This window comes from Pipistrellus hanaki, assembly GCF_964339955.1.
Source record: "Pipistrellus hanaki genome assembly, chromosome: 21".
Taxonomy (NCBI): Eukaryota; Metazoa; Chordata; class Mammalia; order Chiroptera; family Vespertilionidae; genus Pipistrellus; species Pipistrellus hanaki.
In genome coordinates this window covers 7,923,824-7,992,249 of record NC_140523.1, presented here as the reverse complement: position 1 = coordinate 7,992,249, position 68,426 = coordinate 7,923,824, and the positions used below count along the sequence as shown (strand labels likewise).

The following is a 68,426-nucleotide window of genomic DNA, read 5'->3' as shown; positions in this document are numbered from 1 at the left end:
TTCTGCCGGGCGCTGGCCCAGTACGGCCAGCTGCCCGCGCTGGGCTACAAGCGCCGCGGCCGCTGGGAGCGCGTCACCTACGCCCAGTACTACCTGCAGGCCCGGCGCGCGGCCAAGGGCTTCCTGAAGGTGAGGCCCGGGGGACCGAACCCCTGCCCCAGGCCGATCCCCCGGCCCCCCCCCCCCCCCCGCCTCCCGGCCCCCGCCCCCGCCCCCGCCATCCCCGCCTCCCGACCCCCTCCCCCGCCTCCCGATCCCCCTCCCCCGCCCCCCCCCCCGCCATCCCCGCCTCCCGACCCCCTCGCCCTCCCCCCGCCCTCCCCCCTCCCCCCCCTCTCCCCGCCTCCCGTCCCCCAGCACCCCGCCCGCTCTGGGCCCCCCCGGCCTCCCCCGACGGCCCCCCGGCCTCCCCGCGACGGCTGTCCCCCGGGCCCACCCCGGGCGGCCAGTGCCCAGCGCCCCCCCAGCCCAGGCACCTCACGGGCTCTGCGTGTGTGGTCACACTCAAGCCGAGGGCCGGGGGCGGGGGCCGGGCTGAGGGCAGCGGGGCCTGGGGGCGGGGGCCAGGCCTGCGCCGTCCGTCCGGCAGGCAGTCTGGGCTCTGAGGCCTCAGAGGGGCCCCTCCCGCCGTCTGACCGGCTCTGTCCGTCCGTCCGCCTGCAGCTCGGCCTGGAGCGCGCGCACAGTGTGGCCATCCTCGGCTTCAACTCCCCGGAGTGGTTCTTCTCGGCGGTGGGCACGGTGTTCGCAGGGTGAGCGGCCCCACCCCTCCCCAGCACCTCCACTTCTCCCTGTGAGAGGGCCTGTGGGAGCCCGGCCTGGCTGGCCCTGGAGCCCCATGGGGCTGGGGCTGAGGCTGGGGCTGGGGATGGGGCTGGGCTGGGCTGGGGCTGGGCTGGGGCTGGGGCTGGGCTGGGGCTGGGGCTGGGGATGGGGATGGGGCTGGGCTGGGGCTGGGCTGGGGCTGGGCTGGGGCTGGGCTGGGCTGGGTTAGGGCTGGGGCTGGGGCTGGGGCTGGGCTGGGGCTGGGGCTGGGGCTGGGCTGGGCTGGGTTAGGGCTGGCGCTGGGGCTGGGCTGGTCTGGGCTGGGGCAGGGCTGGGCTGGGGCTGGGCTGGGGCTGGGCTGGGGCTGGGGCTGGGGCTGGGGCTGGGCTGGGGCTGGGCTGGTCTGGGCTGGGGCTAGGCTGGGGCTGGGCTGGGGCTGGGCTGGGGCTGGGGCTGGGCTGGGGCTGGGGCTGGGCTGGGGCTGGGCTGGGGCTGGGGCTGGGGCTGGGGATGGGGATGGGGCTGGGCTGGGGCTGGGCTGGGGCTGGGGCTGAGGCTGGGGCTGGGGCTGGGCTGGGGCTGGGCTGGGCTGGGGCTGGGCTGGGGCTGGGGCTGGGGCTGGGCTGGGCTGGGGCTGGGCTGGGGCTGGGCTGGGGCTGGGGCTGGGCTGGGGCTGGGGCTGGGCTGGGGCTGGGCTGGGGCTGGGGCTGGGGCTGGGGATGGGGATGGGGCTGGGCTGGGGCTGGGCTGGGGCTGGGCTGGGGCTGGGCTGGGGCTGGGCTGGGGCTGGGGCTGGGGCTGGGCTGGGCTGGGGCTGGGCTGGGGCTGGGCTGGGCTGGGGCTGGGGCTGGGGATGGGGATGGGGCTGGGCTGGGGCTGGGCTGGGGCTGGGCTGGGGCTGGGCTGGGCTGGGGCTGGGCTGGGGCTGGGCTGGGCTGGGGCTGGGGCTGGGGCTGGGCTGGGGCTGGGCTGGGGCTGGGCTGGGCTGGGGCTGGGGCTGGGGCTGGGGCTGGGGCTGGGGCTGGGCCGGGCTGGGGCTGGGCTGGTCTGGGCCGGGCTGGGCCGGGCTGGGGCTGGGGCTGAGCTGGGCTGGGGCTGGGGCTGGGCTGGGGCTGGGCCGGGCTGGGCTGGGCCGGGCGGAGGGGTCACAGGCCTCGGTCCCTGCAGGGGCATTGTCACCGGCATCTACACCACCAGCTCGCCCGAGGCCTGCCGCTACATCGCCCGGGACTGCCGCGCCAACATCATCGTGGTGGACGCCCAGAAGCAGCTGGAGAAGATCTTGAAGGTCTGGGGGGGAGGGGGGGACGGGGCAGGGGGAGGCGGGGGGTGGAGACCGGGGTCCTCAGGGACCTCTAGCCTGCAGGGAACTTCCCGCCCCCCTGCAGAGTCCCTTTTGTTGTGGGGTCAAACCCTGGGTTCAAATAAGACCAGCGGAGGCTGATGATTGATGAAAAAGAGCAGTGACCTTCCCCACGGAGCCTCTGCCCGGCTGACGGGCCCCCAGCACCCGGCTCCTCCCGGGAGGCCCCCTCCCCGTTCTCCGTGTCACTCCGTGTCTCTCCGTGTCACCCCGTGTCATTTTGTGTCACTTTGTGTCACTCAGTGTCACTCCGTGTCATTTCGTGTCACTCCGTGTCACTCGTGTCACTCCATGTCATTTTGTGTCACTCCGTGTCATTTTGTGTCACTCCGTGTCATTCCGTGTCACTCCGTGTCATTTTGTGTCACTCCGTGTCACTCCGTGTCACTCCGTGTCTCTGTCCCACGTATCTGGCAGGACCTGCCCCACCTGGGCCCCCAGCGCCGGGCTCCTCCCGGGAGCCCCCCTCCCCGTTCTCCGTGTCACTCCGTGTCATTCAGTGTCACTCGTGTCATTCTGTGTCACTCCATGTCATTCCGTGTCACTCTGTGTCATTCCGTGTCTCTCCGTGTCACTCCGTGTCATCTTGTGTCACTCCGTGTCACTCTGTGTCACTCAGTGTCACTCAATGTCATTCCGTGTCACTCTGTGTCATTCCGTGTCTCTCCGTGTCACTCCGTGTCATCTTGTGTCACTCCGTGTCACTCTGTGTCACTCAGTGTCACTCCATGTCATTCCGTGTCACTCCGTGTCTCTGTCCCACATATCTGGCAGGACCTGCCCCACCTGGGCCCCCAGCACCAGGCTCCTCCCGGGAGCCCCCCTCCCCGTTCTCCGTGTCACTCCGTGTCATTTCGTGTCACTCCGTGTCACTCCATGTCATTCCGTGTCACTCTGTGTCATTCCGTGTCTCTCCGTGTCACTCCGTGTCATCTTGTGTCACTCCGTGTCACTCTGTGTCACTCAGTGTCACTCAATGTCATTCCGTGTCACTCCGTGTCACGCCGTGTCTCTGCCCCGCAGATCTGGCAGGACCTGCCCCACCTGAAGGCCGTGGTGGTCTACGGGGAGCCCCCCGCGGAAAAGCTGGCCAACGTGTACACGGTGCGGGCCGGGGCCGGGCCTGGCGCCGGGCGGGGGCGGGGCGGGGGCGGGGAGGGGCGTCGGGGTGCCAGCTCACGGCCCCGCTCCCCCCCCGGACAGATGGAGGAGCTCGTGGAGCTGGGGCGCCAGGTGCCGGAGGAGGACCTGGACGCCGTCCTCAGCACCCAGCAGCCCACCCAGTGCTGCGCGCTGGTCTACACGTCCGGGACCACCGGGAACCCCAAGGGCGTCATGCTGAGTCAGGATAACGTAGGCCGCGCCCCGGGGGGGGGCTGGGAGAGACCCCGTCTGTGGCCCACGCTGACCCAGCACAGCGGGGGGGGGGGGGAATGCCCATGGGTAAGGTGACCGGACGCCCCCATTTCTTTCTTTCTTTTTTTTTTAAAGCATAGTATGCTCTTTTTAAAAATATATTTTATTGATTTTTCACAGAGAGGAAGGGAGAGGGATAGAGAGCTAGAAACATCGATGAGAGAGAAACATCGACCAGCTGCCTCCTGCACACCCACCACTGGAGATGTGCCCGCAACCAAGGTCCATGCCCTTGACCGGAATCGAACCCGGGACCCTTCAGTCCGCAGGCCGACGCTCTACCCACTGAGCCACACCGGTTTCAGCTAGTTCAAATGTTTAATCAAAAACCCACTCCACCTCCCACCCCCCGGTCGACGGTGTCCTGCTTTACCAACGTTAAAATCTGATCACCATGCCCAAACCGGTGTGGCTCAGTGGATAGAGCGTCAGCCGCCCGACTGAAAGGTCCCGGGTTCGATTCCGGCCAAGGGCATGTACCTTGGTTGCGGGCACATCCCCGGTGAGGGGTGTGCAGGAGGCAGCTGGTCGATGTCTCTCTCACATCGATGTTTCTAGCTCTCTATCTCTCGCCCTTCCTCTCTGTAAAAAAATCAATAAAATATATATATTTTTTAAATCTGGTCACCTTTCCCATGCGGGTTCCTGCAGAGAAGCCCGGGTGGTGGTGGGGCAAACCCTCCAGGGGTCCCCCAAAGGAGAGCCCAGGCCCGGGGCACCCCCAGAGCAGCCTGTGGACCTGCGCCCCCCCCCCCCCCCCCCGTGTCCCCAGATCACCTGGACGGCCCGGTACGGCAGCCAGGCCGGCGGCATCCAGCCCGCCGAGGCCCAGCAGGAGGTGGTGGTCAGCTACCTGCCGCTCAGCCACATCGCCGCCCAGATCTACGACCTGTGGACCGGCATCCAGTGGGGGGCCCAGGTCTGCTTCGCGCAGCCCGACGCCCTCAAGGTCAGTGTGCCTCCGCCCGCGTGGGTCCCCCGGGGGGCGTGCGTGGGGGGGCCGCACCGCTCCCCTTCCCGTGTCCGTCCCGTGTCCGTCCCGTGTCCGTCCCGTGTCCGTCCCGTGTCCGTCCCGTGTCCGTCAGCGTCCTCTCCCTGCGGTCAGCGGAGGAGGGACACGGAGGACCTTCCGGGCAGGGAAGTCCAGTCGGTAGTTCTGTGGCCACGGCCGAGGAGCGCCCTCAGAGGGCTCATAGGGGGTCCCGCCTGCCCACACACACACACACACACACCTGCCTCGTCCGCTACCTGTTCTCTGGGCCCGTCTTTTTCTTTAAAAAAAAAATATATATATATATATATTATTGATTTTTTACAGAGAGGAAGAGAGAGGGAGAGAGAGTTAGAAACATCAATGAGAGAGAAACATCCATCCGCTGCCTCCTGCACACCCCGCGCTGGGGATGTGCCCGCAACCAAGGTCCATGCCCTTGACAGGAATCGAACCCAGGACCCTTCAGTCCGAAGGCCGACACTCTATCCACTGAGCGACACCAGCCAGGGCTGAGCCATGCTTTTTAAAAACAATCTTTTTTTTTTTAATCTTTCTTTTTTTTAAAGTATATTTTATTGATTTTTTACAGAGAGGAAGAGAGAGGGAGAGAGAGTTAGAAACATCAATGAGAGAGAAACATCCATCAGCTGCCTCCTGCACGCCCCCTACAGGGGATGTGCCCACAACCAAGGTCCATGCCCTTGACGGGAATCGAACCCGGGACCCTACAGTCCGCAGGCGGAGGCTCTATCCACTGAGCCACACCGGCCAGGGCTCTGGGCCTGTCTATGAGCCCCGGGACTTCCTCAGCCCCGGGTGGCTCCCGGCGGGCTCTCACTGGCCCAGGTGGGATCACAGGTCGACCCTTGATCCAGCCACGGCCTTGGGGGCGGATGCGGCCTCTGCATAGACCAGGAGTGACCTCTGAGCAGCACCAGGCTGAGGTGGAGGGAAGGGCAGCCGCGGGCCCTGTCGGCGGGGAGCAGGGCGCCCGGGCTGGGTGCCCGCGCTGGGTGCCCTCGCTGGGCGCCCGGGCTGGGTGCCTGCGCTGGGTGCACGCCCGCCCTGTCTGACCGCGGCCTCTCTCGGGCGAGCAGGGCAGCCTGGTGGACACGATGCGGGAGGTGGAGCCCACGTCGCACATGGGGGTGCCCCGCGTGTGGGAGAAGATCATGGAGCGCATCCAGGAGGTGGTGGCGCAGTCCGGCTTCCTCCGGCGCAAGATGCTCCTGTGGGCCATGGCGGTGATGCTGGAGCACAACCTCGCCTGCTCCAGCAGGTGCGGGGGCGGGTCACAGCCCGTGGGAGCGCCGCTCCCCCTCCCCCTCCATGCCTCCCCCTCCTGTCCGCGCTGGGAGCCTGTGCAGCGGACTGTTCTCTCCGCAGACCCCGAGGGAGGCCCCGCCCTCCCACAGGCCCCACGGGAGGCCCCGCCCTCTCACAGGCCCCGCCCTCCCACAGGCCCCAGGGAGGCCCCGCCCTCTCACAGGCCCCAGGGAGGCCCCGCCCTCTCACAGGCCCCGCCCTCCCACAGGCCCCAGGGAGGCCCTGCCCTCTCACAGGCCCCGTCCTCTCACAGGCCCCGCCCTCTCACAGGCCCCGCCCTCCCACAGGCCCCACGGGAGGCCCCGCCCTCTCACAGGCCCCACAGGAGGCCCCGCCCTCTCACAGACCCCACAGGAGGCCCCGCCCTCTCACAGGCCCCACGGGAGGCCCCGCCCTCTCACAGGCCCCACGGGAGGCCCTGCCCTCTCACAGACCCCACTAAAGGCCCCAACCTCTCCCAGGTCCCACAGGATGCCCCGCCCTCTCAAGGCCCCGCCCTCTCACAGTCCCCGCCCTCCCACAGGCCCCACGGGAGGCCCCGCCCTCTCACAGGCCCCACAGGAGGCCCCGCCCTCTCACAGGACCCGCCCTCTCACAGACCCCACTAAAGGCCCCGCCCTCTCACAGGCCCCACGAGAGGCCCCGCCCTCCCACAGTTCCTACGGGAGGCCCCGCCCTCTCACAGGCTCCACGGGAGGCCCCGCCCTCTCACAGGCCCCAAAGGGGTCGCGCCTATGGACCAGCTCCCTCCTGGGAGCAGGGGCCCCAGGGGTGCGCTTTCCCAGCCTCCCGGCCTCCCCATGACCTCTCAGCTGCTTTTTAACCCCCACCCGGTGCTGCGCAGATTGGGACCTGGTTAGAAATACGTCCATGGCCAGCGTCCATCTCATGAGACGTGTGCACGTGTCTGCACCTGCACGTGAAGCGGACATGCATGTTGGCGCAGTGATGGGCTTTCCCACACGTCTGTCCAGGGGTGTCTAGGCGTGACTGCTTCTCTGCATGTGTGTCCTCCTGGTGGCCTGGGCGCCTGTACCCAGCTCCAGCGGTGTCCCGGCTCCAGACGTGTTTGCACCTATGTGTGCACACATGTTCACGGCCAGGGCCAGTGTGTAAACGGTCCAGAGATGGATTCTGGCCTCGCTGCCAAGCAGTCAGAACAGGCCGGGCCAGTGTGGCCCAACGAACACCCACCCTTTCTCTTGAAGGTTCATTTTGTGACACTTTTTAAAAATTTTTTTAAAATATGTGTTTTATTGATTTTTCACAGAGAGGAAGGAAGAGAGATAGAGAGCTAGAAATATCAACCAGCTGCCTCCTGCACACCCCCCACCAGGGATGTGCCCACAACCAACGTACATGCCCTTGACCAGAATCGAACCCAGGACCCTCAGTCTGCAGGCCGATGCTCTATCCACTGAGCCACACCGGTTTCGGCAACATTGTTTTTATTGGTTTTAAAAACTTTATGGGTTTCAGAGAGGAAGGTGAGGGAGGGAGAGAGAAACATCGGTGATGAGAGGGAATCACTTTATGAGAGTGTGCGTGTGTGTTGTGTCCTCTGTGCCCTGTCCCCTCCCCCAGGGACCTGAAGCCCTTGACGGCCAGGCTGGCGGACCGCCTGGTGCTGGCCAAGGTCCGCCAGGCGCTGGGCCTGGGCAGGTGCCAGAAGAGCTTCTACGGAGCGGCCCCCATGGCCGCCGAGACCCAGCGCTTCTTCCTGGGCCTGGACATCCGCCTGTACTCGGGCTACGGCCTCAGCGAGACCTCGGGCCCCCACTTCATGTCCAGCCCCTGCAACTTCCGGCTGTACAGGTACACTCACCCTGCTCACACCCCCTCACACCTGGCTCACAACCCGCTCACACCCTGCACCCACCCCACTCACACCCCGCTCACACCGCACTCACACCCTGCACCCACCCTGCTCACACCCACTCACACCCCGCTCACACCCTGCTCACACCCCCCTCACACCTGGCTAACACCCCACTAACACCCTGCACCCACCCCACTCACACCCGCTCACACCCTGCTAACACCCTGCACCCACCCCACTCACACCCCGCTCACACCCAGCTCACACCCACTCACACCCTGCACCCACCCTGCTCACACCCCACTCACACCTCTGCTCACACCCCTGCTCACACTCTACACCCACCCCGCTCACACCCAGCACACACCGTGCTCACACCCCCGCTCACACCCAGCACACACCCAGCTCACACCCCCGCTCATACCCCTGCTCACACCTCATTCACACCCCTGCTCATATCCCTGCTCACACCCCTGCTCACACCTTACACCCACCCCGCTCACACCCAGCTCACACCTCTGCTCACACCCAGCTCACACCCCCGCTCATACCCCTGCTCACACCCCTGCTCACACACTACACCTACCCCGCTCACACCCAGCTCACATCCCCGCTCACACCCAGCTCACATCCCGCTCACACCCTGCTCACATCCCCGCTCACACCCTGCTCACACCCCACACCCACCCCATTCACACCCCCCACTCACACCCTGCTCACACCCTGCCCACACACCCCCTCCCTGCTCACACTCCACTCACATCCTGCTCACACCCTGCCCACACCCGCTGGGCCCCCACCGCCTGGGGCTCTGAGCTCCGGCCCCGGCTGTGGAGTCCCTGGGGCCGAGCCCCGGCCAGGCCCCATCCCAGGGAGCTGGTCTCCGCCGTGTCCCCCGGTCTGGGGAGGAGAGCAGAGCTCCCGGGAGGCGTTCTCCTGGCTCCACCCAGCGTCAGGCACCCGCACTGTGGAGGGCACAGGCGCCAGCGGGCGGGAGCTGGGGCGGGGCCGGCTCCGAGGGCAGAGAGGGCAGTGGCACTGAGAAGCGTGTGAAGGTCAATCTGGGGCTTCAGGGCCTCCCCATCCCGGCTCGGCTGCCCCAGAGCCTGAGCCGTCCCATCGGGACATTCACTTTCTTTTTCTTTTTTTAAAATATATTTTATTGATTTTTTTTTTATAAAAAAGAGAGAGGGATAGACAGCTAGAAACATCCATCAGAGAGAGACATCGACCAGCTGCCCCTTGCACACCCCCCACTGGTGATGTGCCCGCAGCCAAGGTCCATGCCCTTGACCGGAATCGAACCCGGGACCTTACAGTCTGCAGACCGACGCTCTAATCACTGAGCCACACCGGCTCCGGCAGGACATTCACATGCATTCATTCACCGGAGCCCTTTCCTTGGCCCTGCCCTTCCGGCCCCGGTGCAGACTGAGAGGTGGGGGGTCCCGGGGCCCTCGGGCGCTGGCCCCCGGGCTCGGAGGAGCGGGCGCCCTCTGACCAGGCCCCTCCCGCAGCTCCGGCAAGGTGGTGCCCGGCTGCCGGGCGAAGCTGGTGAACCAGGACGCGGAGGGCACGGGCGAGATCTGCATGTGGGGCCGCACGGTGTTCATGGGCTACCTGAACATGGAGGACAAGACGTGCGAGGCCATCGACGCCGACGGCTGGCTGCACAGCGGGGACCTCGGCCGCATGGACGCCGACGGCTTCCTCTACATCACCGGGCGCCTCAAAGGTGGGGCCGGGGGGCGCCCATCCACACCCGCCGAGCGGCCTGCAGGGGCCGCCCACGACCGGCAGCATGCATTTATTTTTAATTTTTTTTAATTTATTTTTTTTTAAATATATATATTTTTTATTGATTTTTTTACAGAGAGGAAGGGAGAGGGATAGAGAGCTAGAAACATCGATGAGAGAGGACCATCGACCAGCTGCCTCCTGCACACCCCCCACCGGGGATGTGCCCGCAACCAAGGTCCATGCCCTTGACCGGAATTGAACCCGGGACCCCTCAGTCTGCAGGCCGACGCTCTACCACTGAGCCAAACCGGTTTCGGCTATTTATTTTTTTTTAAATATATTTTATTGATTTTTTACAGAGAGGAAGAGGGAGAGAGAATGTTAGAAACATCGATGAGAGAGAATCATCCATCAGCTGCCTCCTGTACGCCCCCTACTGGGGATCAAGCCCACAACCCAGACACGTGCCCTTGACCAGAATCGAACCCGGGACCTTTCAGTCTGCGGGCCGGTGTTCTATCCACTGAGCCACACCGGTCTCAGCCAGGGTCGTCATTTAGGAAGGAAGCCGCCTCAGAGGGCAGGCAGAGCGGCAGGCCCCGTGGCCATGGAGAGACGGGGCCTGCCGAGGGGCAGACGCCCGGTGAGAGAGCGCAGAGAAGCATCGGTGGGGGGAGAGGCTGCCGGAGGCCGCGGGGCTGGCCCCGGCCGAGCAGGCGGCGGTGGGCAGCGGGGAGGAGAGAGGGGCGTCCGGGAGGGCCGTGTGGGCACGCCCGGGCCCGGCCTCTGCTCTGCACGGCGCCGGGCTGAAGGCTGCTCTGCCCGTGTGGCCCTGACCAAGACCCTGGACCTCGCTGTGCCTCGGTTTCCCCGTCTGGGCCTGTCTGTCGGGAGGTGGCACCGTGCCTGCGGGGGTGAAGGTGGTGCTCAGAGAGGCGGGGAGGGGGGACGGGGAGAGGGAGGAGGGTCAGAGGGGCTCACGGGCCCCCCCTCGCCCCCCCCGCCCCCCAGAACTGATCATCACGGCGGGCGGGGAGAACGTGGCCCCGGTGCCCATCGAGGAGGCGGTGAAGACGGAGCTGCCGCTCATCAGCAGCGCCATGCTCATCGGGGACCAGAGGAAGTTCCTGTCCATGCTGCTGACCCTGAAGGTGGGTGCACGCCCGCAGTGCATGCTGGGCCGGGCCCGGACAGCCGTCCTCGGCCCCCTCTCCCGGGGGGGGGGAGGGGGGTGCAGGGGGCAGAACGCTCTTGGGACAGGCCCTCTGTCCTGGCCACAGGCCTGCCACCGCCCAGCAGTGGCCCTGCTCTGGCTCACGATTTTTTTTAAATATATATTATTATTGATTTTCCACAGAGAGGAAGGGAGAGGGATAGAGAGCTAGAAACGTCCATGAGAGAGAAACATCGATCGGCTGCCTCCTGCACCCCTCCCACCGGGGATGTGCCCACCCCCAAGGTCCATGCCCTTGACCGGAATCGAACCCGGGACCTTTCGGTCCGCAGGCCGATGCTCTATCCACGGAGCCACACCGGTTTGGGCAACATCTAAATATTTTTTTAAATAGCATGAAATACTGAAACATTGGCTACTACACATGTTTTAATTCACTGGCTCTTAGTTTTTATTACAAAAGGTCTCTTGTACCTTTTTGAAATAATATATATTTTTTATTGATTTTTTTACAGAGAGGAAGGGAGAGGGATAGAGAGCTAGAAACGTCAATGAGAGAGAAACATCGATCAGCTGCCTCCTGCACCCCTCCCACCTGGGATGTGCCCACCCCCAAGGTCCATGCCCTTGACGGAATCGAACCCGGGACCCTTCCATCCGCAGGCTGACACTCTATCCACTGAGCCACACTGGTTTTGGCTGGCTCATGATTTTTTTTTTTTTAAATATATTTTATTGATTTTTCACAGAGAGGAAGAGAGAAGGAATAGAGAGCTAGAAACATCGATGAGAGAGAATCATCCATCAGCTGCCTCTTGCACACCCCCCACCGGGGATGTGCCTGCAACCAAGGCACATGCCCTTGACCGGAATCGAAACCGGTACCTTTCAGTCTGGAGGCTGACGCTCTATCCACTGAGCCAAACCGGTCCCAGCTGATTTTTTTTTTTTTAATATATATTTTATTGATTTTTTAGAGGGCAGGAGAGGGATAGAGAGCTAGAAACGTACATGAGAAACATCGACCAGCTGCCTCCTTCCTGCACCCCCCCCCCCACCGGGATGTGCCCGCAACCAAGGCCCATGCCCTTGACCGGAATCGAACCCGGGACCCTTCCGTCCGCAGGCCGAAGCTCTATCCACTGAGCCACACCGGCTTCGGCTGGCTCATGACTTCGTGCTGAGGTCTCGGGGCTCTGAGCTCGGACCTCTGCTCCTTCCACCAGTCTGGGGGGCGGGGCGTTGGGGGGCAGCCCCCGGGCCCCGCCCCCCGCCCCCCGCCCTGCAGCGCCTCACGCCGGTCCCCGCCCGCAGTGCACGCTGGACCCGGACACCTGCGAGCCCACGGACGCGCTGACGGAGCAGGCGGCGGCCTTCTGCCAGCGCGTGGGCAGCCGCGCGGCGCGCGTGTCGGACATCGTGGGCGGCCGGGACGAGGCGGTGTACCGCGCCATCGAGGAGGGCATCCGGCGGGTGAACGGGCGCGCGGCCGCCCGGCCCTACCACGTGCAGAAGTGGGCGATCCTGGAGCGGGACTTCTCCATCGCGGGCGGCGAGCTGGGTAGGCGGCCTGGCGTGGCGGCCCCTGTCCGGGGGCGGGGGCGGGGGGGCCTGGCGGGAAGCGGGGGTCCCGGGCCCGGCCCTGGGGGCGAACGAGGTCTGGGGGGCACTTTTTTTTTTTTTTTTAATATATTTTATTGGCCGGGACCGGTGTGGCTCAGTGGATAGAGCCTCGGCCTGCGGACTGAAGGGTCCCGGGTTCGATTCCAGGCAAGGGCATGGACCTTGGTTGCGGCACATCCCCAGTACGGGGTGTGCAAGAGGCAGCTGATCGATGACTCTCTCATCGATGTTTCTAACTCTCTATCCCTCTCTCTTCCTCTCTGTACAAAATCAATAAAATATATTTTAAATATTAAATATAGATGTTTCTAACTCTCTATCCCTCTCCCTTCCTCTCTGCAAACAATCAATAAAATATGTTTAAATGTTTTATTGATTGTTTACAGAGAGGAAGGGAGACGGATAGAGAGTTAAAAACATCCATCAGCTGCCTCTTGCACGCCCCCCACTGAGGATGTGCCCGCAACCAAGGTCCATGCCCTTGACCGGAATCGAACCTGGGACCTTTCAGTCTGCAGGCCGACGCTCTATCCACTGAGCCACCCCGGTTTTGGCTAAAAATCGGGACTTTTTTAAAACGCCACAGGATGCAGGACAAATTATTAACAATCGGGACTGTCCCGCCAAAAGCGGGGTTTCTGGTCACCTTAGCGCAGGGGTCTTCAAACTACGGCCCGCGGGCCACATGCGGCCCGCAGAGGAGTCTGATCCGGCCCGCCAGGTTTTTTGGGCAGTGAGTGCAGCCGAGGTGTTACAGTAGGAATTAGTACAATAGTTCATATAGTCCGGCCCTCCAGCTCTCTGAGGGACCGTGATCTGGCCCCCACTTTAAAAAGTTTGAGGACCCCTGCCTTAGGGTGAAGGCCCTGGGGACAGGGCCCTCAGAACCGGACGGGCCCGGGGCCTGGCCTGGGGGGGAGGGGGAGGCAGGCGCTCCCGCGGTGGCATCCCGGGCGCCTCAGGGCGTGGAGCTGGCAGGGCCGCCTCCTGAGACGCCCTCGGACCTCGGGCTGGAGTGCGGCCCTGGCGTGTGTCTGCCCGTCTGGCCCGGCGCCGAGTGCGGCCGGCCGGACAGGTGTCCCCGCTCGGCAGCCTCCGTGAATGGCTCGGGCTGGCGGCTCCAGTGACCGCCCGGGTGAGCGGCACAGAGGGCACGTCCAGCTCCAGGCCATGCCCCTGCTCTGGGGGCGCCCTCAGCCACGCCCGGGGGTGGGGGGCCTCTGGGCAGGCGCCCCGTCCCCATCTCGGGGGGCAGAGCAGGCGGGACGGGCACTAGTCCCTGCTGCACAACGTGTCTCCTAGGACTCTGCCCCTCGGGGCGCAGGCCCTGGGGTCCCTGTGGGTTCCGGAAGTGTCAGCAGGCAGGGCCACGTACACGAAGGTGACCAGATATCCCGATTTTTACTTTTTTATTTTTCTTAGAAAAAATTTTAATATATTTTATCAATTTTTTTACCAAGAGGAAGGGAGAGGATGGAGAGTTAGAAACATCCATCCGCTGCCTCCTGCACGCCCCCCACTGGGGATGTGCCCGCAACCAAGGTCCATGCCCTTGGCCGGAATCGAACCCGGGACCCCTCACTCTGCAGGCTGACGCTCTGTCCACTGAACCACACCGGTTTCGGTGATATCCCGATTTTTAACAATGTGTCCCGCGTCCCTCGGCGCTTTATTTTAAATATATTTTATTAACTTTTTACAGAGAGGAAGGGAGAGGGATAGAGAATTAGAAACGTCGATGAGAGAGAAGCACCGATCAGCTGCCTCTTGCACTCCCCCTACTGGGGATGTGCCTGCAACCAAGGTACATGCCCTTGACCGGAATCGAACCCGGGACCTTTCAGTCCGCAGGCCGACGCTCCATCCACTGAGCCACACCGGTTTCGGCCCCTCGGCGTTTTAAAAGTCCCGATTTTTGGAAAGAAAGCGGGGCGTCTGGTCACCTTAACGTACATACCCCCTCGGGGTGTGGGACCCCCAGGGGCCTCTGTGGCCCCCCCGACACAGGCCCGCGAGCCAGGAGGCCCTGCAGTCTCCATTCGGCCCCTTGAGTCATTCATTCACGTGCACGGGGGTCAGTCCTGCAGGTCAGGGGTCAGGGGCCAGGGGCCAGGGGCCTGGCCGTGCGGGAGGGAGGGGGCTCCTGGCCGTGCGCCCCCTCCGGCCCCTCACCCGCGCCCCCCGCCCCCGCGCAGGCCCCACGATGAAGCTGAAGCGGCCGGCCGTCCTGGAGAAGTACAAGGACGTCATCGACGCCTTCTACCGGGAGTGACGGGCCGGCCGGCGCCGCCCGCTCCCGCGGCGTAGTTGTAGTGCCTGGCGTTCCTGAGCCCAGGTGACGGCCGGCTCCCCTGCCAGCACGAGGGCCGGCAGCAGCTGGGGGGTGGGGGGGCCAGGGGAAGCCTGGCTGTCACTCCCTCCCTCCCTCCCTCCCCCGGAATCCGCCAGGCGGCCAGCCGTCCCTCCGCCCGGGGCTCCCCTCGCACCCGCCCTGCCCGCCCGCCCGCCCGCTGTGCCCTTAACGTGTGACCCGACATTAAACGTCTTAACCAACCGTCGGCGGGACTGGCCGTTGTCTTGTGGGCTGAGCAGGTGGAAGCCGCGGGGGTGGGGGGTCTTGAGCCCCCAGGACTGCGTGCGGCGGGCACGAGGGGCCCTGGGTGCCCGCAAGCAGGGGGGCCGCCCCAGCACACCGCCCCCCCCCCTCACCGCCGCTCAGGACCCCAGGAGAGCAGCCAGGCCCCGAGGGAGACAGGGACGGGGACAGGGAGGGAGGAGGAAGAGACGGAGAGGGGGAGAGACGGGGAGGGGGAGGGAGAGGGGGAGAGACGCAATCAGCACTGGATCTCTTTATTCCTTAGCATAGGGGTGTCGAACTCAATCAGAGAAGGGGCCAAAATCTAAAATCCAGCCTAAATCGCGGGCCGAATGGTTTACTGAACAGTCATAAACTGACAGCGGAGTGCAGTGATGACAGCGCGGTGCGGGCCACATTGCAAGGCCTGGCGGGCTGGATTTGGCCCGCGGGCCTTGTGTTTGACACATGTGCCTTAGCACAAGCCCAGGCGTTTGCAGCCAGGAAAGCGGAGCAGCAGCTTACACGGCAGACACAGGGAGGGGCGATCGGGGACCAGCCTGAGACGGGGGTGGGGTCGGGAGACCCGGGCCCTGGGCGCCTGCCGCCGAGCAGGGGTCTGCGTGGCCGTGCGAGGGGCCAGGGCGTGTGGCGGCCTGGAGAGGAGACGGCCACGGGCACCCGAGGGTTCAGAGCCACCAGGCCGGCGCAGGGGGTCGGCTGAGGGCCCCCGGCCGCGGGCACTGCTGCCTGTGGTCCCGCCTCCTGGTGGCAGTGCTGGGGGGGGGGGGGGAGAGATCAGGTAATAGCGTGGCCGGGCCGTTCCGCGGGGCGAGGGAGTGTGGCCGCACCCGGCCGCCGCCACGGCCGCCCCGTCCGATGCCGGCTCAGGAGAGGACTCTCAAGGCGACCGGTGCGAGCCAGTGTGTTCCCTGTCTGCCCACCGACGGCCCCCTCCTCTCAGTCACTCACAGACCACGGTCCCATGGCCCCACGGCCCCCTCCCCTCCGTCACTCACAGACCACGGTCCCCGCGGCCCCCGCCCCTCCCCTCCGTCACTCACAGACCACGGTCCCCGGGGCCCCGCCCCTCCGTCACTCACAGACCACGGTCCCCGTGGCTCCGCGGCCCCCGCCCCTCCGTCACTCACAGACCACGGTCCCCGCGGCCCCGCCCCTCCGTCACTCACAGACCACGGTCCCCGTGGCCCCCTCCCCTCCGTCACTCACAGACCACGGTCCCCGCGGCCCCTCCCCTCCGTCACTCACAGACCACGGTCCCCGCGGCCCCTCCCCTCCGTCACTCACAGACCACGGTCCCCGTGGCCCCCTCCCCTCCGTCACTCACAGACCACGGTCCCCGTGGCTCCGCGGCCCCTCCCTCCGTCACTCACAGACCACGGTCCCCGTGGCCCCCACCCCTCCGTCACTCACAGACCACGGTCCCCGTGGCCCCCTCCCCTCCGTCACTCACAGACCACGGTCCCCGTGGCCCCCTCCCCTCCGTCACTCACAGACCACGGTCCCCGTGGCCCCCTCCCCTCCGTCACTCACAGACCACGGTCCCCGTGGCCCCCTCCCCTCCGTCACTCACAGACCACGGTCCCCGTGGCCCCGCCCCTCCGTCACTCACAGACCACGGTCCCCGCGGCCCCTCCCCTCCGTCACTCACAGACCACGGTCCCCGCGGCCCCTCCCCTCCGTCACTCACAGACCGGGCCCCGTGGCTCCGCAGACCCCCGGGAACCGTCCCCGGGGCCCGTCCCGCCGTAAGAAGGCCATCCGGGCGTGTAGATCAGTGCGGCTTTATTTCTATGTGTTTCATACGCTAAGGAGAGCCTCCCCTTCGGGGTTAGGTGTGCTCTGAGTGACCTGCGTCCTATGTACAGCCGGGGCGTGTCTGACTGGAGTGTGAAATGGTTAACAGCGGCACCGACACGGTCCGCGCGGTTTACAAAAACGCCGGAGCCCGGGGCGCGGCGTCGGAGCAGACCTGGCGGCGCCGGCCCCGCGGCTCCGGGGAGGCGGCGGCGGGCGGGGGGCGGGCCGCGGGGGCCTCACTCCATGTCCTTCACCCGCTGGCAGATCTCCTCCGTGAAGTCCGAGCACTTGGCGTTGCCGCCCAGGTCCTTTGTCCGGCTCTGCGGGAGGGAGAGCAAAGGAAAACGACGATTGCACGGAGGCCCGAGACCCCATCTCACTCCTCGGCGTATAACGCACAGCGGCTTCTTGTTGGGAGGGGAAACGCCGAGCAGAAAAAGTACGGCTTGGCCAGGATCCCGTCCTCACCAAGGGGACCCTGGGGCCTGCGCCGGCTCCGCCGCCCGCCTCTGCTCCCCCCCCCCCACCGCCCCCCCGCGCTCAGCGCCTCAGAGTCCTGGGCTGCGTCCGTCCTCGGCTGCGGGCCCACCCCCTGCTCCTCCAGGGGAGCCCGCGGGGGACACGGGAGGGCACACAGGGGACACGCAGGGGACACACGGAGGGCACACAGGGGACATGAGAGAGCACGCGGAGGACACGGGAGGGCACACAGGGGACACGCAGAGGACACACAGGGGACACGCGGAGAGCACACGGAGGGCACGGGAGGGCACACGGGGGACACGCGGAGGAAACACGGGACACACAGAGGGCACACGGAGGACACGGGAGGGCACACGGGGGACACACGGGACACGCGGAGGGTATGCGGAGGACATGGGAGAGCACGCGGAGGACACGGGAGGGCACACATGGGACACGCAGAGGACACACAGGGGACACGCAGAGGGTACACGGAGGGCACGGGAGGGCACACGGGGAACACGCGGAGGAAACACAGGACACACAGAGGGCACGCGGGGGACACACAGGACATGTGGAGGGTATGTGGAGGACACATAGTGGACACATGGGACACGCGGAGGGCACGCGTGGGAACACGCAGAGGAAACACAGGGGACACGCGGGGGACACGCGGAGGGCACGCGTGGGAACACGCGGAGGAAACACAGGGGACACGCGGGGGACACGCAGAGGGCACGCGTGGGAACACGCGGAGGAAACACAGGGGACACGCGGGGGGCACGCGGAGGGCACGGTACCTTGCCTCCCTTGATGGTGGCGAAGCAGGCGGCCTCGATGCGCCCGGCGTGCTCGAACATGCCCATGTGGCGCAGCATCATCACGGCGCTGAGCAGCAGGGCCGTGGGGTTGGCCAGGTCCTTGCCCGCGATGTCGGGGGCTGTCCCGTGGACCTGGGGGGGCACAGTGAGGGCTCGGGGGCAGCCTCCTCAGCCTCAGACCCGGGCAGCGGCTGCTCCCCTCATCAGACAAAGGCCTGGAATGAGGCCGCACACACGTAAGGGCAAGAGCAACTGTGTTTTTTAACCGCAAAACTACAGACTGACCACCTCTATCAGCTTCTGCCGAGGGATTTTACCTCAGAAGGAGGGGTACCGGGACACAGAGCCGGGACGGTGACTATACCGAGCGGCTGTCCAGCCTCCGCAGAGCACCATTCACAGCGAGAACCCGGCTCACGGGGTTTACACCGCCCGCCCGGCCCTCACGCCGGCCCCCTCCGCTGTGGGCGCCCGCAGTCCTCACCGACTCGAAGATGGCCACGCCGTTGGCACCGATGTTGCCGCTCGGGGTCACACCCAGCCCGCCGATCAGCCCCGCACACAGGTCGCTGCGGCAGAGAGGGCGGCGGCGTCGGTTAGAAAACAAACATCTCCCCCAGCTCCTCGTCTCCAGCCCTCACACCTCCTCCCCCGAGGACCGGGCCGCAGAGACACGGCCCAGGACTAGTTAGGAGCCCGGAGCACAGGGCCCACGGAGACACGGCCCAGGACTAGTTAGGAGCCCGGAGCACAGGGCCCACGGAGACACGGCCCAGGACTAGTTAGGAGAGCCCGGAGCACGGGGCCCAGAGACACGGCCCAGGACTAGTTAGGAGAGCCCAGAGCACAGGGCCCACGGAGACACGGCCGGCCCAGGACTAGTTAGGAGAGCCCAGAGCACAGGGCCCACGGAGACACGGCCGGCCCAGGACTAGTTAGGAGAGCCCAGAGCACAGGGCCCACGGAGACACGGCCCAGGACTAGTTAGGAGAGCCCGGAGCACAGGGCCCCAGAGACACGGCCCAGGACTAGTTAGGAGAGCCCGGAGCACGGGGCCCAGAGACACGGCCCAGGACTAGTTAGGAGAGCCCGGAGCACGGGGCCCAGAGACACGGCCCAGGACTAGTTAGGAGAGCCCGGAGCACAGGGCCCCAGAGACACGGCCCAGGACTAGTTAGGAGAGCCCGGAGCACGGGGCCCAGAGACACGGCCCAGGACTAGTTAGGAGAGCCCGAAGCACAGGGCCCCAGAGACACGGCCCAGGACTAGTTAGGAGAGCCCGGAGCATAGGGCCCAGGAGACACGGCCCAGGACTAGTTAGGAGAGCCCGGAGCATAGGGCCCCAGAGACACGGCCGGCCCAGGACTAGTTAGGAGAGCCCAGAGCACAGGGCCCACGGAGACACGGCCGGCCCAGGACTAGTTAGGAGAGCCCAGAGCACAGGGCCCACGGAGACACGGCCCAGGACTAGTTAGGAGAGCCCGGAGCACAGGGCCCCAGAGACACGGCCGGCCCAGGACTAGTTAGGAGAGCCCAGAGCACAGGGCCCCAGAGACACGGCCGGCCCAGGACTAGTTAGGAGAGCCCGGAGCACAGGGCCCACGGAGACACGGCCCAGGACTAGTTAGGAGAGCCCGGAGCACGGGGCCCAGAGACACGGCCCAGGACTAGTTAGGAGAGCCCGGAGCACAGGGCCCCAGAGACACGGCCGGCCCAGGACTAGTTAGGAGAGCCCAGAGCACAGGGCCCACGGAGACACGGCCGGCCCAGGACTAGTTAGGAGAGCCCGGAGCACAGGGCCCACGGAGACACGGCCCAGGACTAGTTAGGAGAGCCCGGAGCACGGGGCCCAGAGACACGGCCCAGGACTAGTTAGGAGAGCCCGGAGCACGGGGCCCAGAGACACGGCCCAGGACTAGTTAGGAGAGCCCGGAGCACAGGGCCCCAGAGACACGGCCCAGGACTAGTTAGGAGAGCCCGGAGCACGGGGCCCAGAGACACGGCCCAGGACTAGTTAGGAGAGCCCGAAGCACAGGGCCCCAGAGACACGGCCCAGGACTAGTTAGGAGAGCCCGGAGCACAGGGCCCAGGAGACACGGCCCAGGACTAGTTAGGAGAGCCCGGAGCACAGGGCCCCAGAGACACGGCCCAGGACTAGTTAGGAGAGCCCGGAGCACAGGGCCCAGAGACACGGCCCAGGACTAGTTAGGAGAGCCCAGAGCACAGGGCCCACGGAGACATGGCCGGCCCAGGACTAGTTAGAAGAGCCCAGAGCACAGGGCCCACTGAGACACGGCCGGCCCAGGACTAGTTAGGAGAGCCCGGAGCACAGGGCCCACAGAGACACGGCCGGCCCAGGACTAGTTAGGAGAGCCCGGAGCACAGGGCCCGCGGAGACACGGCCCAGGACTAGTTAGGAGAGCCTGGAGCACAGGGCCCAGGAGACACGGCCCAGGACTAGTTAGGAGAGCCCGGAGCACAGGGCCCAGGAGACACGGCCCAGGACTAGTTAGGAGAGCCCAGAGCACAGGGCCCACGGAGACACGGCCGGCCCAGGACTAGTTAGGAGAGCCCGGAGCACAGGGCCCACGGAGACACGGCCCAGGACTAGTTAGGAGAGCCCGGAGCACGGGGCCCAGAGACACGGCCCAGGACTAGTTAGGAGAGCCCGGAGCACGGGGCCCAGAGACACGGCCCAGGACTAGTTAGGAGAGCCCGGAGCACAGGGCCCCAGAGACACGGCCCAGGACTAGTTAGGAGAGCCCGGAGCACGGGGCCCAGAGACACGGCCCAGGACTAGTTAGGAGAGCCCGAAGCACAGGGCCCCAGAGACACGGCCCAGGACTAGTTAGGAGAGCCCGGAGCACAGGGCCCAGGAGACACGGCCCAGGACTAGTTAGGAGAGCCCGGAGCACAGGGCCCCAGAGACACGGCCCAGGACTAGTTAGGAGAGCCCGGAGCACAGGGCCCAGAGACACGGCCCAGGACTAGTTAGGAGAGCCCAGAGCACAGGGCCCACGGAGACATGGCCGGCCCAGGACTAGTTAGAAGAGCCCAGAGCACAGGGCCCACTGAGACACGGCCGGCCCAGGACTAGTTAGGAGAGCCCGGAGCACAGGGCCCACAGAGACACGGCCGGCCCAGGACTAGTTAGGAGAGCCCGGAGCACAGGGCCCGCGGAGACACGGCCCAGGACTAGTTAGGAGAGCCTGGAGCACAGGGCCCAGGAGACACGGCCCAGGACTAGTTAGGAGAGCCCGGAGCACGGGGCCCAGAGACACGGCCCAGGACTAGTTAGGAGAGCCCGGAGCACGGGGCCCAGAGACACGGCCCAGGACTAGTTAGGAGAGCCCGGAGCACAGGGCCCCAGAGACACGGCCCAGGACTAGTTAGGAGAGCCCGGAGCACGGGGCCCAGAGACACGGCCCAGGACTAGTTAGGAGAGCCCGAAGCACAGGGCCCCAGAGACACGGCCCAGGACTAGTTAGGAGAGCCCGGAGCACAGGGCCCAGGAGACACGGCCCAGGACTAGTTAGGAGAGCCCGGAGCACAGGGCCCCAGAGACACGGCCCAGGACTAGTTAGGAGAGCCCGGAGCACAGGGCCCAGAGACACGGCCCAGGACTAGTTAGGAGAGCCCAGAGCACAGGGCCCACGGAGACATGGCCGGCCCAGGACTAGTTAGAAGAGCCCAGAGCACAGGGCCCACTGAGACACGGCCGGCCCAGGACTAGTTAGGAGAGCCCGGAGCACAGGGCCCACAGAGACACGGCCGGCCCAGGACTAGTTAGGAGAGCCCGGAGCACAGGGCCCGCGGAGACACGGCCCAGGACTAGTTAGGAGAGCCTGGAGCACAGGGCCCAGGAGACACGGCCCAGGACTAGTTAGGAGAGCCCGGAGCACAGGGCCCAGGAGACACGGCCCAGGACTAGTTAGGAGAGCCCAGAGCACAGGGCCCACGGAGACACGGCCGGCCCAGGACTAGTTAGGAGAGCCCGGAGCACAGGGCCCACGGAGACACGGCCCAGGACTAGTTAGGAGAGCCCGGAGCACGGGGCCCAGAGACACGGCCCAGGACTAGTTAGGAGAGCCCGGAGCACGGGGCCCAGAGACACGGCCCAGGACTAGTTAGGAGAGCCCGGAGCACAGGGCCCCAGAGACACGGCCCAGGACTAGTTAGGAGAGCCCGGAGCACGGGGCCCAGAGACACGGCCCAGGACTAGTTAGGAGAGCCCGAAGCACAGGGCCCCAGAGACACGGCCCAGGACTAGTTAGGAGAGCCCGGAGCACAGGGCCCAGGAGACACGGCCCCGGACTAGCTGGGGAGTCGGGAGGAGCCCGGAGCACAGCCGGCAGCAGGAGTGGCCGCTCACAGCGATGTCCCAGCAGGGCAGGGCGTGACGGGAGGGCAGGCTGTAGGCACCGGAGAAAGCGGGTCCTGGCTGCCTGGCACAGTCACACACGGGAAGGGACGGCCATGCCAACACCACAGCTGATGCGTGTGAGGAGGAGGGACTCAGAGCCACCGCGGGGCCATCACGTGTGTGAGCGTGCAGAGGGGGAGAGACAGGAAACGTGGCAAAAGGCGAACCCGTGTACCTCTGTGCACACGGGAACTCTGTACCTCGCTCCCTACCTCCCTGCTAGTCTGCAGTTATGTCCGAAGTCACCAAAAAACCTATAGAAACGACCACCCACCCACCCAGCGACACAGAAACCACGGAGCCAGCCCGCCCGCCCGCCAGCGACGCCCGTGGAGGCCGCCACGCAGGAGCAGTGGCCCGGCCACGCGGCCCACGCGTGAAGCCCGTGTGCGCGCGGACACCACCACCGGGGCGGTCACGCTCGATGCCCGGCTCCCAGCATGCACCGCTTCCTCCGGGCACCCTTACCTCAGGATGTCCCCGTACAAATTGGGCATCACAAGGACGTCAAACTGGGACGGGTCCTGCACCATCTGCAAGAAATGCGCCCGCCGTGTGCATTCCGCCGTCTAAGCTGCACGCACACGGACCCCCGCCCGCCCGCCACGGGGAGCTCGGGGCGGGGGCGTGTGCTTACGTTCAGGCACACCGTGTCCAGGTACATCTCGTTGAATTTGATGTCTTTGCAGTTCTCGGCCACCTCCCTGCACTTCTGCAGGAAAAGCCCGTCGGACATGCGCCTGCGTGGAAGCAAACGGAAGCCGCTGAAAGCAAACGCTCGCGGAAAGAGAAGCGTCCAATCAGAGAAGGGAAGTGAGTTCGGGCCCTGGCCAGTATGGCACAGTGGGTAGAGCATCGGCCTGCAAACTGAAGGGTCCCGGGTTCGAATCCGGTCAAGGGCCCGTGCCCATGTTCGCGATCCCCGGAGGAGGTGCGCAGGAGGCAGCCGATCCATGATGCTCGTCATGGATGTTTCTAGCTCTCTCTCCCTTCCTTTCTGAAATTAACAAAAATATTTAAAAATAATAATGACAATAAGGTAAATTTTTAAAAAAGAAAAGAAACAGAGGCCCAGAAGCCCAGATGGATCACGTCGGTGACAGGGAAATTACGTTTCAGGCAGTAGCAGCAAAACCTAAGAAATAGCCGAAACCAGTGTCACTCAGTGGATGGCGCATCGGCCTGCGGAAGGGTCCCAGGTTCGATCCCGGTCAAGGGCATGTACGTTGGTTGCAGGCACATCCCCAGTAGGGGGTGTGCAAGAGGCAGCTGGTCGATGTTTCTCTCATCGACGTTTCTAGCTCTCTATCTCTCTCCCTTCCTCTCTGTGAAAAATCAATAAAATATATTTTAAAAAGAAAGAAACGCTCTCGGGGCCCGGTTTGCTGGGGCCCCAGACGCCGGAGCCCCTCCTCAGCCTCCCAGGACCTGTGTTCCTGCCCCCGCAGCCTGGTCCATCCCCCCCCGGTGAGGCCTGTGAGAGAGAGACCCCCTGGAACAGGCGGTGTTAGGGACCTGGGACCCAGGACAGAGGGAGAGGGCAGAGGGCAGAGGGCAGGGGGAGAGGGCAGGGGGCAGAGGGAGACGGGAGAGGGCAGAGGGCAGAGGACAGAGGGCAGAGGGAGAGGGCAGGGGGCAGAGGGCAGAGGGCAGAGGACAGAGGGAGATGGCAGATGGCAGAGGGCAGGGGGCAGAGGGCAGAGGGCAGGGTGCAGAGGCAGAGGGCAGAGGGAGATGGCAGATGGCAGAGGGCAGAGGGCAGGGGGCAGGGGGTAGGGGGCAGAGGGCAGAGCGCAGGGGGCAGAGGGCAGGGGGCATGGGGCAGAGGGCAGGTGGCAGAGGGCAGGGGGCAGAGGGCGGAGGGCAGGGGGCAGAGGGCGGAGGGCAGGGGGCAGAGGGCGGAGGGCAGGGGCAGGGGGCAGAGGGCGGAGGGCGGAGGGCAGGGGGCAGGGGCAGAGGGCAGGGGGCGGAGGGCGGAGGGCAGAGGGCAGAGGGCAGGGGCAGGGGGCAGAGGGCAGGGGCAGAGGGCAGGGGGCGGAGGGCGGAGGGCAGAGGGCAGGGGGCAGAGGGCAGAGGGCAGGGGGCAGAGGGCAGAGGGCAGAGGGAGAAGGGCAGGGGGCAGAGGGCAGGGGCAGAGGGCAGGGGGCGGAGGGCGGAGGGGGGAGGGCAGAGGGCAGGGGGCAGAGGGCAGAGGGCGGCCGGCACGCACATGATGTTGGCCTTGTGCACGGCGGTGACGTTGCTGCGGTGGTTGTTGCGGGCGTACTCGAAGGCGAACTCCGCGATGCGCTGGCTCGCCTGCTCCGTGATGAGCTTGATGCTCTGCACGACGCCGTCCACGATCTGGAAGACAGAGGCCCGCCGTGCGGGAGGGGCGGCCACACCGGGCACCGCCACTGCCCGGTCAAGAGCAGCGCGAGCCGGAGCCGGTGCGGCTCAGTGGATAGAGCGTCGGTCTGAGGACTGGAAGGTCCCGGGTTCGATTCCAGTCAAGGGCATGTACACTGGTTGCGGACACATCCCCAGTAGGGAGTGTACAGGAGGCAGCTGATCGATGTTTCTCTCTCATCAATGTTTCAAACTCTCTATCCCTCTCTCTCTTCCTCTCTGTAAAAAATCAATAAAAAAATATTTAAAAAAAAAGAGCAGCGTGAGTGGCGGGCTTGCACAGTGCCCGCAACCGTGGGGTCCCGTGGACCCATTGCACGGATGGGGAAAACTGGGGCGGGTGCCGAGATGGACACCTGCCCATGAGCACGGCTGTGGAGTCCGGATTCAAAACTCAAACGGGGGGCGTGTCCCCAGGACTCAGACCCACGCCCACGCCCTCCAGAGGTCAAGGTCACGACCTCCGGCTGTTCTCCCCGGGAGCCTGCACCGCCAGACGGAGCAGGTGTGGGACACACACACACACACACACACACACACACACGTACCACGTGCTCGATGCCGCTGTACTCGCCCTCCGTGTTCTCGCGGATGGTGACGATGTTCACGTCGTTGTACGGCGTCTTGTAGCCTTCGATGGACACGCACGGCCGGACGTTGGCGTAGAGGTCGAAGGTCTTACGCAGCAGCAGGTTCATGGACGGGTGGCCGGCGGCGATCGGGGTCTTTAATGGGCCTACAGGGAAGAACCGCCACATGATAACCGGATCCCCCCCTTAATTTTATATATATATTTTATTTTGTTTTGTTTTTTCTTCAGAGAGGAAGGGTGAGGGAAAGTTAGAAACATCGATCAGCTGCCTCTTGCACACCCCCCACTGGGGATGTGCCCACAACCAAGGTCCATGCCCGTGACCAGAATCAAACCCGGGACCCTTCAGTCCTCAGGCCTATGCTCTATCCATTGAGCCACACTGGTCAGGGCTCCCCCTCTCCTTTATAAACACAAGTGCCTCATATTTTACTTGAAATCCCAGTTTGGCCTGGCCAGTGGTTGAGCATCAACCTAGGAACCAGGAGGTCAGGGTTCGATTCCCAATCGGGCACAGGCCCAGGTTGTGGGCTCCATCCCCAGTGGGGGGCGTGCAGGAGGCAGCCCATCCATGATTCTCTCCTCATTGATGTTTCTCTCTCTCTCTCTCTCTCTCTCCCTTCCTCTCTGAAATCAATAAAAATGTATTTTAAGCCAAAACCGGTGTGGCTCAGTGGATAGAGCGTCGGCCTGCAGCCTGAAGGGTCCCGGATTCGATTCCGGTCAAGGGCATGGACCTTGGTTGCGGGCACATCCCTGGTAGGGGGTGTGCAGGAGGCAGCTGGTTGATGTTTCTCTCTCATTGATGTTTCTCTCTCTCACTCTCTCTATTCCTCTCTGAAACCAAAAAAAATATATATATATATTTTAATTTAATAAGTAGGCAAAAGATAAATCTCAGTCAAGATAAACGTACTTCCACTGGAGACCAGCCAGTAAATATTTCCACTGGGGAAGACTATGTTCCATACCGAGGGCGCTGCTGCCGCGGGGACAGCGCTCTCTCTCTCTCACGCGCGCTCTCTCTCTCTCTCTCTCTCTCTCTCTCTCTCTCTCTCGCTCCGATGCCTGACTCCCTGCGGGACCCGCCCCCGCCCCCCCCCCGCCCGCGCGCGCCTACCTTTGAGGCCCATCTTGTTCTTGTCCATGGACTCCTTGGCCTCCGGGGGGATCATCCACTTCCCGCCGGGCCCCTGGATGGCGGTGACGCTCCGCTCCTCCCACTGGATGGGCGCCTGCGAGCCACACCGCCGAGCGGCAGCGGGAGAGACCGAGCGTGAGCGCCCGCCCCTCCGGCTCCCACCACACCGCGCCCCCGACACCACGGGGGCCCAGGGAGGGCCGGCAAGCGGGAAGCCACGTCATGCCCGGCCGGCGTGGCTCAGGGGCTGAGCGTCCACCTATGAACCAGGAGGTCAGGGTTCGATTCCCGGTCAGGGCGCAGGCCCGGGTGGCGGGCTCCATCCCCAGCAGGGGGCGTGCAGGAGGCAGCTGATCCAGGATTCTCTCATGGGTGTTTCCATCTCTCTGCCTCTCTGAAATTAGTACAAATATGTTACTTTATCTTATTATTATTTTTAAATATATATACACACACACACACACACACACACACACATATATATATATATATATATATATATATATATATTATTGATTTTTTTTTTTACAGAGAGGAAGGGAGAGGGGCAGAGAGAAACATCGATGAGAGAGAAACACCGATCAGCTGCCTCCTGCACACCTCCCACCGGGGATGTGCCCGCAACCAAGGCACATGCCCTCGACCAGAATCAAACCAGGGACCTTCCAGTCCACAGGCCGACGCTCTATCCACTGAGCAACACTGGTTTCAGCAGTACAAATCTATCTTCTTTTTTTTTTTTTTTTTAAATATATTTGTTTTTTTCAGAGAGGAAAGGAGAGAGAGAGAGCTAGAAACATTGAAGACAGAAACATTGACCAGCTGCTTCTTGCACACCTCCTACTGGGGATGTGCCCGCAACCAATGTACATGCCCCTGTCCGGAATCGGACCCGGGACCTTCCAGTCCGCAGGCCAAGGCGCTATCCACTGAGCCACACCGGCTTCAGCAGTACAAATCTATCTTTAAAAAGAGAAAGGAGAGGCGTTGCTCTCCGGCTCGCCCACGGGACTCCCCGCGTCACGGCCTGCCCGGCGGCACCCCAGCTGCCACCTGCCCACTCGGGTTTCTCACAGCTCCGCGCGGCTATACTTAGCCCGCCGTCGGGAGTGGGCAGCGCGGCTCCCGGACAGCGGCCACGGGGGTGAGCCGGGAACTCTGTGCAAGACACAGGCCAGCCCCGAGCCCCCAGGACAGACCCCACGCGTGCGGGACAGACAGAGGCGGCTCGTCTGCAGAGACAGGTGGCTGGGCGGCCGCGTGGGCCAGGGAGCCGGGCCGGGGGAGGAGAACGGGGGGAAGAAGGAGGATGAGGGGAGGGGGGAGTGCCTGCTAATGAGCATGGGTTTCTCTTCGGGTGACGGAAATGTTCTAAAATTAGATGGTGTGAGGATTGCACAACCGGGCCTGTACTGAACCCCCCTCAAGCGGACGCTGCGAAGGGGTGGGTTGTAGGGTGCGGGCGGTCTCTCTGTTTAGGAAAAACGTAAGATGCGTGACGTGGCCGAAGGAGGTGACAGGCAGTCTCATCATCATCCTCACTGCCCTCGCATCCCTCCGTGTGCAGGGTGGCGAGGCAGGAGCTCGGAGGGAGGCGTGCGGTGCGCAGGGACCTGCACCCAGACGTCATCCCACACGGCCCGGCACCTGGCAGCCATCAACAGCGGCCGCGGAGCAGCGTGTCAGACAAAGTCCAAGTTTCCTGCGTCCCACAGCAAAAGGGCTTAACATCCACCTGCCCTGAATGGTGTGGCTCAGTGGATAGAGCATCAGCCTGGTGATTGAAGGGACCCGGGTTCGATTCCGGTCAAGGGCATGGACCTTGGTTGAGGGCACATCCCCAGTGGGGGGTGTGCAAGAGGCAGCTGGTCGATGTTTCTCTCTCATCGACATTTCTAGCTCTCTATCCCTCTCCCTTCCTCTCTGTAAAAAATCAATAAAATATATTTTTAAAAAATAAATTTATATATATCAAGTGTATTCTCGTGGGCAGGAAGCGGCACACAGTAGGACTGCGAGACCTCACGCCCAGGCAGGGGTCAGAGACCCCCAAACCCTTTCCACAGAACCGAAGCCACGGCGGCAGCTTCAAGCACAGCAGCGAACACCGACGTTCACGTTCAAGATCCACGACAGACCACCCCCACATCCTACGGATGCCAACCGTTCGTCCCGAGAGGTCACAGACCCCGTCCCACGGGCCCGGAGACGTGTCTGCACACGAGAGGGATCTCTAGAGTCCACCTACCTTGGCGGCGTCAAAGATCTTCATGACGGAGTTGGAGATTTCCGGGCCGATGCCATCGCCTGGGATCAGAGTGACTGTCTGAACCTGGACGGGAGAAACCATCGAAGAAAGAAACCATCACGGAAGCCGGTAAGAAGACCCAGAGGCCGTTAAGAAAACAGACCCTCGTCCTAACTGGTGTGGCTCAGTGGGTAGAGCGTCAGCCTGCGGACTGAAAGGTCCTGGGTGCGATTCCGGTCAAGGACATGGACCTTGGTCGCAGGCACATCCCCAGTGGGGGGTGTGCAGGAGGCAGCTGATGGATGTTTCTTTCTCATCGACTCATCGACGTTTCTAACTCTCTATCCCTTTCCCTTCCTCTCTGTAAAAAATCAAAATATATTTAAAAATTAAAATAAAATAAAATAAAATAGAGGGGGGGGAAGAAAGAAAGCAGACCCTCCTTTCTGGGCCATCAAAGGCAAGATGCCAGAGACCCTGCTATTCCCTGTCCCGGAGCTGAGAGGCTGAGCAAGGAACTCAACGGATGCTCTTTAGTTGCCACAAAATAAATTAAAACGACTCAGGAGCCCTAGCTGGGGTGGCCCAGTGGATAGAGCGCCTGCCTGTGGAATGAAGGGTCCCCAGTTCGATTCCCCGTCAGGGCACATGCCCGGGGTTGCAGGCTCCATCCCCAGTGTGGGACGTGCAGGAGGCAGCCGATCCATGATTCTCTCTCATCATGGATGTTTCTCTCTCTCTCTCTCTCTCCCCCTCATTTCCTCTCTGAAATTAATAAAAATATATTTTTTAAAAAACAAAGAAACAAAAATTACTCAATGGAAGCCACAAAGGGGCCGATGAGCTGAAGTCAGGGAAAGCAGAGCGGGCGACACCTATCACCAGTGTCCTGAGCTTCGCGAGCAGGCGAGGTCCGCTCTACACCCGGGTCCGGGAGAGGGCGGGCTCCCACGGAAACCTGTCCGTCTGGGCGCCTTCCCGGGCCCTGCCTGTCACTGAGGCTCCACTTCCCCGAGTTCCTTTCAGAATCTGGCTCCTGCTGAAACCGGTGTGGCTCAGTGGATAGAGCGTCGGCCTGCAGACTGAAAGGTCCCGGGTTTGATTCTGGTCAGGGACATGTACATTGGTTGCGGGCACATCCCCAGTAGGGGGCGTGCAGGAGGCAGCTGATCGATGATTCTCATTGATTTTTCTAACTCTCTATCCCTCTCCCTTCCTCTCTGTAAAAAAATCAATAAAATATATTTAAAATAAATAAATGATAAAAATAAAAATAGCCGAAACCGGTTTGGCTCAATGGATAGAGCGTCGGCTTGGGGACTGAAGGGACCCGGGTTCGATTCCAGTCAAGGGCATGTACCTCCGGAGCAGTGCTTCTCAGCCTTCCTAATGCCTCGGCCCTTTAACACAGCTCCTCACGTGGTGATGACCCTCCACAGCTACAAAATTATTTCCGTTGCTACTTCATAACTGTCATTTTGCTGTGAATGAATCGCAACGTAAATATCTGTTTTCTGATGATCTCAGGTGACCCTGCTAGCGGCTCTCAACCTGTGGGTCGCGACAACAGGAGGAGCTGTATCAAAGGGTCGCGGCAGCCGAAATCGGTGTGGCTCAGTGGATAGAGCGTCGGCCTGCGGACTGAAAGGTCCCGGGTTCGATTCCGGTCAAGGGCGTGTACCTTGGTTACAGACACATTCCCAGTAGGAGGTGTGCAGGAGGCACCTGATGGATATTTCTCTCTCATCGATGTTTCTGACATCTGTCCCTCTCCCTTCCTCTCTGTGAAAAATCAATAGAATATATATTTTTTTAAAAAGGGATCGTGGCATTAGACAGGTTGATAACCACTGCTTTAGAGGGACACGTGTGTTTGTAAAGTAGCATCCTGGATTTATTGCAAAGGCCGCAAACAGAAGGAAGCCAGCATTTCAAACACAGAAACAAAACGATGTCAGGGAAAAATGATGAGGGGGTTTAAATCCATTCAGAGAACGGGCTGGCCCTCTCTCTGCATCTAGAAAACAGTCCATCGTCTCTCGGGGACCCTCCCCGCTCCGGAGGTTTGGTCCAGACAAGCTCCCTGGCCTTCCCCAGTTCCCATCACCTGTTGCTACTTAAAAAAATAAATTTTAAAAAAATCCCTGATTCACGTTTCCCTGGTCTTTTGCCTCCCGGGGACACTCCCTGAGCAGGGGGGCTGGTTCCACTTCTCTGCACAAACTGCAGAAAGCTTCTAAAAGATTCCTGTCTAAGCCCTGGCCGGTGTGGCTCAGTGGATAGAGCGTCGGCCTGAGGACTCAAGGATCCTAGGTTCGATTCTGGTCGGTCAAGGGCATGTACCTTGGTTGCGGGCACATGCCCAGTGGGGGATGTGCAGGAGGCAGCTGATGGATGTTTCTCTCTCATCGATGTTTCTAGCTCTCTATCCTCTCCCTTCCTCTCTGTAAAAAAAAAAACAATAAAATATATTTTTTTAAATAAATAAATAAGATTCATTTCTAGACCTGGCCCGGTTGGCTCAGTGGATGGATCGTCGGCCAACAGACGGAAGGGTCCCGGGTTCAATTCCAGTCAAAGGCACACGCCTGGGTGGCAGGCTCAATCCCTAGTGCAGGGCATGCAGGAGGCAATCAATCAATGATTCTCTCTCATCATTGATGTTTCTCTCTCTCTCTCTCCCTCTCCCTTCCTCTCTCAAATCAATAAAAGTATTTTTTTAAAAGAGTTGTTTCTCTTCATTTCTTTCAGATACAGCCCCCGCCCCCTCAGGCTAATGTTTTGTTTTTTTAATTGGGGAGCCTGGAAATTAAGTAACAGAAAATTAAGCTCTTAATTAAGAGCGCAACAACCATCTACTTAGCTCCCAGAAGCGCGTCTGAAATGCTCGCCTCGCCGCCCGCGTCTTCGCGTGAGCAGAGCCCGGGACCCCTGGCTGCCGCTTCCTGTTCTCCCAGCACCTCGGATCCGTGTCCTCCGGCCACCGAAAACAAAACCTGCTTCACGCCACAGCTCAGAAGGCAAACCGGGCCCTGGCCGGTGTGGCTCAACGGATAGGGCATCCGCCTGCGAACCGAAAGGTCCCAGGTTCCATTCCGGCCCAGGGCACAGGCCTGGGTTGTGGGCTCGATCCCCAGTAGGGGCCGAGCAGGAGGCAGCCGACCCATGATTCTCTCTCATCATGGATGTTTCTCTCTCTCTCTCTCCCTTTCTCTCTGAAATCAATAAAATCTTTCTTTAAAAAAAAAAAAAGTAAATCGGTGGGAAATGTACTGTGGTCTTACAGATGCCTCACGGACCCGGATGTGATGTGGGAGCAGAGAAATCAGGAAACCAACCAGATTCTGCAGGAAGGGCTGTCAGCAGCGTTTAGGCTAAGGTGACCAGACGTCCCGCTTTTGGCGGGACAGTCCCGATTTCTAACAATTTGTCCCGTGGCGGTTTAAGAAGGTCCCGATTTGCCGAAACCGGTGTGGCTCAGTGGATAGAGCGTCGGCCTGCGGACTGAAAGGTCCCGGGTTTGACTCCGGTCAAGGGCATGGACCTGGGTTGCGGGCACATCCCCAGTAGGGGGTGTGCAGGAGGCAGCTGGTCGATGTTTCTCTCTCATCGGTGTTTCTAACTCTCTATTCCTCTTCCTTCCTCTCTGTAAAAAATCAATAAAATGTATTTTTTTTTTAAATCAATAAAACATATTTAATAAATAAGTCCCGATTTTCCAAAAATGGGGACTTTTTTAAAACGCTGCGGGACACGGGGCAAATTGTTAGAAATCGGGACTGTCCCGCCAAAAACGGGACATCTGGTCACCTTAGTCTAGGGAAGGGGTGTCGAACTCAATCAGAGAAGGGGCCAAAATCTAAAATCCAGCCTAAATCGCGGGCCGAATGGTTTACTGAACAGTCATAAACTGACAATGTCATAAACTGACAGCGGAGTGCAGTGATGACAGCGCGGTGCGGGCCACATTGCAAGGCCTTGTGGGCTGGATCTGGCCCGCGGGCCTTGTGTTTGACACATGTGGTCTAGGTACAGGGGTCTTCAAACTACGGCCCGCGGGCCACATGCGGCCCGCAGTGGAGTCTGATCCTGCCCGCCAGGTTTTTTGGGCAGTGAGCGCAGCCGAGGTGTTACAGTAGGAATTAGTAGTTCATATAGTCCGGCCCTCCAGCTCTCTGAGGGACCGTGATCTGGCCCCCACTTTAAAAAGTTTGAGGACCCCTGGGAGGCCATGACCCACAGGCTCAGCGTGCTCTGAAAATGCGGCGTGCACCTTTAAGAACGCAGGACTGGCGCCGGGGTCGGGGAAAAGCAGCAGATTTCCTGAGAAACAGAGGATCCGCCAGCGTGATCCCCCATCCAGGGCGGGGAAGGGACAGACAGACAGACAGACAGACGCCCGAGGCGTCCGTTACCCGCCTGGGAAGCTCCCAACAGAAAAAAGCAAAGCAGCTTTGAAGCTTCTCAACAACGTGTTCTCTGCCTGTACGAGGTTTGGGAGAAACCAACCACCACCTGTCTTACAACACCAGGTTGTGAAATAAAGCAACGGGCTCGAGGGAGCAGAAACCCATCTATTTTTAACAAGGCTCCTCGGCTGTAACATAATTCTCTTAAATGTGACCTGACAGGTTTCTGCGTGGGAGCCAATAATGTTAAGGATGGCCCGGTGGACCCTCGTTTTACAGAAATGGAGGTAAAGGGCTGTTGGATGTGTTAGAGCATCTTTCTTGAGAAACTTCTAAAAGAAAAAAAAAAAGATAATTATACTCACGCCACCAGCAAAACCTCGCGTCACCTGTTTTGGGTTGTGGAATGCCCCCAGCAGCCGAGAGACCTATATTAACATCAACAAAGAAATGTCACGCACAGAATTAGACGCCGGGTGTGAAGAAGCAAAGGTGGCCCTGGCCAGTGTCGCTCAGTGGGTAGAGCGTCGGAAGGGTCCCGGGTTCGATTCCGGTCAAGGACACGTCCCTTGGCTGCAGGCTCTCAGCCCTGGTCAGGGGCGTGTGCAGGAGGCAGCTCATCGGTGTTTCTCTCTGTCTCTCCCTCTCCTTCCACTCTCTCTACAAATCAATGGGGAGAAAATATCCTCATGTGAGGATTAAAAAAAAAAAAAAAAGGCCGGGAACTTCCGAGCAGTATCTTTTCACGTATCCGTTATGTGTGGCCAGCCCCTCAGATCTGGAAACCTACACATTGGGATTACCTCTGGCTCTCTGAGAACTTAAAGCTCTCTACAGTGCAAAGCCAATTTCATGGATGTAAACTTGTCGAGATGTCGAGGATAGAAGGAAACTACGTTTTCAGGTCAAACATTTGGTGCCCGGCCGGTGTGGCTCAGTGGATAGAGCGTCAGCCTGTGGCCTCAAGGGTCCCAGGTTCGATTCCTGTCAAGGGCACGTACCTTGGTGGCAGGCACATCCCCAGTGGGGGGGTGTGCAGGAGGCAGCTGATGGATGTTTCACTCTCATCCATGTTTCTAACTCTCTTTCTCTTCCTCTCTTTAAAAAAAAAAAAAAAAAAATCAATAAAAAATATTTTTTAAAAAACACATTTGGGTCTTCCCCCAAATGATTGTCTCCAAGGTACCTTCTGCTCCAATCCCCAAAGGGGAAAAGCTGGCCCCACAGAGGTCAAATGACGGTCAGAGGTCACCGGGGCAGGGAGTCCGGGTCAGAGGGGAGCCCTGTCTTCTGATTCCCCAACCCAACACACGCTCAGCGTCCACGCGTGCAAGAGCGGCGTGTCCTCCTGCAGACCCACGCCACAGGCTGCACACGCCCGCCAGCACTTGAATGACGTGTGCCGTGCTCCCTCGGTGATCCCTCGTCTGCAGGCCTCGGACCCCGCCTGCCACAGCCCAGCCGGGTATTAAGTGTAAGCTCCGCGCTTAAGGGCTAGACTTCTGCTTAGTGACACGTGTGACATGACAGCTACAGTCAGTCACACACACACACACACACACACACACACACACAATCATGCGCAGAACCCGGTTCCAGGGTAACACCGTGACAGATGCTCGGGAACCGTGGTTTTGGTGGCGGCAGCAAAAGAAACCTGTGGGTACCCATGCCCCAGGCACCCCACGATCTTTTTTTTTTTTTTAAATATATTTTTAATTGATTTTTTTACAGCGAGGGGAGAGGGAGAGTTAGAAACATCGATCAGCTGCCTCCTGCACACCCCCTACTCGAAATGTGCCCGCCACCAAGGTCCATGCCCTTGACAGGAATCGAACCCGGGACCCTTCAGTCCAAAGGCCGTCGCTCTATCCGCTGAGCCACGATCTTTTATCGACGCCTCAATCGGCTCTGCGATGGCTCAGAGACATTCAGTCATGGGTTCGGGGTCACACATGGGGTCACGTGCCGGGATTTAACCCTAAGCCTCCTACATTCCAAATGTCGAGCTTTTTTTTTTTTTTTCCACCAAGAAATAAAAATTTTTTTTTAAAAAAAGGACATGGGCACATCACTTTACACTCACCACCAAGGAGGAAGAGTATCAAATTCTACAGGGGGAATAAATGAAGTTGGCCCTGGCCGGTGTGGCTCAGTAGATAGAGCTCAGCCTGCGGACTCAAGGGTCCCGGGTTCGATTCTGGTCTAGGGCATGTACCTTGGTTGTGGGTACATCCCCAGTAGGGGGGTGCAGGAGGCAGCTGATGGCTGTTTCTCTCTCATCGATGTTTCTAGCTCTCTCTCCCTCTCCTTTCCTCTCTGTAAAAAATAAAATAAAAAATCAGCCCTATCTGGTTTGGCTCAATGGATAGAGCATCGACCTGGGGACGGAAGGGTCCTGGGTTCGATTCCAGTCAAGGGCACAGGCCTAGGCTGTGGGCTCAATCCTCAGGAAGGGGCATGCAGGAGGCAGCCTATTAATGATTCTCTCTCATCATCGATGTTTCTATCTTTCTCCCTCTCCCTTCCTCTCTGAAATCAATAAAATACATTTTTTTAATCAATAAAATATATTTTTATTTTAAAAAAAAAAAAGGAAAAAAATGGCGTTTTTCAGGTCAGATTTCTAGGGGACTGCTGGTGCCCAGCCCCAAGAGACCCGAGAAGGGCCTGTCCTTCCTGGCGCCTGGAACCCGTGGGGTGACCTTGGCCCAGAGCAGACAGAACGGGACTGAGACCTGGGAACACCCGGGGAGCCTGGGATCCTCTCGCCTCGGGACACCGACTTCCCGCGTGACCTTGAGGGTGACCTCTAACGGCGAGCGCCGCCGGGAGCCCAGCCCAGCGCAGGCATCCCAGCTGTCAGCAGCGCCCACGCTCCAGGTCCCGGTTCTCCCCCCAAAAAAAGGTGGGGACCTGCTGGATTCTCCCTCTCCGAGGGTCCAGGGGGCGACTCCCCAGGGTGCAGGGCGCCCTTCGGAGGGGACGCGGGCGCGGGGGCAGCCCCGGGAGAGCCGGGCTGGGGGGGCGCGGAGACGCGGCGGGAAGCGGCCCCGGGGTTCCCCCGCGGGACCGCGCCTGCCCGGCGCCCCCGGCCCGCGAGGTGACCCGGCCTCGCCCCCTCCCCGGGGGGCCCGGCCGCCACAGCCCGCGCGGAGCCGGTCCAGCCTCGGCCCGTCCGGTTCGACGCGGGACCTGGGCTCGGCCTGGGGGGCCCGGCGGGGCAGGGCCGCGCCCCTCCCGCCCTCCCTCGCCTGGTCATCCCCACACACCCCCGCCTCCGGCGCGGCCATCCCGGGCGCGGGCTGCCCACCCGCCGCGCGCGCCGCGGAGCCGCCGCTGCCTCGGGCCCGCCGCCCCGCGCTCACCTTGGACATCCACGCGGGCCCCGCCATCGCGTCTCTCCTCTCACCGCGGCGACAGCACGGCCGCCGGCGCGAGTGCGCAGTCGCCCAGCTCGCGCCGGGCCCCGCCCCCTGGAGGCCCCGCCCCGCCGGAGCCCGCCCTAGAGGATGCTCCGCGCCTCCTCTTGGCCAATCGCCAGGCTCGTCTCACGCTGACGTACAACCGCAGCGACCCGGAAGCTGCGCAGTTTAGTTCGGGGCGCCCCCAGGCCGGCTGCCCCGACTCCTCCTTCATTCATTGACTCACCATGGAGGTAGGGTTGTGGCGCTGCGCCTTCCGCATGCTGATCGCTCCTTATACTTATTTACTTTCATTTTCGTAACCTTTTTTTTTTAATCACCCGAAGATATTTTTCCATTCATTTTTATTTTTTAAAATATATTTTTATTGATTTCAGAGAGGAAGGGAGAGGGAGAGAGAAACATCCATGATGAGAGAATCATGGACCGGCTGCCTTCCGCTCGACCCTTACTGGGGATTGAACCAGCAATCTAGGCATGTGCCCTTGATCAGAATTGAACCTGGGATCCTTCAGTCCCCAAGCGGACGCTCTATCCACTGAGCAAACTGGGTAGGGCTTCCATTGATTTTTAGAGAGAGTGGAAGAGAGAAGGAGAGACAGAGAGAAGCATCAGTGTGAGAGAAACATGGATGGGTTGCCTCCTGCACACCCCCTCCTGGGGATCAAGCCTGCAAACAAGGTAGGGGTCTTTGACCAGAATCAAACCTGGGACCCTTGCACTGAACCAAACACTAGGGCCACTATTTTATTTTTTAAATATGTTTTTATTTCAGAGAGAAAGGGAGAGCGAGATAGAAACATCCATGATGAGAGGGAATCATTGATCAGCTGCCTCCTGCACACATCCCCACGGGGATCAAACCCACAACCTTCCTGGGCATGTGCCCTTGACCAGAATCGAACCCGGGGCCTTTCAGTCTGAAGGCTGGCGCTCTATCCACTGAGCCAAACCGGCTAGGGCTGGGGCCACTATTCTACTAGTAAATGGCAATACCTCCCTCCCTATTGTCTATCCCCCCTCCCCTGCTTTATTTCTCCTTAGCACACCTCGCATTTCTCGTTTATTGACTGCTTGTCTCCTCCCCCCGTTAATTGCAGGAAGGCAGGACTTTTGTTCTGTGCTGTGCTGTGTTCTCAGCACTTGGAGAGGTAACCCCTCGTCCCCTGCCCTGCACAGGGCCCAGATTTAAATCCACCTATTCTTTGGCCTTGGGCAAACGGCCGCCTCTGAGGCACCTTCCTCTGTGAAATGAGATAAGAGAGAGGGAGAGCCTAAACCGGTGTGGCTCAGTGGATAGAGCGTTGGCCTGCGACTGAAGGGTCCCGGGTTCGATTCCGGTCAAGGGCATGCACCTTGGTTGCGGGCACATCCCCAGTAGGGAGTGTACAGGAGGCGGCTGATCGATGTTTCTCTCTCATCGATGTTTCTGGCTCTATCTCCCTTCCTCTCTGTAAAAAAAAATCTATAAAATATATTAAAAACAAGCAAACAAACTCTGTAGATGTGAGAAGTGCTTTGGTGGAATAACTTTCCGTAAATGGGCACGGAGCCTGTCATCCATGCTTCTCTTCCCTCTGCCCGCCCTTCTGGCGAGCAGATACACAGGCTTTTGCTGTCAGGGACCACACCCAACATCCGGGAGCCCGTCGCCAGAGGAGGTGATGGAGCCTGGCTCTGCCACTTCCGGGCTGGGTGGCGCTGGGCAAGTCACCTTGCCCCTCTGAGCCCAGGATTCCTCGTGTGTGACATGGGAGCCGTCCCCCTGGTCCTCACATCATCGCGGTATCCGTTCGAGAGATAGGGCGAGCCTCTTGCAGGGCAATAGCCATCCAAAAGGGTTTGTTGCCCTCGCCGGTGTGGCTCAGTGGGTAGAGTGTCGGCCTTCGGACTGAAGGGTCCTGGGTTCGATTCCGGTCAAGGTCACATGCCAGGGTTGCTGGCTCGATCCCCAGTGGCAGGCGTGCAGGAGACAGCCAATCGGTGATTCTTATCATGGATGTTTCTATCTCTCCCTCCTTTTCCCTTCCTCTCTGAAATCAATAAAAATAAAAATTTTAAGAAAAGGTTTGTTGCCAAAACCGGTGTGGGTCAGTGGATAGAGCGTCTGCCTGCGGACTGAAAGGTCCTGTGTTCAATTCCGGACAAGGGCATGTACCTTGGTTGCAGGCATATCCCTGGTGGAGGGTGTGCAAGAGGCAGCTGATCGATGACGCCTCTTATCGATGTTTCTAACTCTGTCCCTCTCCCTTCCTCTTTGTAAAAAAAATCAATAAAATATATATATTTTTTTAAAGAAAAAAAGAAAAAGTTTGTTGCCTTAACCGGTGTGGCTCAGTGGATAGAGCATCGGCCTGCGGATTGAAGGGTCCTGGGTTCGATTCCGATCAAGGGCATGTACCTGGGTTGCGGGCACATCCCCAGTGGGGGGTGTGCAGGAGGCAGCCGATGGATGTTTCTCTCTCATTGATGTTTCTGACTCTATCCCTCTCCCTTCCTCTCTGAGAAAAATCAATAAAATACATATATATATATATATATATATATATATATATATATTTTTTTTTTTTTTTTTAAAGGGGTTTATTGTGGGAATTTTCTGGTCAGGCTGGCGCTTCTATTTCTCACCTGTGGGAGGAGGGACTCCCAGAGCTGAAAACTCAAGTCTTCAGCAGAAATTCTGGCTTTTCTACCTGGACGGCTTGGGGTGCAGGTGCACAGAGGTTAGCAGCTGGGAAAGAATGTGCCAGAGCAGGCTCTGCCCACAAGGCCGGCCTGCCCACAGGCGTGCAGAATCCTAGATGGAAGAAGGAGACCTTGTGTCAAAGCGATTGTGTGGTTTGGAGAGGTTTCGATTTCGCCTACACCAGTGGTCGGCAAACTCATCAGTCCACAGAGCCAGATATCAACAGTTGAGCTGAAACTGGTTTGCCTCAGTGGATAGAGCATCGGTCTGCGGACTGAAAGATCCGGGTTCGATTCCCGTCAAGGGCATGTACTTTGGTTGCGGGCACATCCCCAGTGGGGGGTGTGCAAGAGGCAGCTGATGGATGTTTCTCTCTCTCATTGATGTTTCTAACTCTCTATCCCCCTCTCTTCCTCTCTGTAAAAAATCAATAAAATATATATTTTTTTAAAAAAAAGGACAATTGAAATTTCTTTGCAGAGCCACATTTTTAAAAAAATACATTTTATTAATTTTTCTTACAGAGAGGAAGGGAGAGGGATAGAGAACTAGAAACGTCGATGAGAGAGCAACATCGACCAGCTGCCTCTTGCACACCCCCTACCGGGGATGTGCCCGAAACCAATGTACATGACCTTGACCGGAATCGAACCTGGGACCTTTCAGTCCGCAGACCGACGCTCTATCCACTGAGCCAAACCGGTTTTGGCCAGAGCCACGTTTTTTAAATGTAAACTTCTCCTAATGCCCCTTCTGCCAAATAGACTCACCCAGGCCGTGGTATTCTGTGGAAGAGCCGCACTCAAGGGGCCAAAGAGCCGCATGTGGCTCGAGAGCCGTGGTTTGCCGACCACAGGCCTACACACCCACGTGGCAGAAACAGGAGGTACAGGTGGGGGGAGTCTTCCTGAGGCCTGTCTCTGAGTTCCCAGTCACACACCCTGTCCCTCTCCCGTGACCGAGGCCCTTCCCCGACGTGTCCGATAGGAACGAAGGGCGGGAAGGTGACCTCTGAGTCACCGCTGTACAGGGACAACTCATCGGTCCGGGCTGCCTGCCACTTCCCGAGCCAATTCAGCAGAGACAGGGTTGAATCCTATGTGAGCGTTTATTCCAGTTCTGCTTGGGGATGGAGGGAGGTCATCTCCCAAAATCAGCTCTGCAACCCCCCCTAAGCCAGCTGCTTATACACCGAGGGGCCAGATGATGATGATCTCTGAACACATAATAGCCTGGCCACTCAGTGTGTGTGTGTGTGTGTGTGTGTGTGTGTGTGTGTGTGTGTATTAGAGGCCCGGAGCATGAATCCGTGCATGGGTGGGATCCAGCCAGCCTGGCCAGGGGGAGGGGACATGGGCAATTGGCTGGCCTGCCTGCTGACCAAACTCCTGGTCGAGGGGACAATTTGCATATTAGCCTTTTATTCTTTTTTTTAATTTAATATATTTTATTGATTTTTTTTTTTTACAGAGAGAAAGAGAGAGGGACAGAGAGTTAGAAACATCGATGAGAGAATCATCGATCAGCTGCCTCTTGCACACCCCCCACGGGGGATGTGCCTGCAACCAAGGTGCATGCCCTTGCCCGGAATCAAACTTGGGACCTTTCAGTCTACAGGCCGATGCTCTATCCACTGAGCCAAACTGGTTTCGGCTAGCCTTTTATTCTATAGGATATACACAGAATGGCCAGATTATTATGCGTTCAGAGGTATCATAACCTGGCCACTCCGTGTATATATACATATGAGAGGTCCAGTGCATGAATTCGTGCATGGGTGGGGTCTGGCCAGCCTGGCCAGGGGGAGGGGACATGGACAGTTGGCCGGCTGCCTGCTGGTCGGACTCCTGGTCAAGGGGACAATTTGCATATTAGCCTTTATTCTATAGGATAGACTCTGAATGGCCAGATTATTATGAGGTCAGAGGTCATCCTCATCTGGCCACTCGGTGTATAGGGTAGAAGGACAAAGATGATTACATGGGGGAGTAGGAATGACAGGCTTGGGGAACTAGACAGTGCCGGCTGGAGTGGGACTCTTATGGTTTGGGCAACAAGGTTGTTCATCTTCCCACGATAATGGGCAGATCTTGAATGGGAATGGATCCCACGTTCTAGTTCTGCCCCTGACACAGCCACGCTGCCACGGCCCAGCCCCGGGCCCCTGGGCAAGTTACTGCACTGAGCAGTGGACGCATCTGCGAGGAGGAGATAAGGCCCCGAAGGGTGGCTGTCCCGGGTGAGAAAGAACATGTGGCCTGCCCTAACCGGTGTGGCTCAGTGGATAGAGCGTCAGCCTGCGGGCTGAAGGGTCCCAGGTTCGATTCCGGTCAAGGGCATGTGCCTTGGTTGCGGGCACATCCCCAGTGGGGGGTGTGTAGGAGGTAGCTGATTGATGTTTCTCTCTCATTGATGTTTCTAGCTCTTTATCCCTCTCCCTTCTTCTCTGAGAAAAAAAATCAACAAAATATATTTAAAAAAACAAAAAAGAACATTGTGGCCTGACCCCTAAGAGACACTCTGCGGTGATGTCATTTGCTTAAAAGCCACAGAAATCGCCCTGGCCTTTGTCACAGTAAGTCTCCGGGCACAGTGAGACCTTTTAATGGTGCCAAGTCTAGCCCTACCCCAGTGTGGTTTGTGGAGAGGGTAGACCTGCGGACTGAAGGGTTCTGGGTTCAATCCTGGTCAAGGGTACATGCCCGGGTTATGGGCTCGATCACCAGTGGGGGGCGTGCAGGAGGCAGCTGATCCATAATTCTCATCATAGATGTTTCTATCTCTCCCTCTCTTTCTCCCTTCCTCTCTGAAATCAATTTTTAAAAAAATGTTTTTAAGTGTTTGTTGCCGTAACTGGCGTGGTTCAGTGGGTAGAGCGTCAGCCTCTGCATGAAGGGCCCTGGGTTCAATTCTGGTTGGGGACACCTGCCGGGGTTGTGGGCTAGATCCCCAGTAGGGGGCGTGCAAGAAGCAGCCGATCCATGATTCTCATCATTGATGTTTCTATCGTTCCCTCTCCCTTCCTCTCTGAAATAAATAAAAATATTTTTTAAAAAATAATAATAAAAAACAAACGGTGTCAAGTTTCATGCTTGTGTGCAAGGATTTAAGGACAGGCGAGCAAACCCTGTGCTCCCGGCTAAAGAGGCCCAGGGTGATGCCCTGCCCTGTGGGAGGGAGGGGGTGCCCTCCGGGGTCAACCGCAATGACCCTTCCTTTTCCACGTGGGACGGGTTGCGCCCACAGGTCAGGGCTCCCCCCGCCGCATGACCCGGGGCGCCAGGTCCCGCAACCTGTTCCCCTGCACCTCTCGAAAGTGTGTACACCAACCCCGCAGCCTGGGGTGCGCCGTGACACCCCGCCCGGAAGTGCTGGGTTTGCCCCGCCCACTCCTGCGCGGGAGGGGGGGTAGGAGGGGGCTTCGCCGGACCAGCCAGCAGCGCCCTCTTCCGGCGGGGTCGACTGCCCAGGCGTAGCCCTCCTTCCGCCCCGACCGCAGGCCACGCCCATATCGTGATCCGCGCCCGAGGCCACGCCCCACGTCAGGCCCCGCCCCTCGTTTGACTTTATCCTCAGGACGGTGCCCCGCCCTGAGGCCACGACCTGCTGCTGACCCCGCCCCGGAGTCTGACTCCGCCCAATCATCAAGCTCCGCCCCTTCGCTGAATCCCACCCGCCCTCCTGCCACGCCCTGTCGCCTAGCCACGCCCTTCCATCCCCTTGGCCCCGCCTATCCCCGCGACAGGCCCCGCCCCGCATCCTGACTCCGCCCAATCGCCATCAAGCTCTGCCCCTTTACTGAGCTCCACCCGCCCTCCGGTCACGCCCTGTCGCCGGGCCACGCCCCTCGGCCGGCCACGCCCCTCCGGGAGCCGGCGCGGCGGGATGCGCCAGGAGCCGGGCGGCCGCGGCGGGAGGCGGCGCCGGTGGCCGGTGGCCGCGCACCATGGGGAACAAGCAGACCATCTTCACGGAGGAGCAGCTGGACAACTACCAGGTGAGCCCGCGCCGCGCCCCTCGCCTCCTGTCGCCGCCGGTCCTCCCCGATCCCCTCGACCCCCCTCAGCCTCTGCCTTCGCCCCCGGCGTGACCTTGGAAGGACGCGATCCCTCGGAGCCTCCAAAGCGGAGCCGAGCGGGGTCCCGCCTGCCGGGGAGGCAGGGACCGCGCCCCGATGGCGGCGGGGAGTCGGGGTGCCTCGCCCTGGCCGGGCGTGGGGATGATGGAGCGAGAAGGCCAGGCAGGTGCCAGCCCGCCAGCGTCTCCGCCCCAAGCCCCACGCCGACCCCTTAGACCTGCCAGGCCCCCTCCCTCGGGGGCTGGGGGTCCCGCCCCACCCGGGGGGCCTCCGCCCGACCTGACTGGGGAGTCACCTGCGTGCCCTGCGCTGAGGGCACGTGACACCTGCAGGGTCTCTGCTCCGTGGGGTTTGACATGTGGGTCCTCTGCTGGGGCGGCCCTGGCCCCTCCTCCCGGAGCCCCAGGGTGAAGAACAGATCTCCCAGCTCCCACCTTCCCCCCCCAAACTCCCCCCCCAGGCCCTGACCAGGAATGGGGGACCCACATCCACGCAGCACCTGCTGTGTCCCAGGCACAGTCCTACCTCCTGAGCTTACCCCTTAGTCACCGTCTCTGGGTGATGATGGGCCCATTTCACAGACCGGTAAACTGAGGCGGAGGAGCCATTCAGGGTGGGGCTCCGGCGGGATGGGAATCACTCTGTGTGTTGGGGGTGGGGGCTGTGTGAGATCCTTCTGGAATGACAGACCTTGCCTCCAGCACGGTGGGGAAAGGGGCCCACCTATGAGCAGGTAGGCCGCGCTGAGGGGTGCAGAGAACCCCGTGGGGGGCGGGGAGGGAGCCCGGGTTCCGGCTCAGGCCGGCCTGGCGTTGGGTTACCCGTTGGAGCCAGTCCCTGGGTTGGCTGGACCCCGCTGAACCCGAGAAATGAGAGCCGTGCAACCGGAGCCTCCGGTGTCCCTCCCTCGGGCTCTCCAGCCGGCCACGGTCCAGCCAGGGGGTCCCCAGGTGACCCCGAGTTGTAGCCACTACCCCCCACCAAGGGGGGGACACTGTGAGGGTTTCTGTCCCCCTCCTGGTCCCCCGGTGCCCGTGATCCCTCAGGTTAAGACTTCTTTCCACATCCAGCTGAGACCCCTCACACCCTAGCTCAGTGGTCGGCAAACTCATGCGTGCACAGAGCCACATATCAATGGTACAATTGACATTTATTTTAAAAGCCAATTTTTAAAAAAATATATTTTATTGATATCTTAGAGAGGAAGGGAGAGAGAGAGAGAGAGAGAGAGAATTAGAAACATCAGTCAGCTGCCTCCTGCACACACCCCACCGGGGATGTGCCTGCAACCAAGGTCCATGCCCTTGACCGGAATCGAACCCGGGACCCTTCAGTCCGCAGACCGATGCTCTATCCACTGAGCGAAACCGGTTTCGGCTGAGAGCCACATTTTTTAAACTTAAACTTCTTCTAATGCCACTTCTTCAACACAGACTCGCCCAGGTGGTGGTATTTTGTGGAAGAGCCACACTCAAGGGGCCAAAGAGCCGCATGTGGCTCCCCAGCCGCGGTTTACCAACCACGGCCCCAGAGCAAGCATGTCAAACTTGCGTATGGGGGGGCCGCTCGCCTCATTTCCTGAGCCCAGGTTAGCCTTTGAGTTTGACATGCTTGCTCCAGAACATGGCTGACCGGGCCGGCGTGGCTCCGTGGCTGAGCCTCGACCTAGGAACCAGGAGGTCACGGTTCGATTCCCGGTCAGGGCACAGGCCCGGGTTGTAGGCTGGATCCCTGGTGGGGGGCGTGCAGGAGGCAGCCGATCCATGATTCTCACTCTCATCATGGATGTCTCTCTTTCTCTCTCTCTCTCTCTCTCTCTCTCTCTCTCTCTCTCTCTCTCTCCCCCCCTCCCTTCATCTCAGAGATCAATAAAAATATATATGTGCTTTTTTTTAATGTATTTTATTGATTTTTTACAGAGAGGAAGAGAGAGGGAGAGAGAGTTAGAAACATCGATGAGAGAGAAACATCCATCAGCTGCCTCCTGCACACCCCCCACTGGGGATGTGCCCACAACCAAGGCACATGCCCTTGACCGGAATTGAACCTGGGACCCTTCAGTCTGCAGGCCGACGCTCCATCCACTGAGCCAAACCGGTTTCAGCAGTAAAATATATTTTTAAAAAATAAAAATAAAAATAAAAAGGAGGGTGCTAAAATAAATGAATGAATGGATGAAAGCTTGCTGGCTGCCTCCCCCAGACCCCAGGCTGCTCCTCCGGGGTTTCACCTCCGCTGTCCGGCCACCACCTGTTCTGTGAAGAACCAAGTCCTGTAACTCAGCCCTTCTGGGCCCCCCCCCCCCCGTTCCCCTCTCCTGGGGATCCCTGCTCGGTGACCCCGGCCAGGGTCTCATCGGGATGAAGGGCTACCTCCTACTTCCTTGTCCGCCCCTCCTGGCGGCCCCTAGGCCTCCCACCCTCTGCCACAACCCCTTCCTTCTCTCACCCACCCCTTCCTACTCCCCCTTCTCTCCCTTCTCTTTCTTTCTTTCTTTCTTTTAAATATATTTTATTGGTTTTAACAGAGAGGAAGAGAGAGGGATAGAGAGTTACAATGGAAACATCGATGAGAGAGAATCATCCATCAGCTGCCTCTTGCACACACACACACACACACACACACACACACACACACACCCACCCGCACTGGGGATGTGCCCGCAACCAAGGCACATGCTCCTGACCGGAATCGAACCCGGGACCCTCCAGTCCGCAGGCAGATGCTCTATCCACTGAGCCACACCGGTTTCAGCATGGATGTGTCTCTCTCCCATCAATGTTTCTCTCTGTCTCTCCCTCTCTTCTCTTCCACTCTCTCTAAAAATCAATGGGAAAATACCCTTGGGGAGGGTTAACAACAAAAAAAAATACTGGATGCCCTGCCCTGCCCAGTGGCCACCAGTTCCTCCCAGTCCCCTTCCCAGTGTGACCTCGTGGATTCCTGTGGTTTCAGCTGCCCCTCACACACCCAGCTGCCCTCACACACCCAGCTGCCCCTCACACACCCAGCTGCCCTCACACACCCAGCTGCCCTCACACACCCAGCTGCCCTCACACACCCAGCTGCCCCTCAGACTCCCAGCTGCCCCTCACACACCCAGCTGCCCCTCACACACCCAGCTGCCCCTCACACACCCAGCTGCCCTCACTCACCCAGCTGCCCCTCACACACCCAGCTGCCCCTCACACACCCAGCTGCCCCTCACACACCCAGCTGCCCCTCACACACCCAGCTGCCCTCACACACCCAGCTGCCCCTCACAAACCCAGCTGCCCCTCACACACCCAGCTGCCCCTCACACACCCAGCTGCCCTCACTCACCCAGCTGCCCCTCACACACCCAGCTGCCCCTCACACACCCAGCTGCCCCTCACACACCCAGCTGCCCCTCAGACTCCCAGCTGCCCTCACACACCCAGCTGCCCTCACACACCCAGCTGCCCTCACACACCCAGCTGCCCCTCACTCACCCAGCTGCCCTCACACACCCAGCTGCCCCTCACACACCCAGCTGCCCTCACACACCCAGCTGCCCTCACTCACCCAGCTGCCCCTCACACACCCAGCTGCCCTCACACACCCAGCTGCCCCTCACACACCCAGCTGCCCCTCACACACCCAGCTGCCCCTCACACACCCAGCTGCCCCTCACTCACCCAGCTGCCCTCACACACCCAACTGCCCTCACACACCCAGCTGCCCTCACACACCCAGCTGCCCCTCAGACTCCCAGCTGCCCCTCACACACCCAGCTGCCCTCACACACCCAGCTGCCCTCACACACCCAGCTGCCCCTCACACACCCAGCTGCCCTCACTCACCCAGCTGCCCCTCACACTCCCAGCTGCCCTCACACACCCAGCTGCCCCTCACACACCCAGCTGCCCTCACACACCCAGCTGCCCTCACACACCCAGCTGCCCTCACTCACCCAGCTGCCCTCACACTCCCAGCTGCCCTCACACACCCAGCTCCCCCAGCTCCCTGCTCAGGGGCTGTGCCATGGGGGTGGCCCCATCCACCGCCAGGTGTGAGCTGGGTCCCAGCCACTGCCCCTCTGATCCCACAGGGCACCCTCTGGCCCCCAGACCCGCAGCACCCCCTCTTGCCCCCCCGTGCCCTCCAGCACAGCCCTGTCCTGCACTGGGGCCCCTGGATGGGGCTGGGGCGTCAGGAGGACCCCGGTGGGCTGGCTGGCCTGACTGTCCGGGCATCCGTGGTGGGGGTGAGGGTGGGGGTGGGGGTGCGGGTGGGGTCCTGGGAGGGGGACCCAGGACTCCGTAATGACCCTGTGTGTTTCCTCGGCAGGACTGCACCTTCTTCAATAAGAAAGACATCCTCAAGTGAGTGTGCCTTCCGCTCACCCCTCGAACCCGGGACCGAGGGGGACAGAGCCCGGGACCCCGCGTGTGTGGGCTGGTGGGTCACCCGGCCTGAGCCCCGAGCCGGGGGAGGGCCTGTCGCCGGCGGAAGCCAAGTGTGGCGTGACCCCCAAAACTTCCCACCCCGGCCCCAGCCCGTGTGGCTCAGCGGGTAGCGCGCCGGCCCGCGGACAGAACGGTCCCGGGTTCCACTCGGTTGTGGGCTCTAAGATCCCCCTTGGCTGTGGGCAGGGGGACTGGGCCTAGGACAGGAGAGAGGAAGGGGTGGGGGGCCTCAGAGCCCCGGGACCAGAAGGTGGCAGGCTGGCGGGAGGCACCCAATGCCAGGACACCCGGCCCTGCAGCCACAGGGGCCCCGGATCACGTCCCCGGAGGCGGCCCGGCCCCCGGCCCCGGCCCCGAGGCTGCGGTGGCCGGCCGGGCCAGGTGGAGGTACAGGGTGCAGGGCAAGGTGGAGGTATGGGGTGGGGGCAGGAGGGAGGGGGTGGGGGGCCAGAGGTCTGGGGCCTTGGGCCAGATCTGAGCCTCAGGTGCTCCTGTGAAGTGGGGACCAGGCCTGGCCAGTGTGGCTCAGTGGCTGAGCGTGGACCTCTGAACCAGGAGGTCACAGTCAGGGCGCAGGCTAAGGCTGCAGGTTCCATCCCCAGTGGGGGGCGGGGGGGTGCAGGAGGCAGCCGGTCTATGGTTCTCACCAGGGATGATGCTCTCCCTCTCCCTTCTCTGAAATCAATAACAATGTATTTTTTAAAAAATACAATAAAATAGGAACCACATCCCCACCCTCAGAGCACGGCTGGGAGGCAGAGAGGCCGGAGCGCTGGGTGTGGCGATAAACAGGCCCCAGTCCCCAAGGCCGCAGACCTGCTCCCAGGGCCACTCAGGGCTGCCACCCCTCCCACCCCTTCCACCCCCTCCCTCCCCTTCCTCCTCCCACTCCTCCCTCCCCCTCCCTCCCCTTCCCTCCCTCCCTCTCCTCCCACCCCCTCCCTCCCCTTCCCTCCCCCTCCCTCCCACCTCCTCTCTCCCCTTCCTCCTCCACTCCTCCCTCCTCTTCCCTCCCCCTCCTCTCCCTTCCTCCCCCTCCCTCCCCTTCCCTCCCTCCCCCTCCTCCTCCCTCCTCTTCCTTCCCCTTCCCTCCCTCCCCCTCCTCCTCCCTCCTCTTCCCTCCCCCTCCCTCCCACCTCCTCCCTCCCCTTCCTCCTCCCACTCCTCCCTCCTCTTCCCTCCCCTCCCCTTCCCCCCTCCCCTCTCCCCCTCCCCACCTCCTCTCTCCCCTTCCCTCCCTCCCCCTCTCCTCCCTCCTCTTCCCTCCCCTTCCCTTCCACCTCCTCCCTCCTCTTCCCTCCCCTTCCCTCCCTCCCCCTCCTCCTCCCTCCTCTTCCCTCCCCTTCCCTCCCACCTCCTCCCTCCTCTTCCCTCCCTCCCCTCCTCCTCCCACCCCCTCCCTCCCCTTCCCTCCCTCCCACCTCCTCCCTCCCCTTTTCTCCCCCTCCCTCCTCTTCCCTCCCTCCCACCTCCTCCCTCCCCTTTTCTCCCCCTCCCTCCTCTTCCCTCCCTCCCCCTCCTCCCTCCTCTTCCCTCCCCCTCCCTTCCACCTCCTCCCTCCCCTTCCTCCTCCCACTCCTCCCTCCTCTTCCCTCCCCTTCCCTCCCTCCCCTCCTCCTCCCACCCCCTCCCTCCCATTCCCTCCCTCCCCTCCTTCTCCCACCCCCTCCCTCCCCTTCCCTCCTCCTCCCTCCCTCCCCTTCTCCTCCCTCCTCTTCCCTCCCCTTCCCTCCCTCCCCCTCCTCCTCCCACCTCCTCCCTCCCATTCCCCCCTCCCCTCCTTCTCCCTCCCCCTCCCTCCCCTTCCCTCCCCCTCCCTCCCTCCCCTTCTCCTCCCACTCCTCCCTCGTCTTCCCTCCCCCTCCCTCCCTCTCCCTCCTCTTCCTCCCCCTCCCTCCTCTTCCCTCCCCCTCCCTTCCACCCCCTCCCTCCCCCTCCTCCTCCTACCACCTCCCTCCCCTTCCCTCCCCCTCCCTCCCACCCCCTCCCTCCACCTCCACCCTCTCCTACCCTCTCCCACCTCCCACCCCCACCCCCTCCCTCCCCCTCCCTCCCCCTGAGGGGTGTGAGCGTGCTGAGCGCTGAGCCCTGAGCGGAGCGGAGGAAAGCTGAGCTGCGGGTTTGCTCTGCAGCCTGGGGCCGGCTCAGTGATCCTGGTCCGGCTCAGATAACCATTGGGCATCGCCCCCCCCCGCCCCCCCCCCCAGCTGGATCTGGTGGCCCCTGGCCACAGCCCTTCCTCCCCGACGGACCCCGTGCGGGCAGCCCCCCCAGCCACCTGTGTTCCCACCCCCCCACCAGCCGCACACACAGCCCGCCCGCAGCAGCCCGGGTCTCCGCCTGCGCGTGGCTCTGTCGTCGCTTATGTTTTCCCAAAAGTCTGTTCAATAAAAACTTACCTTTTTTTATTTTTTATTTTTTTTTAAATATATTTTATTGATTTTGTACAGAGAGGAAGGGAGAGAGATAGAGAGCTAGAAACATCGATGAGAGAGAGTCATCGACCAGCTGCCTCTTGCACACCCCCTACTGGGGATATGCCCGCAACCAAGGTACATGCCCTTGACCGGAATCGAACCCGGGACCCTTCAGTCCCCAAGCCGACGCTCTATCCATTGAGCCAAACCGGTCCCGGCAAAACTTACCTTTTTTTAAAAATATATATATTTTATTGATTTTGTACAGAGAGGAAGGGAGAGGGATAGTTAGAAACATCGATGAGAGAGTCATCGATCAGCTGCCTCCTGCACACCCCCTACCAGGGATGTGCCCGCAACCAAGGGACATGCCCTTGACCGGAATCGAACCCGGGACCCTTCAGTCTGCAGGCCAATACTCTATCCACTGAGCCAAACTGGTTTTGGCAAAAAAACTTACCTTTTATTTATTTTTATTTTTTAATGTATTTTATTGATTTTTTTTTTTTTTTATAGAGAGGAATAGAAAGTTAGAAACATCAATGAGAGAGAAACATCGATCAGCTGCCTCCTGCACGCCCCCCACTGGGGGTGTGCCTGCCACTGAGGCACATGCCCTTGACCGGAATTGAACCCGGGACCTTTCAGTCCACAGGCCGACGCTCTATCCACTGAGCCAAACCGGTTTAGGCAAAACTTACCTTTTATTGTCGAAAGTATCACAGGTGTCACACACACACACACACACACACACACACACACACACCCCTTTTTTTTCAGATCCTCCCCTGAGGACATGTTCCCATTGATTCTTAGAGAGAGTGGGAGGGAGAAGCGGGGAGAGACAGATAGAAACATCGACGTGGGACAGACCCACCGCTGGGCCGCCTCCTGCACGCGCCCGACAGGGTTCCGGGCCAGGGAGGAGCCTGCCACCGAGGGATGTGCCCTTGACCCAGAGCCGAACCCGGGACCCTTCCGTCCGCAGGCCGGCGCTCTAACCACTTGGCCACACCGGCCGGGCTGGAGGGATAGACTCTGAAAGCTTCTGAGTTTCTATTGCGAAACCACCCAGGGCCCTCGCCGGGGCCGGGGCCTGGGGCCTGGGTCCGTCCCCCCCACCCTGCGGCGCCTCCTCTCTCTTCTCCCCGTCTCCCTGCCAGGCTGCACGCCGTTTCTACGAGCTGGCCCCAACCTGGTGCCCATGGACTACAGGAAGAGCCCCATCGTCCACGTGCCCATGAGCCTCATCATCCAGATGCCGGAGCTGCGGGTAGGGAGGGTCGCTGTCTGGGGGGGCAGGGGGAGTGTGGAGGGGGGCAGGGGGAGTGTGGGGGGGGCAGGCGGGCAGGGGGGACAGGGTAGGGAGGGGGGCAGGGGGAGTGTGGGGGGGGGCAGGCGGGCAGGGGGGACAGGGTAGGGAGGGGGCAGGGGGAGTGTGGAGGGGGGCAGGGGGAGTGTGGGGGGGGCAGGCGGGCAGGGGGGACAGGGTAGGGAGGGGGGCAGGGGAGTGTGGAGGGGGCAGGCGGGCAGGGGGACAGGGTAGGGAGGGGCGCGGCCGGGGGGGGCAGGGGGAGTGGGGGGGGCAGGCGGGCAGGGGGACAGGGTAGGGAGGGGCCGCTGCCTCAGGAGAGGCAGGGGGAGCATCAGAGGGGCGGAACAGCAGGAAGGGGGGGACAGGCGGGCTGAGCACAGGGTCCCGGCTTCGATTCCGGTCCAGGGCACGTGCCCTGGTTGGGGCTGGTGTGCTGGAGGCAGCCCATCGCTGTGTCTCTCTCCCATCGATGTTTCTCTCCGTCTCTCCCTCTCCCTTCCACGCTCTCTAAACATCAATCCTGGGGGAGGATTACAAAATAAAATAAAATGAAAATAAAACGCAGCCGAAACCGGCTTGGCTCAGCGGATACAGCGTCGGCCCTCGGACTGCAAGGTCCCAGGTTCCATTCCGGTCAAGGGCATGTGCCTTGGTGGCGGGCACATCCCAGGTAGGAGGTGTGCAAGAGGCAGCTGATCGATGACTCTCTCTCATCGATGTTTCTAACTCTCTATCCTTCTCTCTTCCTCTCTGTAAACAATAAAATATATTTAAAATAAATGAAATAAAATGCAGGCAGGCAGGGGGGACAGGGTAGGTGAGGGGGGCCGCTGCCTGGGGTGGGGCAAGGGAGCATGGGGGGACAGGACAGCAGGAAGGGGGTCCGGGGGGCTGGGCACAGGGACCCTGCCCCTCGGGGGGCTCCACGGTCGCCTCCCTGTGCCTCAGTTTCCTTCCTGCCTGTGAGGCAGCGAGCCCCGTGTGGGGCTCGGAGGGCAGCTCGGGGCCACACTCACCCACTCGTCTGTGTTCCCTGGCAGGTCGGCCATGCTTCCCAGCCCTCACGTCTGTGTTTCCTTTCATTTTTATTTTATTTTTAAATATATTTTACTGACATTTTGCAGAGAGGAAGAGATAGGGATAGAGAGTTAGAAACATCGATGAGAGGGAAACATCCATCAGCTGCCTCCTGCACACCTCCCACCGGGGATGTGCCCGCAACCAAGGCACATGCCCTTGACCGGAATCGAACCCGGGACCCTTCCGTCTGCAGACCGATGCTCTATTCACTGAGCCACACCGGCTTCGGCCACCTCCAGGTTTTTCCTGGCAAGGAACCACCTGGGTGGGGACCGATCGTGTGAAAATGCCAGAACGGGGCGTGGTTTTTGTTTGTTTCTTTTTGTTCATCCTTATCCGAGGGTGTGATTTTTTCCCATCGATTTTTAGAGACTCCAGAAGGAAGGGTGAGAGGCAGAGAGACGGACAGACACAGACACACACACACACACACACACTAATCAGTTGCCTCCTGCACGTACCTCAACAGGAGTGGGAGATCAAGCTGGCAGCCCAGGTACACGCCCTCAGGTCTGAGGGCCAGCGTTCTAACCACTGAGCAACCTGGTCAGGGCCAAGGTTGTGTTTCTCCTAACAAGTGCCCCGGGCGGGGCTGATCCCTCCAGGCCTCAGACCACGTCTGCGTCTGACATAAAAGTGTCACCCAGCCCCGGCCGGTGTGGCCCCGTGGATAGAGCGTCGGTCTGCGGACTGAAGGTGTCCCGGGTTCGATTCCTGTCAAAGGCATGGACCTTGGTTGCGGGCACATGCCCAGTGGGGGGTGTGTGCAGGAGGCAACTGATGGATGTTTCTCTCTCATCGATGTTTCTCACTCTCTTTCTTTTTTTTTTTTTTCTTTTTTTTTTTTTTTTTTTTTTTAAATTTTTTTATTTTATTGTTTTGTACCGAGAGGAAGGGAGAGAGATAGAGAGTTAGAAACATCGATGAGAGAGTCATCGATCAGCCGCCTCCTGCACACCCCCCACCGGGGACATGCCCGCAACCAAGGCACATGCCCTTGACCGGAATCGAACCCAGGACCTTTCAGTCCCCAAGCCGACGCTCTATCCATTGAGCCAAACCGGTCCCGGCTGTTCTCACTCTCTTTCCCTCTCCTTTCCTCGACCAGGAGTCCGACCAGCAGGCAGGCCGGCCAATCGCCCATGTCCCCTCCCCCTGGCCAGGCTGGCTGGCCCCCACCCATGCACGAATTCATGCACCGGGCCTCTAATATATATATATATATATATATATACATACATACACCGAGTGGCCAGATTATTATGTGTTCAGGAATCATAATCATCCGGCCACTCCGTGTCTATTCTATAGAATAAAAGGCTCATATGCAAATGGTCTCCTCAACCAGGAGTCCGACCAGCAGGCAGGCCGGCCAACCGCCCACGTCCCCTCCCCCTGGCCAGGCTGGCCGGACCCCACCATGCACCAATGCATGCACCGGGCCTCTAACACACACACACACACACACACACACTGAGTGGCCAGATGATTATGCATTCACAGATCATCATCATCATCCGGCCACTCCGTGTCTGTCCTATAGAATAAAAGGCTAATATGCAAACCGTCCCCTTGACCAGGAGTTCGACCAGCAGGCAGGCCGGCCAACCGCCCCTGTCCCCTCCCCCTGGCCAGGCTGGCCGGACCCCACCCATGCACGAATGCATGCACCGGGCCTCTATACACACACACACACACACACACACACACACACACACACACTGAGTGGCCAGATGATTATGCATTCACAGATCGTCATCATCATCCGGCCACTCCGTGTGTGTATACATTTTATTGATGTCAGAGAGGAAGGAAGAGCGAGAGAGAGAGAGACATCCATGCGGAGAGAGAGTCACGGATGGGCTGTCTCCTGCACGCCTCATGCCGGAGCGAGGTCAGGGCGGTGGGGGGGCCTCGGGGGGCCTGGCCGCCTCCGGGCTGTGAGCTGTCTGTCCGGCCTGGCTCCTCCCCGGTGACCCCCCCCCCTTCCCGGGTCCCCCCAGGAGAACCCCTTCAAGGAGCGCATTGTGGAGTCCTTCTCGGAGGACGGCGAGGGCAACCTCACCTTCGACGACTTCGTGGACATGTTCTCCGCGCTCTGCGAGTCTGCGCCCCGCGACCTCAAGGGCCAGCTACGCCTTCAAGATCTACGGTGAGGCGAGACCCGGGTGGCTCAGTGGGTAGAGCGTCCGGCCTGCGGACTGAAAGGTCCTGGGTTCGATTCCGGTCAAGGGCATGTACATTGGTTGCGGGCACATCCCCAGCGGGGGGCGTGCAAGAGGCAGCTGATCGATGATTCTCTCTCATCGATGTTTCTAACTCTCTATCCCTCTCCCTTCCTCTCTGTAGAAAATCAGTAAAATATATTTTTTTAAAAAAGATCTACGGTGAGGCCGAAACCCGGTTGGCTCAGTGGATAGAGCGTCGGCTTGGGGACTGAAAGGTCCCGGGTTCGATTTCGGTCAAGGGCATGGATCTCGGTTGCGGGCACATCCCCAGCGGGGGGCGTGCAAGAGGCAACTGATCGATGACTCTCTCATCGATGTTTCTAACTCTCTATCCCTCTCCCTTCCTCTCTAAAAATCAATAAAATATCTAAAATAAAATAAAAAAAGATCTACAGTGAGGAGCGGGGGAGTGAGGGGCGGGGGGGGGCCCTGCTGCCAGGGTGAGGCCATCCCAGCCCTCCGTCCCGTCCCCACCGGCCACCAGGGGCCGCTGTGCACGCCGTGCTGACCTCAGACGGGGACGCTGAGGCCAAGGCCCACAGACACCCTGTCCCCCGGCCCCCGTTTATTGTTACATTGATGTCCGAGAGGAAGGGAGAGGGAGAGAGGAACATCCACGATGAGAGAGAATCCCGGACCGGCTGCCTCCTGCACGCCCCACACTGTGGATGGAGCCGCAGCCCGGGCCTGTGCTCTGACCGGGAATCGAACCCTGGGACCTCCTGGTTCACAGGACGACGCTCAATCACGGAGCCATGCCGTCTGAGCACCCGCCCACCTGCACCCCGTCCCCCTCCCCTGTGCCCCTCACTCTCTCTCCCCCCCACACACACAGACTTCAACACCGACAACTTCATCTGCAAGGAGGACCTGGAGATGACGCTGGCGCGGCTCACCAAGTCGGAGCTGGAGGAGGACGAGGTGGTGCTGGTGTGCGACAAGGTCATCGAGGAGGCCGACCTGGACGGCGACGGCAAGCTGGGCTTCTCCGACTTCGAGGACATGATCGCCAAGGCGCCCGACTTCCTCAGGTGCCGCCCGTAACCCGGCCAGTGCGGCTCAGTGGGTAGAGCATCGCCCATGCCTTTCCATCCAGCCCAGGCCCCTCCCCTCAGCCCAGGCCCCTCCCCCCCAGCCCAGGCCCCTCCCCCTCAGCCCATGCCCCTCCCCCTCGGCCCAGGCCTCTCCCCCCAACCCTGGCCTCCCCGCCAGCCCATGCCCCTCCTCCCCATCCCAGGCCTCTCCCCCCGGCCCATGCCCCTCCCCCCAGCTCAGGCCCCTCCCCCCCGCCCAGGCCCCTCCCCCCAGCCCTGGCCTATCCCACCCCGCCCATGCCCTTCCCTCCCAGCCCAGCCCTCCCCCCCAGCCCAGGCCTCTCCCCCCGGCCCATGCCCCTCCCCCCGCCCAGGACCCTCCCCCTCAGCCCGGCCTCTCCTCTCCCACCCCCCCCCCGCCCATGCCCCTATCCCCCCAGCCCAGGCCCCACCCCCGCCCAGGCCTCTTCCCCCCCAAGCCCAGGCCCCTCCCCCCAGCCCTGGCCTATCCCCCCCATGCCCTTCCCTCCCAGCCCAAGCCCCTCCCCCTCAGCCCCGGCCTCTCCCCCCCCCCCCGCCCAGGCCCCTCCCCCCGCCCAGGCCCCTCCCCCATCCCAGGCCCCTCCCCCCCAGCCCAGGCCCCTCCCCTCCAGCCCTGGCCCCTCCCCCAGCCCAGGCCCCTCCCCCAGCCCTGGCCCCTCCCCCCAGGACCAGGCCCCTCCCCCAGACCAGGCCCCTCCCCCAGCCCTGGCCCCTCCCCCAGCCCAAGCCCCACCCCCAGCCCAGCCCCTCCCCCCCAGCCCAGGCCCCTCCCCTCCAGCCCTGGCCCCTCCCCCAGCCCAGGCCCCTCCCCCAGCCCTGGCCCCTCCCCCCAGCCCAGGCCCCTCCCCTCCAGCCCTGGCCCTCCCCCCCAGCCCAGGCCCCTCCCCCAGCCCTGGCCCCTCCCCCAGCCCAGGCCCCTCCCCTCCAGTCCAGGCCCCTCCCCTCCAGCCCAGGCCCCTCCCCCAGCCCAGGCCCCTCCCCCCGCCCAAGCCCCTCCCCCAGCCCAGGCCCCTCCCCCCCAGCCCAGGCCCCTCCCCTCCAGCCCTGGCCCCTCCCCCAGCCCAGGCCCCTCCCCCAGCCCTGGCCCCTCCCCTCCAGCCCAGGCCTCACCCTCTCCCGCCCTTGTCTCTCTCTCTCCAGCACCTTCCACGTCCGGATCTAAGGGACACGGCCGAGGTCCGGGCCCGATGCCCGCCGCCGTCCGCCTCTGCTGTCCGCACGGCTCTGACCCACGGGCGCGCCCTGGGCCCTTTCAGCAAAAAAACCCTCCTCCACGGGCAGTGCAGGGGGGAGGAGCCGGTCGCCAGCCCTGGGGTCCGGCCCGGCCCGGCCCCAGGGCGCCCCTCACAGGCCCTCCCTCTGCCCCAGCCGCCCCTGTGCCCGGTCCCCCTCACAGCGCCCCCACCCCACCCCCTGGCTGCCCGGGGCACAGGATTTTTTTTTTAATCTATTTTCATTCATTTCAGAACTGAAGGGGGAGGAAGAGGAGAGAGAGACATCGATGGTGGGAAAGGATCACGGATCGGCTGCCTCCTGCACGCCCCCTCCCCCCCCCCCCCCCCGTCCCCCTGCTGGGGATGGAGCCCGCAAACCCGGGCCTGTGCCCTGACCGGGAATCGAACCCTGACCTCCCAGTTCCTAGGTCGGTGCTCAGCCCCCGAGCCACGCCGGCTGGGCAGCCGGGCGAAGATGAAGTTTTCACAAACTATGCAATCTTTCCGCCCCGCCCGGTCTTCCCGCCTCCCTGCCCTTCCCGTGTGCAGCCGTGTGCGGCCGTGTGTGGCCGTGTGTGGCCGTGTGCGGCCGTGTGTGGCCATGTGCAGCCGTGTGCAGCCGTGTGCAGCCGTGTGAGCGTGGGCCCAGGGCCCCGTCCCGGGTCCTCACGGGCTGCGCCCCCACACGCCTGGGAACTGAGAGTAAAAGGCCGTCCCGTCCCCGCCGTCTGGTCTGTCTGTGCGTCGCCTCCCTCCGCACCCTCCGTCGGCCCCTCCCCCTCCCGCCTCAGTGGGTTCGGCGCCTGGGTCAGCGGAAGGGGGGGGCACCGTGTCCCGTCCCCTTTTCCCTCCCCCCCCTGCCCCCCGTTTCCGGGGGAGCCCCACGCGGGCGCTCGCCCGATGAGGATCGTGTCCCGTCCGTCTCCTTCCTGACGACCGTGGTTCCCGTGGACACGGACCGGCTCCCCGTGGGCCCGGCGCCGGCTCCCCGTGGACACGGACCCGGCTCCCCGGGGCCGGGCCCCCAGCCCTGCTCAGCCCCGACAGCTCCCACTTCTGTATTTAAACACCAGAGGCCCGGTGCACGGAATTCCTTCAGCCCAGCCCGCACCCTCTCCAGCCTGGGACCCTGGGGCGGATCGGGCCTAAACGGGCAGTCAGTTGGACGTCCCTCTCACAATCCAGGACTGCTGGCTCCTAACTGTTTGCCTGATTGCCCCTAATCGCTTCTGCCTGACAGCCTGATTGCCCCCTAACCACCCCCCTACCAGCCTGATTGCCCCTAACCGCTCCCCTGACAGCCTGATTGATGCTAACTGTTCCCCTGCCAGCCTGGTTACCCCTAACTGCCCTCCACTGCCAACCTGGTCGCCCCTAACTGCCCTTCCCTGTAGGCCTGGTCCCCCCCCCCCCAACTGCCCTCCCCTGCCGGCCTGGTCGCCCCAACTGCCCTCCCCTGCAGGCCCGATCACCCCCAACTGCCCTCCCCTGCCGGCCTGGTCATCCTCAACTGCCCTTCCTTGCTGGCCTGGTCGCCCCCAACTGCCCTCTCCTATCGGCCTGATTGCCCCCAACTGCCCTCCCCTGCAGGCCTGATCATCCCCAACTGCCCTCCCCTTTAGGCTATCTTGTATCCACATGGGGGTGGCCATCTTGTGTGCTGGAGTGATGGTTAATTTTCATATTACCTCTTTATTATATAGGATATTTATTATTGATTTCAGAGAGGAAGGGAAGAGAGAGAGAGAGAGAGTCACATCGCTGGGTTGCCTCCTGCACATGCCCCAACCAGGTACATGCAACCCAGGTACATGCCCTTGACCGGGATTGAACCTGGGACCCTTTGGTGTGTAGGCCGACGCTTTACCTACTGAACCATACCAGCCAGGGCTGGTCTCTCTCCAGACAGGTGGGCGGCCCTGGGAGAAGAGGTCATAGCTGGGAGCTGCAGGCACCTGACAGGTCCCTCCCTGGGTGTGTCTCTGAGCGTGGCTCCCTCACAGGCTGGGCAGAGTCTGGTCCGGGGTCCGGGAGATCCAGAGCTGGGGGTGGGGTGGTCTCAGGGTCTGGGCTTCTTGTCCGCAAAGAAGAGCCGCCGGACCCTCATCGGTGTGGCTCAGTGGATAGAGCCTCAGCCTGCGGACTGAAGGGTCCCGGGTTCGATTCTGGTCAAGGGCATGTACGTTGGTTGCAGGCACATCCCTGGTTGGGGGTGTGCAAGAGGCAGCTCGTCGATGTTTCTCTCTCATCAACGTTTCTAGCTCTCTATCCCTCTCCCTCTCTGTAAAAAATCAATAAAATATATTTAAAATATATATATACTTTTATTGATTTCAGAGAGGATGGGAGAAGAAATGTCCACGATGAGAGAGAATCACGAATCGGCTGCCTCCTGCACGCCCCCTACTGGGAGGTCGAGCCCGCAACCCGGGCCTGTGCCCTGACCGGGAATCGAACCCTGACCTCCTGGATCCTATGTGAGGCTCAACCACGGAGCCACGCTGGCCAAGCAAGCTGTTGTCATTTTTCTTTCTTTTTTTTTTTTTTTTTATAATTTAAGGCAGTAGTCGGCAAACTGCGCCTCATGAGCCACATGCGGCTTGGGAGCCGCAGTTTGCCGACCACGGCTCTAAGGTAAAGAGGTCAGTGCCCCTGACCAAATAGTCAGATAGAGCATCTATGCACCTTGAGTGGCCAGATGATGGTGATCTCTGAATGGATAATAATGTGGCCACTCATTGTGTGTGTGTGTGTGTGTGTGTGTGTGTGTGTGTGTGTGTGTGTTAGAGGCCCGGTGCATGAATCCGTGCATGGGTGGGGTCCGGCCAGCCTGGCCAGGGGGAGGGGACATTGGCAGTTGGCCGGCCTGCCTGCTGGTCGAACTCCTGGTCAAGGGGACCATGTGCATATTAGCCTTTTATTCTATAGGACAGACATGGAGTGGCCAGATTATTATGAGTCCAGAGATCATCATCATCTGGCCACTCAGCGTATATACCCTGTTTCCCTGAAAATAAGACCTACTTACAGGTTTCCTTCTGAGTGAAATATAAGGCTCCCGCCAGGCTCTGTCTCAGAATGCTGTTCCTAAACATGAGAGATTTGGCCCACTGATTCTGAAAGAAATGGAGTCACAGGAAATTTACTAGGAAATTCAGGAATTGGATTGTTAGGATGATGTTCCAGAAGATGATGACATGATTGTCATTGAATAAATGAGTAAATTCTTGATGCTGTAGGATTCACAGTTTGTCTGGTTTGTGTTGACAACTACCGTACTACCGTACCATATACAGGTGATATATTTCCTTTATTTTCATTTAACAATAAATGTGTACCGTATTCTTCTTCGTGGAAAAATAAGACATTCCCTGAAAATAACACCTAGCACATCTTTGGGAGCAACAATTAATAGAAGACACTGTCTTATTTTCGGGGAAACAGAGTAACAGCCTAAGTGACTGGCTGCCCAGACAGTAGCGATGACACACAATGACCACCAGGGACAGATGCTCCAACTGGTAGCTATGACATGCGCTGACCACCAGGGGGAAGACACTCCCCGCAGGAGCTGCGAGCTGCAATGACTTGGCAGCTGTGGTTGTCGGGTGAGGCACCCAGACCAGAGAGGAGGGAGGGCTCACCCAGGAACTGCCCTCTCACAACCCAGGACCCCTCTGGGGATGTCGGAGAGCCGGTTTCAGCCAGATCCCCACAGGCAAGGACACCCGCCCCGGTTGGGGGCTCCATCCCCAGTAGAGGGCGTGCAGGAGGCAGCCGATCCATGATTCTCCCTTATCATGGCTGTTCCTATCTCTCTCCCCCTTTCCCTTCTTTTCTCAAATCAATAAAAATAGTCTAACCGATTGTGGACAGAGCGTCAGACCTGGGACTGAAGGGTCCCGGGTTCGATTCCGGTCAAGGGCATGGACCTTGGTTGCAGGCACATCCCCAGTGGGGGTGTGTGCAGGAGGCAGCTGGTGGATGTTTCTCTCTCATCGATGTTTCTAACTCTCTATCCCTCTCCCTTCCTCTCTGTAAAAAATAATTTAAAAAAAAAATAGCCGAAACCGGTTTGGCTCAGTGGATAGAGCATCGGCCTGCAGACTGAAAGGTCCTGGGTTCGATTCTGATCAAGGGCATGTACCTTGGTTGTGGGCACATCTCCAGTGGGAGGTGTACAAGAGGCAGCTGATCGATGATTCTCTCTCATCGATGTTTCTAACTCTATCCCTCTCTTTTTCTCTGTAAAAAAAATCAATAAAATATATATTTTAAACAATACATACATATATAATAAAAACCAAAACCAATAACAAGTGGCTGACAACACGGCCCCTGAGCGTCTTTCTGGGTGACCTTTCTCAGGGTCCCCCCCCCCCTCGAGGGGGCCCAGACACAGCACCCTTAGGAGAGGGTCCCGCGCGGAGGGTCTGTGACCATCTCCTGGTCCTCCGGGAGGAGCATGACCTTGAGAGACGACGGCCGGGGACAGGGAAGTGTGGAGGCGACAGACGGAAACTTAGAATCCTGGGGACTTCCCAGCCCCGGGCTGAGGGGGGGCAGGGCTGAGTGTCCCCCACGTGCTCGGTGACTCCACCCACGGCCCGGCGTGGGCCGCTCCCCCCCCCCAAAACCCACGGGGGAGGGGCTTCCTTTCTCTCCGCGCTGTTTTTTAAAATATATTTTTATTGATTTCAGAGGGGAGGGGAGAAGGAGAGAAATAGAAACATCCATGATGAGAGAGAATCATTCTCAGGCTGCCTCCTGCACACGACCCCCCCCCCCCTCCCGGGATCAAGCCCACAACCCCGGCATGTGCCCCTGGCCAGAATCGAACCCAGGACCCTTCAGTCCACAGGCTTATGCTCTAACCACTGAGCTACACCAGCTAGGGCTTTTTAAAAATATATATTTTATTGATTTTTTTACAGAGAGGAAGGGAGAGGGATAGAGAGCTAGAAACATCGATGAGAGGGAAACATTGATCAGCTGCCTCCTGAACACCCCATACTGGGGATGTGCCCGCAACCAAGGTCCATGCCCTTGACCGGAATCGAACCTGGGACACTTCAGTCCCCAGGCTGACACTCTATCCACCGAGCCAAACGGGTTTTGGCAGCCTTGTTTTGTTTTTAATATATTTTATTGATTTCAGAGAGAAAGGGAGAGGGAGAGGGAGAGAGAAACATCAGGGATGAGAGAAAATCATCGACCGGCTGCCTCCTGCATGCCCCACACTGGCTCCAAAATCTAAAACGAGAAAAGCACAGAATTGAAATGAATAAGTAACTGTCTACACCATGGAATACTGCAGCAGCTTCATTTCGTCTTCATAAAACTTCCATCAGCCCTGGCTGGTGTGGCTCAGTGGATAGAGCACCTGCCTGGGGGCTGAAGGGTCCCAGGTTCGATTCCGGTCAAGGGCACATGCCTGGGTTGGAGTACGGGGCCTGCAGGAGGCAGCTAATCAATGATTCTCTCTTGTCGCGGATGTTTCTATCTCTCTCCCTCTCCATTTCTCTCTGAAATAAATAAAAATATTTAAAACAAAACAAAAAACAAAACCAAAAAAATTTCCATCAGTCTGGCCGGTGTGGCTCAATGGTTGGGCATCAATCTATGAACCAGGAGGTCAGGTTTCAATCCCCTGTCAAGGGCATATGCCCAGGTTTCGGACTGGATTCCCAGTGTGGGGCGTGCAGGAGGCAGCCGATCCAGGATTCTCTCTCATCATGGATGTTTCTCTCTCCCACTCCCTCTCCGCTCCCATCTGAAACCAATAAAAATGCATTAAAAAAAAAATAGCCAAAACCGGTTTGGCTCAGTGCATAGAGCGTCACCCTGCGGAGTGAAAGGTTCCAGGTTCGATTCCGGTCAAGGGCATGTACCTTGGTTGCGGGCACATCCCCAGTAGGGGGTGTGCGAGAGACAGTTGATTGATAATTCTCTCTCATCAATGTTTCTAATTCTCTGTTCCTCTCTCTTCCTCTCTGTAAAAAGTCAATAAAATATATTTTAAAAAATTTTATTTAAAAAAATAAAAATAAATAAATAAAAATAATAAATAATAGTTCCATCCTACGGAACACGGGCTGGAGGTCAGGGCAAGCTGAACACACAAGTACCCAACAACGTGCAGAGACACTGCCTGCCAACGCTCCACCCCTGAGGGCCCAGGACACCCAGGCCCCTGCCTGTTCCAGCCCTGGCCCCCGGCCCCCGGCCTCCCGGCCCCCCGGCCCCCAGGCCCCCCGGCCCCCCGGCCCCCGGGGCTGGGAGCCTGTCAGCACCTCCGATGCCTGACCTCTAGGAGAGAGAACCCCAGGCGTGTTGATTTGCCTGCTGCTTTGGTAGGGAAATGAGGCCTCCTGGGAGCCGGCTCTGTGCCTTCCCACCAAGGGCACCCCCTGGTGGGCTCCTCTCTCTGATGCTCTGCCACCTGCCTAGGCTGAGAGCTTCTCTTAAAAAAAAAAAAAAAAAAATAGCTGAAGCCGGTGTGGCTCAATGGATAGAGCATTCGCCTGTAGACTGAAGGGTCCCAGGTTCGATTCCGGTCAAGGGCATGGACCTTGGTTGCGGGCACATCCCCAGTAGGAGGGGTGCAGGAAGCAGCTGATGGATGTTTCTCTCTCATTGGTGTTTCTAACTCTCTATCCTTCTCTTCCTCTCTGTAAAAAATCAATAAAATATATATCTGTGTGTGTGTGTGTGTGTGTGTGTGTATATATATATATATATATATATATAGTATATCTTACAATATAAAAGAGAAACATGCAAATTGACCATCACTCCACTATGCCCACAGCCAATCAGAGTGAGTATGCAAATTAACCCAATGAAGATGGGGTTCATTTGCATATGCAGGCAAGGAGTGTCCGGGAGGGGCAGGTCACCTGCTATGAGCGGAAGGGGGGCGGTGGAGGGAGCTACAGGAGCGGTGCTCCAGACAGACAGAAGGAATTGCCGGCTCCCAGGCGGCTGGGAGATATTGTGCAACAGGCTTCTAGGCCTATATCATACAAGTCTAATATGCAAATGGACTGAACCGTGGAACAAGAGGAACGACCAGTTGCCATGATGCACACTGGCCACCAGGGGGCAGACGCTCAATGCAGGAGCTGCTCGCAGGCCCCAGGCCTGCTAAGGGGGGTGCCAGTGGGGGTCGGGGGGGGCATCATCCCACTGGTCACTCCATAGATTGGCCCTGATTGCCAGCCAGGCCTAGGGACCCTACCGTGCATGAATTTTGTGCATTGAGCCTCTAATATATATATATATGTGCGTGTGTATGTGTGTATGTTTTTTTAATTGATTTCAGAGAGGAAGGGAGAAGAGAGAGAGAGAAACATCCACGAGGAGAGAGAATCGTGGATCAGCTGCCTCCTGCACACCTCCTCTTGGGGATCGAACCCACAACCCGGGCCTGTGCCCTGACCAGGAATCGAACCGTGACCTCCTGGTTCCTAGGTTGACGCTCCACCACCTAGCCTCGCCGGCTGGGGGCTGCGAGCTCCCTGGAGCGGGAGCCAGGTGTCCAGTGTCTGTGTGAGTCTGGGCATCGGCGACAGCAGGCGGAGGCGGGGAGCAGGGACGGGTTGTGTGTGTGCGTTGGAGGAACTGGCTTTGGGATGGAGGCCTTTTGGGACATTCCGGGCTGTGCCAAATACCCTGTGCTTATCATCTCGTCTACACCTCACCACAGCACTCGGAGGTCATTGCTATCACTGTGCCATTTTACAGGCGAGGAAACTGAGGCCTGGGGCGGCCCAGGGCGGCCGGGGGGTCACACAGCCCCTCCCTCCATGTGGAAGTCCCCGGGGCCCAGCCGATCCCCCCCTTCTGAGGGCAGGAAGTGCGAAAAGCAACTCCGCCGCCCAAATTTCCCCTTTTCGGCAATCGCAGGCACTTCCTCCCGGCTGGCCGCTTCCTCTGGTCACTGGGCTTTCTGGAGGCCGAGGGGGCAGGGGCTCACGTGGGCAGTGGGCACGCAGGGCCGGCGCTCCGGCACGCAGCACCCGCACCCGGGGCCCAGGCGGGACCCGGCGGGCTGCGCACAGCGGGCTCCGGGCCCCAGGACACCGGCGTTTCACTGAGAGACCTTCCTTCCCCGGACGGTGCCCCCTCTCCGGCTGCTCTCTCGGATTGTCAGCGCTCACTTTATTTTTTTATATGTATATATTTTATTGATTTTTTTTTTTTTTTTTTTTTTTTACAGAGAATAAGGGAGAAGGATAGAGTTAGAAACAACGATGAGAGAGAAACATCCAGCAGCTGCCTCCTGCACACTCCCCACCGGGGATGTGCCCGCAACCAAGGTCCATGCCCCTGACCGGAATGGAACCCGGGACACTTCTATCCGCAGGCCGACGCGTTATCCACTGAGCCACACCGGTCAGGGCTCACTTTTAAAAAGCAAATACCTGCCGAAACCGGTTTGGCTCAGTGGTAGAGCAAACTGCGGACTGAAGGGTCCCAGGTTCGATTCCGGTCAAAGGCATGTACCTTGGTTGCAGGCACTTCCCTGGTAGGGGTTGTGCAGGAGGCAGCTGGTCGATGTTTCTCTCTCATCGACGTTTCTAGCTCTCTCTCTCCCTTCCTCTCTGTGAAAAAATCAATAAAATATATATTTTTTAAATTTAATAAAAAGCAAATACCTGGAGCCCAGCCAAGGTGGCTCAGTGGTTGAGCATCGACCTAGGAACCAAGAGGTCACGATTAGATTCCCGGTCAGGGCACACGCCTGGGTTGTAGGCTCAATCTCCAGTAGGGGGCGTGCAGGAGGCAGCTGGTCCATGATTCTCTCTCATCATGGACGTTCCTCTCTCTCCCTGTCCATTCCCCTCTGAAGCCAAATCAAAATAAATAAATAAATGTATTTTTTCTAAAACAGTTTTGTGCCCAAGGTGTTGGGACACCCTGGTGGATTCTGAGCCCAGCGCACACCCATACACCCACTCTCCTAGGTAAAGGTGCAGCAGTGCCGCACAAGGGGGCAGCGAGCAGGGACCGGACTACCCGAACCTCACCTGTGGGGCTTGACCCCACCACACCCCGCCCTACTCCCCCATTCCCCCACGACCCCGGGGTGGGCTCGGGAGTCCACGTGGGCGGACCACAAGTCCCAGACCACTTTGCGCGCAGGCAGAAGGCGCGACTGCAAATCCCAGGCTGCCTTGCGCGGGGGCGATGGCGGGGGCCGGCTTGGGGGCCAGTGGTTGTGGGGGCGCGGCGGGGGCGGGACTACAAATCCCAGGCTGCCTTGCGCGGGAGGGCGGGGGGGGGGGGCGGCCGGGGCTGGTGTGGGAAGGACAGTGTTTGTGGCCGTGGCGGGGGCGGGACTACGAATCCCAGGCTGCCTTGCGCGGGGGCGGTGGCGTGGGTCGGCTTGGGGGGGGCAGTGGTTGTGGGGGCGTGGCGGGGGCGGGACTACAACCCCCAGGCTGCCTTGCGTGAGGGGGCGTGGCGGGGCGTGGCGGCCGGTGGGTGCGGCAGCGGCGCGGGCGGGCGCGGGGCCGGCGGCGGCAGTGGGCGCGCGGCGGGCGATGCCGGGGCCCCGCGCGGACGAGGGCGGCGGCGGCGGCGGGGCCGAGGCCGCGGGGCCGGCGCGGGAGCCGGCGCGCCTGTGCGGCTACCTGCAGAAGCTGTCGGGCAAGGGCCCGCTGCGCGGCTACCGCAGCCGCTGGTTCGTGTTCGACGCGCGGCGCTGCTGCCTCTACTACTTCAAGAGCCCGCAGGACGCGCTGCCGCTCGGCCGCCTGGACATCGCCGGCGCCTGCTTCAGCTACGACGGCCCCGACGAGGCGGCCGAGCCCGGCGCCGAGCCGCCCGCGCACTTCCAGGTGCACAGCGCGGGCGCCGTCACGGTGCTCAAGGTGGGAGCCGCCCCGCCCCCGGACTGCCCTCCCGCCGCCCCGCCCCGGCCCGTGGCCGCTTCCCGTGCCTGGCACCTGGGCGCCCCTCTGCTCTCCCGCACCCCAGGGTGTCCCGTGCGCCCCTCCCCGGGCCCTTCTGCCCTCCCCGGGCCCCCCTCTGCCCTCCCGCATCCCGGGGTGTCCCGTGCCACCCTCCCCGGACCCCCCTCTGCCCTCCCGCAACCCGGGGTGTCCCGTGCGCCCCTCCCCGGGCCCCCCTCTGCCCTCCCCGGGCCCCCCTCTGCCCTCCCGCATCCCGGGGTGTCCCGTGCCACCCTCCCCGGGCCCCCCTCTGCCCTCCCGCATCCCGAGGAGTCCCGTGCGCCCCTTCCCGGGCCCCCCTCTGCCCTCCCGCATCCCGGGGAGTCCGGTGCGCCCCTCCCCGGGCCCCCCTCTGCCCTCCGGCATCCCGGGGTGTCCCGTGCAACCCCTCCGCCCCGGCGCTCAGGGCTGCATGTGACCTTGGCCGAGTGCATTCACCTCCTGTGCCTCGGTTTCGCCGTCTGCGGAGCGTGTGTTTGGGGGGGACCCCGGGGGTGCATGGCACAGCTGGTGAATGGCGTGCCCGCGGAGTGGTCAGGTCTGAGTGGCAGGTTCCCCGCTGCGGCCCCGCAGCCATGGGGGCAGCGCCCCTGTTCTCGCTCCTCGCTCCTCGTGCTGGCTGGGGAGGCGGGATGGCAGAAAGGGGGTGTCCACGGGGCCAGAGGTGTCCCCTCCCCCCCGGACCTGGGAGCCCCATCGTCGCCGAGGGGCCCTCCTGCTGTGAGTGTGGGGGCCGCTCTGCCCCTTTTGCCTGCTGGCATGGTGGGGGGAGGCCTCCTCCCTCCCTCCCTCCTCTCTTTCTCTCTCCCTCTTTCTCTTTCTCTCTCTCTCTCTCTCTCTCTCTCTCTCTCTCTCTCCCCTCTTTCTCTCTCTCTCCCTTCCCTCCTTCCTTTCCTTCTTTCTCTCCCCCCTCCTCTGGAAGCTGGCTCTCTCCAGAGCAGCAGGCTGCGCTGGGGCTCTGGGACGGAGGACAGCTTTCTGGAAAGCTCTTTGCAAAGCCCGCCAAGTGCAAGGCCAAGTGGGCCGTGCCTCCAGCCCCCTGGGCCCCGCGCTCCTGCAGGACTGAGCCCCAGTCTCAGGGCTGCTCCCCGGGGCGTCCTTACAGACCCCCAGCCCCCACCCTCTCTAAGGGGGTGCAGGCAGCCCGAGTCTGCCAGGGAGCCCGCAGGGTCCCGGTCCGGCCTGGCCCGCCCCGGCCTGCATGGAAAGCACACGTGTGAACTTGAGTGTCTGACCCCGTGTGTGTGTGCGCGCGGGGACTCCTGCCAAGGAGTGGCCCGTCTGCCAAAGCGTTTCCCGGGGAAATGTCTGTTAAAGGGACAGCCGCATCCTGTCAGGGTTTTGGTCTCCTGTAAAAACTCTTTGGCCCGGCCGGTGTGGCTCAGTGGTTGAGCGTCCTAGGAACCAGGAGGTCCGGG

The 68,426-nt window shown here is 60.9% G+C and overlaps 4 protein-coding genes across 5 annotated transcripts in view; 3 read left to right on the top strand and 1 right to left on the bottom strand.

The window, feature by feature from the left end:
• ACSBG1 (acyl-CoA synthetase bubblegum family member 1) overlaps positions 1 to 14,644 on the top strand; it is a 38,643-nt gene extending 23,999 nt beyond the window's left edge. For both annotated transcript variants that reach the window (XM_084869112.1, XM_084869111.1), the window contains 12 exons: positions 1 to 129; positions 664 to 752; positions 1,933 to 2,053; positions 3,152 to 3,232; positions 3,332 to 3,481; positions 4,317 to 4,493; positions 5,636 to 5,817; positions 7,449 to 7,679; positions 9,201 to 9,418; positions 10,435 to 10,574; positions 11,912 to 12,158; positions 14,416 to 14,644. The exon at positions 1 to 129 is cut by the window's left edge and continues 104 nt beyond it. In XM_084869112.1, coding sequence (XP_084725238.1) covers positions 1 to 129; positions 664 to 752; positions 1,933 to 2,053; positions 3,152 to 3,232; positions 3,332 to 3,481; positions 4,317 to 4,493; positions 5,636 to 5,817; positions 7,449 to 7,679; positions 9,201 to 9,418; positions 10,435 to 10,574; positions 11,912 to 12,158; positions 14,416 to 14,492 — 1,842 coding nt within the window. In that variant the 3' untranslated portion in view covers positions 14,493 to 14,644. The remainder of the gene's footprint in view (positions 130 to 663; positions 753 to 1,932; positions 2,054 to 3,151; positions 3,233 to 3,331; positions 3,482 to 4,316; positions 4,494 to 5,635; positions 5,818 to 7,448; positions 7,680 to 9,200; positions 9,419 to 10,434; positions 10,575 to 11,911; positions 12,159 to 14,415) is intronic.
• A 1,933-nt stretch (positions 14,645 to 16,577) lies between these two features.
• Positions 16,578 to 36,515, bottom strand: IDH3A (isocitrate dehydrogenase (NAD(+)) 3 catalytic subunit alpha). The gene is made up of 11 exons (XM_084869320.1): positions 36,469 to 36,515; positions 33,466 to 33,528; positions 28,692 to 28,775; positions 26,423 to 26,537; positions 25,259 to 25,446; positions 24,532 to 24,665; positions 22,960 to 23,062; positions 22,791 to 22,855; positions 18,384 to 18,468; positions 17,879 to 18,031; positions 16,578 to 16,936 (listed from the first exon to the last, which is right to left on the bottom strand). The coding sequence occupies exons 1-11, from the start codon at positions 36,493 to 36,495 to the stop codon at positions 16,853 to 16,855; spliced, it is 1,101 nt and encodes a 366-aa protein (XP_084725446.1). The 5' UTR covers positions 36,496 to 36,515; the 3' UTR covers positions 16,578 to 16,852.
• A 6,523-nt stretch (positions 36,516 to 43,038) lies between these two features.
• CIB2 (calcium and integrin binding family member 2) lies at positions 43,039 to 57,771 on the top strand. Its single transcript, XM_084869342.1, is given in 8 exon segments — positions 43,039 to 43,208; positions 47,601 to 47,635; positions 51,300 to 51,308; positions 51,310 to 51,409; positions 54,535 to 54,657; positions 54,659 to 54,683; positions 55,595 to 55,790; positions 56,976 to 57,771. Coding segments are annotated over 8 exon segments (561 nt in total). The 5' UTR covers positions 43,039 to 43,157; the 3' UTR covers positions 56,998 to 57,771.
• Positions 57,772 to 66,546: 8,775 nt separating this feature from the next.
• TBC1D2B (TBC1 domain family member 2B) overlaps positions 66,547 to 68,426 on the top strand; it is a gene marked incomplete at its 3' end in the record, with an annotated part of 33,748 nt that continues 31,868 nt past the window's right edge. Inside the window, exon 1 of the mRNA XM_084868978.1 lies at positions 66,547 to 66,927. Within this exon, the coding sequence (XP_084725104.1) occupies positions 66,598 to 66,927 (330 nt within the window). The 5' untranslated portion in view covers positions 66,547 to 66,597. The remainder of the gene's footprint in view (positions 66,928 to 68,426) is intronic.

Excerpts from the sequence above, each read along its gene's own strand:
- IDH3A (XM_084869320.1), bottom strand. The coding sequence starts at position 36,495 with ATGGCGGGGCCCGCGTGGATGTCCAAG. Across the intron at positions 28,776-33,465 it reads CGCGAGGTTTTGCTGGTGGC|GTTCAGACAGTCACTCTGAT; the intron begins GTGAGTATAATT and ends TCTCCCGTCCAG. Across the intron at positions 16,937-17,878 it reads CCACCATCAAGGGAGGCAAG|AGCCGGACAAAGGACCTGGG; the intron begins GTACCGTGCCCT and ends TCCCTCCCGCAG.